This window comes from Paramormyrops kingsleyae, chromosome 16 (assembly GCF_048594095.1).
Source record: "Paramormyrops kingsleyae isolate MSU_618 chromosome 16, PKINGS_0.4, whole genome shotgun sequence".
Lineage (NCBI taxonomy): Eukaryota > Metazoa > Chordata > Actinopteri > Osteoglossiformes > Mormyridae > Paramormyrops > Paramormyrops kingsleyae.
This window is the reverse complement of record NC_132812.1, coordinates 18,659,917-18,732,005: the sequence shown is the minus strand read 5'-3', so window position 1 is coordinate 18,732,005 and position 72,089 is coordinate 18,659,917.

Below are 72,089 nucleotides of genomic sequence, written 5' to 3'. Positions count from 1 at the left end.
TTTGCACATGTGTGTTTTTCTTTTCGGTGTTCTTTGTCTGCTGTTGTCACAGTGCTCATCATGACACACATCTGTATAGATTACAGGAATATCGAATGGACTGCATTTAACAGCAGTTCTTGCAGAAGGAGACTGGCAGAGGTTGGCTGGTGCTGTTCCAAATGAAGTGCAACATATGTGCTTCCATCTTGGACACCTGTTTACCTCAGAAAAAAGCAACACTTAACAAGATCAGCTGGTCCATACTAGCGAATTAATTTGGCATTTCAGGGACAACACTTAGAATAGTTCCATAGTTACCATAGTTCCCGTGTATCACAGGAAACATGAACTTAATCTGATAATTTTCAATTATTATTAAGAATATGCATGATGTGAAAACTTGACCATAATCATATTAATTCTGAAATGTTACCTTGGATATCAAGTCAAGCTCACAAACTGGAATTATTATCATTGTCTATATAATAAAAATGGTCTGCGGGCAGAAAGAACAATGACTGGTCCAGAGAAATAACTAATCAGATTGTAGAGGGCATGGGTACAAGCAACTAGAGGAAGTGGGACCAAGACATCTGATTGGTTGGTCCCACCTCCTCTACAATCTGATTGGTTGTCTCTCTGGACCAGTCATTGTTCCTTCTGCCCTCAGAAAATTTTTGTGCAAGTAAAACTCCCATGAGCGTTTCTGCAGTGGGTAAGGCACACTTGAACGAGAGAGCATGGAAAACTGATGGCTCATGAATTGATTGTGTAGAAAAATTACTGAAGTGACACTCATATTAACAGAAGAATAATAAATCCCAATTGTACTAACATTAACTCGATGATACTCAAGTGTATTATAAGCAAGCTGCTCCAAAAATATCAAGCAATTGAGATAAAATGATACCAATTCTGAGATAATGTTAGTTTAACTATTTATTTAATAGGAATTCTTGGACACTGAAATTACAGTATGAATGTGAATCTGGATAGCATTAAAACGTTTACCTGAAAGGATATAAATTCCAATATATTATGCTAGTTGACAGATTCTTGTCATGAGCTTGTTGTGTGTTTGTGTGTATACAGTTGTCCATCCATCCATCCATCCATTGCTTGTTTTATGTAGCTAGACAGGGGTCTGGAGCCTATCCCAGAAGTTGTGGTTGCAAGGCAGGGAATAACCCAGGATGAGGCAACAACCTATCGCAGGGCACACACTATTCACACCTATGGACAGGTTGGAAACTCCAGTTCACCTTAGCATGTTTTGGGACTGTGAGGAAACTGGAGGACCTGTTGGAAACCACACAATGACACAGGGAGAACATTCAAACTCCACACACATGGAGCCATGGCAAAGACTCAGATCCTGGTCTCAGAGGAGTGAGAACAGTGCCACCCTGTTCGATAATCATCACAGATAAAACAAAAAGTGGAGTTTTAATTGGAACTGTGACCTTTTGACACTGTGTCATATTGTGTACATCACAGTGCGTGAGCCATTGCCCAGGATCTGGCTTTGTTTAACCGTAAAAACTGAAACAAAATTGACAATCAGTGGTATACTAGGATGGTCAATATCAAAAAATCTGTGGCTTTGTTTGTCCACACAGATATTTATGGAAAGCATCTTCCAGAGGACTATCTCCTTCCCTTTAATGGAAGTGCAATTTGAACTTCTTTTCTTTCTCAAAGCAACACTTTGATGTGTAATGTTTTTGAGGACAATGTTAGAACTGGAATGCTACCCCGAGAAGAATGTACTCTTCTGAGTCTGCAGAGAATGCAGATCCTGTGGTGACCCGTGCCTGCATTTGTGCACAGATACAAGCTGACTTTATACACACACACACACGGCAAACATGGCCTTGCACATGAAGCCTGGCTTTCTCGATCGACTGACTCAAGCTTCTGGGCGTCGTAAGGGCTCAGTCTCCTGGGTATCAGCACCACACTGCCTACTGCGGGAATACCTCTACTTCAACACACCAAGAACGGGCATTACTTCTTCATTGCAATCCAAAACAAAAACATGTCATTCTGGCAAGAAAACGCCAATTATACACAACTGGTTAGCAGTTTACCTGTCACTTTTTTCTGCCCTCAATCCCAGCCTAAAGGGAAGACTCTACTTAGAGCTAAAGAATCATGAGGGAGTTTGCTATGACGCTTAACTTCTTTTGGCAGACTGCATGGAGGACAACTTCCTCTTGTAAGACTATCACAATGTCTACCTTTTGGCACCCTGAGAGGGCCTGTACCCCGCAGCACCTTTCTCAGCTTCCTCATCGTCTTCACCTCCCCACAGCATGTGTGGCCCCAACAACGACCCAGAGAAATCCCACCTCAGAGACATGAGCCCTCAGTGGCCTCTGTTCTGTCACTTTATGGAAATCAATTGGTCTTTCTTTAGGGTTTTGTCTTGATAATTTAACAACAGTGGACATTCTGCTTGAAAGTAAGCCAGTGTTTAGCGTTTGTTACCATTAAACTTCCCAAAACGATTTATGAACCTTGTGAAGGCCTTCATGGATCATTTTACAAGAATAAGCAGGATCTTAGTGATGTTAGTCCGCTTTTAATATTGGGACTACAAGCCCTGTCTATAGCCTACAGATCAATGCAACATAGAAATACCTTCAGATTCTCAGGAAGTACTACAAAGTTAGTTGTCAAAAGCTTGTAGTGGAGGTCGTTGTGAAATCTGTAACTTTCCCTTTGAGTGCCAGCAGGCTTTTTACATTAGGGCTTGTTTTACACCTGGAGTATAAGATGAGGTTAATTCCTGTCTGAATAATGACTTAAATTAAGGAATTAAGAGACGGGTTAGAATGCAAGGCAGCACACCCCGCGGCTCTCAGAGGTGAGATGGGGCCACTCTGGCTACATGCTTTTCAATGTACCTGAGGTGACCTCTGATCTTTGCAGGCCACAAACTGCTTGTTTTTGCTCAGGTTTAGTACTTAATTGCTTAATTTGAGTACTTATTTGGATAGCAAGTGACTTCATTCAGCGTATCTGGTATAAATCAGGAGCTCATTAAAACACAGTGTGGAGCCTGCACTACTCAACCTTGTGAACCCAAGCTGAATTTAACGTGCAATACTGTTGAAGATCCATGCTGTGTCTTAATATTCACATCATTTGCTAAAACACAACTGTTTCTGAGATACATATATATATAAAAGTTACAAAAGTTTCTAATGAAATGTGTTGCTTAGTGTTTACTGTGGACAATGCAATTACTTCACCTGATGGGGACAGACTCAGTTTCCTGAACAACTTACAGTCTTTAGTTGTATAAGTCATGTTAATTCAAAGCTGTAGCAGCCGTATATGTTTCTATTCTCAGAGAACATAAGGCAAACACTGATATAATAAAAACAGAACCCGTGACAAGGGATCGAGTCATCTTAGGCAACAGGAGAGCAGACTGAGGTTTACCCACAGCAAAAAGGTTTCCTCTAGCACTATAAACCTGACAGTATTGTTAACCCTGTTCAAGCCTTCATTCCCTATACTCTAATGTGCTTCTCCATTCGTCTCCAGTATCAAATCCTTTTTACCCCAAATTATTTCCGGGGATTGCTCTTAATGTAGAGCAGCTGGCTTTTTCTTACTCACCAAAACATCTTAGACTGATTCTTGAGTTGGACTTTAGTCTAAACCAGTGTTTGTATGTCACACTTTGTGGGGATTCAGAGAAGGTTATACATAAGAATGGAAAGTGTCCAACGAATTGCTCTGTTGTAGATTTCAAACTTGTTTTGCTAATCGTATTCGTTAAAGGAGCAGTTCACTCCTAAACTGAAAAAAGATATGTATTAGAGGAGTTTTAGACCTATCTATCCATCTAGGTTGTTCTGCTGTGAGTTGCTTAGTTTTGGCCGTAGAAATGTCGGGCTTCTCTCATATATAATCTGAGTGAATGGGATTCTTTCTGTCATGATTCAAGAAAGAAAAAGAGAAAAAAATACGTCAGGAAAAAAAAAAACATTTGAAAAATGCAACAGCAAAGTGTCTTACCAGAAATCAAGATAATCCACAGACTTTGTAGTGAGCACTTTGGAACTATGTTCTTCTTCCATAGTTCACACACCAATTGTATCACTGCACAGAAGATACGAGCATGAGCACCTCTGCAATATCTTCTGACATCTTTACATATCTTTACAGACAACATCTATGTCTTTATATAAATGTAACAGTATGGTAAGGGGTCCCTGCCTCTGTGACTGGACTGGCATTGTATCTATGGTGTAGCCCTGTGCCTTATGCTACCTGACATAGGTTCCAGACCCCCCCAAGCCTGACCAGGAAAAATGCTTGGAAGGTGGATAGATGCAAGGTCACAGTGTCAAAGAGGTCAATCAAAGGGCAATGACCTGGCTCATTATCATACCACTGTCACCTCTTACCTCTAGGGCTTTTTTATATAATTACTTTGTGTACCTCAATCCCCCCCCCCCCCCCACACACACACACACACACACACACACACACACACACAAATCCAGCACATAACGCAGTGTGTCTTTGGATAGGGTCCTGTCAGGATCAGTCCAACGCTTGTCTGTCAATTTCCTTTTGGGCCAGCTGGTATCGCTTGCCATCCCATTTAGTGTTCATCCAGTTTGCCTTGATTTAATACCCTAATGTGTGTTTTATGTCCCTGGGTTACCGTGTGGCAGAATGGAATAAGCAGGTGGTTCTGTACCAAGCAACTTCTCCATTGCGATTTCATGGTTGGGTAGAGGCGAGTCTCACCTGTTAGGAGACCTTTATGCTCTGTGCTCTTAGATTCTGTTTTCCCCGCGTCTATGTTCTGGTGTTCATGCATTTCAAATTCAGTCTTTATTTATAACTGTGCTCCTGTTTACCTTGCCTGTGTCTAGTTTAGCTATTATGTTCTGTTTTACCTTTCTTCCTAGTATCTCCTAGTGTTTGAATCTGTAATGTTGCTTATTACCTTCACCTGTGGTTCCTTTCTGTATTTTGCATACTTTTTGGTGTAAGTTTTTCGTTGCGTTTAGTTTAGCCTTGTTGGTTCTTATGTTACCCTCCTGCCTTTGTTTGACCCTGCATGGTCCCTTTTGATTCCAGTTTGGTTGGTAATAAACTCATTGTTACACGTTGTGTTGGGATCAGACTGTCCGTCATGCTGTTCTATAACACGTCTAGGTGTAATCTGGATGCCTTTTTTCTTTTCTTTTCTGAAATTGAAATTGTAGCACAGAAAAACAAAAAAATCAGGTAAATATGAAACTGTAATATGACATATGTCTTCAAATGTTTTTTTTTTTGTCAAATTAAAAAGGATGACTTGGGGAAGTCTGGAAGTGTTTTACTCAACTACAGTACAGACAATTTGCACTTCAGGACTGCCAAAAAAACCTCAGTAGTTTATTATGTAAAAGGGCGGCAACAACTGAGCACCCCTGGCTGGGTCACTACCTTCTAAGGACACAATATTTTCTGCCCAAGACAGACACTGCTGGGTGGGCTTTGGCCACTGAAGGGCAGGGGTTATCCAGAAGAATGAACATGCTGCAATTTAGACAAAGAAAAATAAAACTGAAACACAGGAATATAACTAAAGCAGCTATAAAGTAGGACGGGAAAGCCAAAAAATAAAATCAATCAACAAACTTACACATAAATAGGTCCATCTAAGGAATTTCCAGCCAAAAGGTCTTGATCTTGCCTATAAAACTCAAACAGGACTGAACAGCAAAGTCCACTGGTTGACTCTCTAAATAATCCCCAACCTGTTGACCTGTTGCTAGCTGCCACTCCCTGGAATTCCAAGTGAAGGGTATCATTTACCAAACACTAGATGAAGAACTATACTGTACTTGGAAGCATAAGGACACTTAATAAATAATAAAGTCTAAATGAACTTTGCAAAAAACCTATATAAAGAAAACTAAATATTATTTTGAAAATGTTGATGAACCTAAATTAGATCTTGTTATGCAATGCAAATCTGCATTGTGTTTACGTATGGCCAGATTAAGCCTTCAAAGAAAACAACAGCTCATCCAAAGTCAAACAAAGATGAAGTTTAATAATGCTGTGGGGTTGTGTTGCTGCCTCCGGCCTTGAACTTGTGCATGGCATCATTAAATTGCAGAATTAGTGACTTGTAACTGATGTGTAGACCAACTGTCAATAAAATAGAGCAGCAAGCTAACTGATGACTGCAAGAAGCATTAAAGGGTAGTTATCCTTGCCATTGGGTATCCAGCGAATTACAACACATTCTTCATTGATTTAGCATAGCTTCCAAATACTGGCCTTCTTCATAATGTATCATAGTGTCAAAGTGCATATGCTTATCAAAAATATGATAATAATAATAATAATGCTGGCAGACAATTAACATAATGCATGTATTTATCAAAAGAACTAAAAGTTGCCTTTCTCTATCTGCAGGGTCACAGTGAATCTGGCACCTATACCAGGAAGCACAGGGTCGAAAGCAATAATAATAAATAATAAAATAAATAATAATATATAAGGTGGTGATACTCTTTCTTGGTAATGACCCTAACCATAACCCTAACCACCTTTCACATGTAAATAATTAGACTTTCAAATAGTAAAACTAAAAATCACTCAGATATCTTTTTTTATTGAAAGGTAACAAGAATTGAATTTTTTTTCATTGAAAAGAACAAGCATTAACATAGAACATAACAACCCCCCCCCCTCTGACATGTGCCCCCTCCCATCACTCAGATATCTAATATAAAGGCAGTGCAATTTGTGAGAATATCACACTGTATTGTGGTAGTTGTATTCTGAGCTTATTATTAAATAAGTTGGTTGATTTTTTTTATGAGATAGTGGGGAGTATTGATCGAAATGACATCAAAAACAGTAGTTCCATATAGCATCAAGAACAGTAGGTTGCTACTGAATTACTGAATCTGCTGTTTAATACCTGACCTTTCAATGCGTATTACAAAGGAAGGTGTTTCCAATGCCAATTACCTACAATAGTAAATAACTCATGGTAATTTTAACAAGCTGGTATTCATTCAGTGGTATTTCATTGGACTAAAAATTAAAATCCATTTTCAGTGAAAAAACTGGAATCAAGCCAGTTTTTGCTCTGACCCTCATTACTGCACAGTATCCTGCGTAAGGCTAGAGTTTCCACAGCAGATAATTTATTTCTGTTGGCACTGAACCAATTGTAAATAGACAGTTATTGAAACTACATGAAAGCTGATAGGGACTTATCAGCAAAAAAATGTTAACAATCTCATCATCCACAAAACATCACAAATATTGTAAATCTTTGGTCTTGCAGAAGAACACTTCCTAGGACATGAAAATCGAATGTTACTGTCAGTCCTTTGCCTTAACTGCTATTGTCGTGCCCCAATAAAAGTGCTCATAATTAACAACTCTGGTGCTGTAGTTTTATCTGCTGCTTATGGAATTTTGCTTTCTTATTTGTTCCGCCATACTTAAAAAAATGGCCTGTGTGATATCACTTATCTATTTTTTCAAATAACAGATAATGCTGGTCAAGGTTGCGGGGGACTAGAGCCTGTGCCCAGCACCGTAGGGCACATTGTAGGGTCAGATCCTGGACAGGATGCCTTTCCATCACAGAGCACAAGATACTGTTACATTTCTAGAAAACTCTAATATCGGACTACAGCACGAATATTGCCATGACCTTACTGTTAATTATTTGCTTAAACTTTCTTTCAGTCTTCCTTAAAATGTTTATGTGTAGTTAGAAGAGTTGGTTCATTCATATGGTTTAGGCAGGAAAATTGACAGTATCTCCTGACCGTCATTGATGTCTCATCAATAAAAATCTTTGGGGAATAGTCTTTTTTAAAGTTTAGGGAAGGCATTACATTTATTTGAACATATTTTCAAAAATAACACTAAGTACAAAACAAACACAAAGGTAGTAAAACAAAATTGGGCATAGGTCTATATTTTCAAAGCCTAAATTTAATTCATCTTATTTTTTAAATAAATTCTTTCCTAATTTATTTTCCCTCTGTCAGAGTATTTACTACACCCTCTAAATATTCTTCTTCATACTTTTCATGTCATGTCTAGTGGCTAGGCTGATAGAGTGGCTTTCAATCCCCAGCAGTTTATTTTTTCTTCAGATTCAAACAGAAATACACACACACACACACACACACATATATATATATATATATATATATTATTTTTCTTTATCTCTACCTCATGTCTCTGGGGTTTTGAGTTTACTTGACCTACATGTTATAAAATTGGCACTTACGTTTGCGAGTTACATTATGTCATTGATTATATAGCTTGCACTGCAAAGAACTAAAACAAAACTAAAAGAATAAAAAAAGTTGCTTGAAGGACACACCGTAAACAACAATTACTAAACTGAATAAAAGTGTGTTTAAATACAATAATTCACCCTAAATGAATTAACATGAGGGTTACAACCCAATCAAACAGAGGAACCATACAGACAATAATAACCACAACGGAAATTAATTCGGAAGCCAACAGTTACAATGACAAAACTGAGCTCTGCTGTTGCTCCACTTTAAAAACACGTCTTCTTGGCAGGACCAAATCAGCCTTGCCTCAGCGAATGACGTGCACTTACAGACATGCGATCAATGGCCACATAGAGCAAGTAAAACATGTGTCTTAGGTCATGGAATGTTCCAAAGCAAATCTAAAGCCAAATTTACCAATCTAGCTATTAAAATAAAGTACATGTTGTCAGAAGGCAACAATGAATTTCTCGGACCCTGTTACCTCGATCCTAGTTCATTACCTGTGCAATATTCTTGGGAAGTTTGAAAAAACATCAATGAAATTCTTTTAGAGTTACTGTCTTTGCAAGATCAAATGTGTCCTGCAGCCATTCATTCTTTCCTTTGCTGCCACCTAGTTCTCCTGCTTAAATTTTGGTGTGATTTGTCTCACACTGAAATCAGGTGTAGATCGTGATCCATATAATGTTTTAGTGAAATGGTAATAATGTTCATCTAATTTTGATTTATCACGTCGTCTTCTGCAGACACCGTTTCTTTGGCTGACACTAAGTGGTATCGCCTCAATTTTGGTACAATTTGCCCGCACAGTTTGAAAGAGATCTGTCAAATACTTTTTGAGTTATTGCACTAAAAAGATCAAGTGCCTGAGGCTGCTGTCATCTTTGCTATCACTATGTACTGCTGCCTCAGTTTTGGTGCGGTTTCAAAAATTGACCAGTTCCAAATTTTTGGGATAAGTGTCTGCAAAGGCAGATTGTACTGTATGTACTGCATGTCCAGGGAATAACTATAAAAAATATTTAATTAAAATGTCACATCTTCATAGTATATCAATGAGATATTTTCATTACGTATATTTGTCCCTCCGTTTGTGCACATTTGTTTTGAGGGAGAAAGTTAAAGTGGGGCAGAATCAGTTCTTACTGAGTAAGAACATAGAAAGATGTGAAAGGAGAGATGGGCTGTTGCAAACATCAGATAATGAACTCCCTATCCGGTTCTCTTTACACATCAGAAAGCATGTTGTTCCCCTGATTGATCTGCTGTTTTGCAAAGGTGCCAAGCTGACCGAAGAAAATAAATCCATCCCACAGAAGGAGAAAGGAAAAAAAAACCTTGATTGCTTCACTTTCCTCAGCAGCTGGGCTTGACTGCCTCTGATGTCAGTATAATATATAATTCATCAATTGCCCCAGTCGCTTTGCCACATTGCCACATGTCCATGAATCCTTTCCTCATTTTAATGTCCTTGATGGGTCCTATCCTAATGAAAAGGTGGTATCAGACTATAGGAGATAGAATTTTCCACCCTCCACTGATCTCTGTGATTGTTAATTAAAGGTCAGTTATTCAAAATGACCATGCTGAGCTTGGAAAATTAAACTAATCTCTGGCATTCTAGTTTGAAGCTACTTGTAGTCAAAAGGGCACACAGGTTTGATAATAGCACCATCAGACTCTAGTCTGAAATGATAGTAGCATGCTCAGTACCAACCTTACACCCGTCATTAAGGGTATGACCTTTCACAGAGCTGAGTATTCCCCATGCTCTGCTTTCAATCTGCCAACCCAATTATAATGAATCAGTAACATCTTTATAGTAATTAAATGTACAGAAGTGGTAATTCATACTTAAAACATAGAGGAAACTTTCTATTTCCAATAAACAACAGCAAAAACATTTTCTTGAACAAAGCACAGTTGGTCTTTCGGACATTATGTGTTCCAAATGACACTGAAGTGCATACAGCAGGCAGAGGGTCTCTGCATGAATATTAATAATAATAATAATGATAATTAAAATAGCGCCCGCAAAAATAAAGCCATCACAAATCAGCCAACCTGAAATAACAAAAATCAGACTCAAGCTTTCATAAAATAATTGTCTGAAAATAACAATTAAACATGCATACATGAAAAAAACAATACAACTTTTTACAGAAATGTAGAATTCCTTCATAGCAGTACGCCAATCATAATAGAAGTCTTTGATCATACACAAAACGCACATTTTTACACAATGGAATCCATCCACACAAAGAGATCACATTGACTAGATAGTACATTAACAAATACAATGTGTCTGTGTATGCGTGTGTACATACAGCACACATGACGGTCATCCATGGTAATGCAGAACCAACATCATCGCTGGTACAACATCACTCGTCATCAGCCCATGCCTGCAGGTTACGGCACCACTCCAAACGCAGCTGTCTCTACGCTGGTGCTAACAGCAGCCTATGTATGGGACCGTGAACAGGTAATCTGGCTGTTTCAAGACAAGGTGTGGGATGACATGGGGTGTTGTAGAGTCCAATACCTGTGTCTGGATGGCAGTCGCAGATGTCATGGGGTTCTGCAATGCTTGCCGCACAATACGACGATCCTCCCTTGGTGTGGTCTGTCTTGGGTGACTCGAACCTTCCTGACGTGTGAGGGTGCCCTCATGTGCCCATTGATTCGAACATCGGGCGACTGTGATCTGCATGCCACACATGCCGGGCAATTGCACGATAGACCACCCGGCCTCATGCAAACCCACAATGTGACCCCTATCAAACTCCATCAAGTGCTGGTAATGCTGTCTAATGCGTCTAAGAGGGATCCTCTGTGTCTCCTGACTAGACGTGCCAGCATCTTGCAAATCGAATCATTTGCATACCCATCACTGGTCTGCACATGTACCAAATTACATCCAAATCAGACTATGACTTCTGGGTGCTTAACTTTTGTCACCAAGGTATATGCACCCTATTTTATTTAAATAATCTTCTTATTTTTACTGTTAATACTGTTAATATTTCTTTTCTTTCTTTTCTCTTTTCTCCCCCCAGTGTCCCTATGCTCCCTGATATTTGTCCTGTTCCTGTAACTTTATTGTTGTATGTCTGATGTTCTTGTTTGCATCTTAAAAAAATAGATTTGCTAAACAAAAAAAAAAAAACTTAGCTACAAAGCAGCCCTTCATATCACTGTGAACTACCAAAAATGTCCCTTCTCTTCATCAAGCCCCTCCCTCCTTTAATCTCAGCTCAGGTGGTAATATAGTCCAGCAATAACTGCTCTGTAATTATAACCAGCTTATAATGATTCCATTGGCAGATTTTCATGGAGCTGGAAATTTACCATGTACTGCCAATGTAAACAGGTCAAACCTGGTCCTGGGTCGTTACCCTGCTCCTCAGTGCCATGCAATTTTCTCTGTTATATTAGTGTTTCTAAAGCAATTAATTTATATTGGCATCAGCTGTAGTTATTCTCCTTGTTAACTCTAGAAACAAAAAAAACAGCCACAGAACTCAATCAGGCAGTGTGGGGAATGTATGAGGCTCTTTTATATAGCATAGCCAAAGGGACTTTGGTGGAAGTGTCGCCTTAGTAACCGGCAAGACCAGACTTAATTGGCAGTTGTTCTTCATTCAGATACAAAAATGAAATGCCACAAAAATTTCTGTTCTACAGTATGCAGTATACATTGTGCCATTTGAGTACTTCACATTGATTTATACTATTCCCATTTCTCAGTGACAATATTTTTATTGTTTCTAAACCGGCCATCAAGATTGGAAGGTTTTTTAAAACCTTCAGCCAAATGGTAGGGTATTGGCTGTATGGATTGGTAGACCAACCAGGGGTCTCATTAACTGTGCACAACAGTTTTGTGTGCACACCGTGCATACGCACTTTTTTTTAGAATGGTATTTATCAGTTTCTTCCTGTGTGTAGAAATGTGCATATACTTACGAACACTCCTGAACATATGTACGCACAAACCCCTAGTGGTACAGAAGAATAACTAAAGTAAACCAATCAGCATATAAGATACAGATAGACTCCTACTTACAGTAATTATTAACCTAATTATCTAGCTATTTTCACACAAAGAGTGCACAGGCAGGAATCGTTCCAAAGTAAAATAAGTCCATGGTCAAAGAAGTAATGTATCACTGTCACTAAATACTGTATATGCTTTACAAGAAATTGGTGTGTCTGGCACAATACATTTTTGGCAACAATCACTTGTTGGTACAGATAACCTGCTGCCACCAGCTAAATGGAACCACAAAAGTGTCTTACCTATTTCTGATAGGCAGGCCTCATCCATGGGTGATGGAGCTGCCCTGTCAGTGTCCCCAGCTGGAATGATTTCTGTTAGGGACATTTCGCCTGTGGTGACACTGACGTGGTGCTTAGGCCACCCCCTGCGGCACGGACGTGGGATCTGCGGTCCGCGATCCTTTTTTGGTGGTCATTTTCAGATCGAGCCACTTCATCCTCACCTCTGCCACCGTTCTCTTTACAGGTGACACGGCATTAACTGCATGTGTCACCTGTCCCCATGCTGGGTTCTTCGCTTTCTTTGACAGACCACTGGTAAAGTTGCCAAACAATGCCTTTTTTTCTGTTACGTCCAGCAAAACTTCCACCTGATTCTTGGTGAATTTGGATGGATGGATGGATGGAGGGATGGATGGACCTCCGTGGCCTTGCATAGGACAAGTGAGTATAGAAAATGGATGGATGGATGGATGGGTACAGGCAGTCGCTAGGTTACAAATGAGATCCGTTCCCAAATTCTGTCTTTAACTCACATTTGTAGATAAGTCGGAAGAGATAGATACAGTTCTTAGTGTCAGTCAAATGTTTGTCTCACCATGCAATATATATTTTACCTTTCTATGGCTACAAAACACTAAAACAATACTTTGAAATACACTAAAACATCTTAAATATAATATTACAGTGCATAATCGTGATGCAGTAATAATAAAAGTACTGTAACTATATATGTTACTGTACTGTATCCAATACCCATGTATGATAAGCTACACTTGCACAGTGTAGAAAGCATGGCACTCACTGTCAATGAACTGGAACCAGCAAGAAATGTTTAACTGTTGAAAAACAAAAAAAAATGAACACTTGAACAATTACTATTCCCAATTTTATAAAGAAAGCTGGTCAATAATATTTGCATACCACATCTTTTTTGTAGTATTCCCAAACAAACAGGCTGATGGACAATTTCAAGATTCATGGGATATGACAGACAAGAAGGAACTGGGAATGCATTGTTATTTACAAATATGTGGAACTTCTATTTATTCAAAAGGTTCCTCACCTTTATATTGCTACAGTAATATGTATATGTATGTACCTAGAACTATTAGTCATCATGGTCAACACACCCCATACTTCAGTTATACAAGCTGACTAAGACAATGGTAGCACCTGCACACAAAATAGTTACCTGACACTGTGTCTTACTGGATGTCTATCTGTTTTACCAGCATAATGTCATCCTTAACACAAGAGAAACACATTGAATATTTCACTCTTCCATTTAGTGTGAGGGACAAAGAGGAAGGCAGCAAGGTTCTCAAAGTGCTGCAGTGTTTGCCGAAACATTACAACAAACCATCCAGTGGATTCAATGGTTCCTGAACCCGATTCACATCTTATTCATAACTTGTTCTGTCTTTCAGCCTTTTCCTTTTTTATCTGAGCCATATGCACCAAAACTAAAACTTTAAATAATAAAAAAAAAGATAAATGAATAAATACAAGTTGAGGAATTCTTGTGAAGAACAGACAGCATTACTTTTTCAAGAATTGTTAAATTGCAACATTCACAATAACAACAATAATAATAATAATAATAATGTTTTTACCTTATTTTTACCTTAATTCAGAATGATGAATTAAAGATTGAGTATAACTGTGAAGTATTGGAGTCAAGTGAAACACTGACTATATTATTATTATATTCCCCCATATACTATATTATGTCTTTTTGTCTCTAAAAAAAAACACAAAGGTAAATTTTTGACTGAAGGCTTTTTCTTTTTTCAGTCCATTGTTTATCAGGTTGACGACACTGTCTGGTCTTACCTCTCACATGCTTTAGATTGTGCAGCCAGCAAAGGGAGGCCTAGCTTGAGGTAGGGACAGCTCTCAGATGCTTGTCTCCTAGAAACAGGCATCACCTCAGGACCAGCAGCTGTCCCAAATGATCACAGCTGGGGTTGCACACAAAAAATGGACACAGGACCTTGTAGGCATTTGCTTTAAAGAATGAAAAAGGAAGATATCACGCTGTCTCACTATCATTTGAAACCCAGAGGTAACCTGGATTTTTAGCCTGCGTCTTCAGAGCCTTGCCTCCCATTTTGCCAGCCTGCCAATTTTGCAATTTTTTTGCATTTTTTTCTTGTCTATCCCATAATATTTATATTGGCATCTTAAACTGTGTGAATATATGTACCAAAATAAAAGTCAGATATTGTGTCTGATTATAATAGAAAGGTCAGACAAGCGTATGAGGAAAGTTAAGCACTTCTTTCTTTGAATGCGATCTTCAGGGAGAAAGTTACTGTGACATCCAGTCTTTTGTATTAAAAGTGGCATAGCTTGTTCTTTTGCATTATATATAAAAATTGCATGAATATGTTAGCTGATCAACAATTTTATGAATCAAGGCAGTTAGTCTGTCGCCGCATGTGGGCACTTCGTAACTCATGCAGTGAATGACTGATGACTGTTCCAGGTATTCATATTTGCATATTGTATCATTGCATTAAACTGACTGATCTTTTTATGCTGTCATACTCAATCTGCCAGAGAATTTTTTAATTGCTGAATAATAAGAATAATTGACCTGCAACAAGGGACACTCTCTACAGACATGCTCGGTGATGCTGTGAGGGGTTTTGGAGGAAAATGGCAAAGATACCTTCTAATATGTGCATGACAGGATGAAAGTACGGGTCGGGAGGGGGGGGGTCTGTTTTGTCCCATGACAGGGCAATTGGCCAGATTGATGGCTGCAACCGCTCCAGTTCCACCTGGTCTGCAGCATCATCTGAGGAGAACATCTCTAGCTTCAGCCAGCCAGGAGTCCTTATTTTTCCTTATTTTTTTTTCCAATATCCTTTGGCCAACGGGGCCATTGTCTCTAGCACCACTATCCTCAGGATGACAATGGGAGCAGGGAAGCGACTGGCTCTGTCATCAGTTAACGCCTTCACAGAGAACAATGAGAACAAACGCTCTCAGATGACCCACTCCTGAGACAGACTATGCCTAACCCTCCTCCCCCGCACCCTACACACACAAAGAGTATCAAGTGGAATGCAACCACTTCATCCAGATCTGGTTTAAAAAGAAAATCAAACACAGAGGTGATATTGATTTATGTAATTCATAAAGTAAAGCCGATAAGGTGTTGCTCTCTTTTTTTTGTCTTTCAGTAAAAAACTCTTACTTCAAATAAATAAGAGCTTGTGCTGAAACCCCAGGAGCATCTCTGCATTAAATGAGTTTGTTCAGTTATTTTTCGACGATGTTTCCTGACCAAAAATTCAAAATTGTCTTAAATGGCACAGTTTTCTCTTGCTGTTTCTACACATAGCTGCACATTCTATATTGAAAGTTTGCCTCTGAGTACAGGATTTCTGAAATGATCACATCTGTGAAATTCAGCTGGGACTTAAATTCAACTAACACTGTATGATAGTGAGATCAAGACAAGATATAAACTGATCCAACCCAAGACCAAGACTCATCCCAACCAAGACCAAGACAAGATCAAGACCTTTAATCAAGACTAAAACAAGACCAAGACTTGAAATACACAATCGGAATTTAAAATTTTATTTTTTTTTTCCGGTTAAGTGCACCCATATTTGGGCTATATTTTCATTTATGCAGTTCCAAAAGACCCTATTACTGAGCTCTAACAATCAACACTAAACAATAAACACTACAAAATCCAAAACAGTCCAGTATAATAGGGGCAGTTGATGATGGATGACTGAAAGAATTACACAACATGAATTCGAACTGCTTTCAGTAAAGTGCACACGTGCAGTTAACGAGTTGTGCATGCTCTATCATGCTGATACTTAATGCTCTAGCCCTCTCTCTCTCTCTCTCTCTCTCTCTCTCTCACACACACACACACACACACACACACACACAAACACAGCAGACACTGTTAACACATTGGAATTGAATTAGGAATGTACTTGGGCCACAGACATTTTCAACTGCAAACTTTTTAATTATTATTATTCAGGTGAATATTCAGTTTCAAATTTTATTTTTAGCTCTTAAAAAATGACCAAGGTCCAGACCTCGTGACCTCATATCTGGCTATGACCCTGATTGGGAGTCCTATGAACAAAGACCGATGATCATGATCTTCCCGGCATCTTTCACATTCACTTCTAAAGGTCCTGCTTGCTCTACATCTCTTCCCAGCAGCCCCTGCACCCTCTGAAGCTGTCTAATAGCAGGGCAGCTGGGAGATATAGTACATTTTAAGTAGCACTGCTACAAGAGGACAGCGCAGAAAAAGTCATTTCTGCTTAACGAGGGGAAAGAAGTATATTTGCATTTCGATTTGGATAATATGTTTTGTAATAATTCGAGACTTATGGCGAAGACCAAGGCAAGATCAAGATGAAATGGGCTCAAGACCGAGACAAGTCTGAGATCAGGTCAAGCGGTCTTGAGACCAAGACCGGATCATGAGAACTACACTTCTGGTATTACTACAGCAGAAATATTTATGTAATACTTCTTGTAATGTTGAAGAGATGTTACATTTGGACTGTCATAAAAGAAAATAATGCAAAAATATGCAGCTCCTTCAGACATAATACCGATGGGACATACTTGCTAGGTTTTCCAGTTTAACAACAAGGATTAATCAATAAATTAACTCTTATGCAAGAATTCAATACACCATAATGGGGCAATACATAGCATGTTCTGCAAAGGACTGGCATCCTGCCCAGGGTGTTACCCGCCTTGTACTCTGTTATGGATGAGCATTCCGTCCAGGGTGTCCCCTGCCTTGTGACCTGTGACAGACTGGCATCCCGTCCAATGTGTTCCTCCACCTTGTGCCCTGTACCACCTCCCTGTGCCAGAGGTGGGTCCAGAGAGTAAACGTCCAGACTAACATCACAGTCAGAGAGTACTCAACTGGTTGGTTGAAACAAAATCTTGGTCTGGACTTTTACTCTTTGGAATTGGACTACCCACCTCTTCCATCCAAATTTAAACCAGAACAAATAGTACTACCAATTTTATAGCATTTTGAAACTGTATTTGGTCAGAGCAGAGAGGTCAGTCGTGTGACAGTATACTGGCCAGGACATGGAATCTTTCTTTGGGGATTGCTATCCTGTCCAGGGCTAACCTGGACTGGGTATGGATGTGGCTAAAAGGACACAATGAACAAAAACGGAATAAACCACCAGGTATGTTAAAGAGGAAGCAGACGTGAATTTGCACATTTCAGGGAATTAATCAACACGCCAAAGGCTGATCAACTGCGATTCCTGTAAGTCACAGTCACATGTAAATAAGCTTTGTATTTAACCTTAAGAAGCATTGTAACCTTAACAAGCATTTGGTTAATTCATAGCAAGGGGTCTTTCTTACTACAAAGTAAATTGACCGGAATAAATTTTAAAAGTAAGGGATTTTGTTTGGATATTTCAATTAAGAAAGCCTACAGTTATCCTAGATATTTTGGTCTTTTTACACATTAATTTCCAGTCCATCTGCAGATTCCAGTCTTGGTTCGGTATGCTTGCTGCCTGATTAATAGATCCTCTACTACGTTAAATGGAGAAGATTTATAAAAGGAATTCCAGATTCATTCAGACCATTCATTTTGCACCTGCTCCTCTCTGTTTCCTCTCAGGAAGATTGCTTTATTCCCATAATGCATTATGGTGGCCTCATCTATAGCATGCACTCCTGCGTAGCCTTGCCAAGATACATTTACCGCATCCTTAGTGTAAAGATCGTGTGATTATGATGCCATAATTCCAAGAATGTCCACATCATAATAATGTACTCCCATTAAAATGCAATACAGTATACCGTATTTTCCGCACTATAAGGCGCACTCTAAAGCCTTTGATTTTCTTAAGAAATAACAGTGCGCCTTATAATCCAGTGCGCTTTAAACGTGGATTAATTTCTGTTGTGCATACTGAACTCGAAGCGATTTGAATGTTTTAGTATTTAAAAGTGAGTGTATTGTGTAGTGCTTCACGTATTATAAATTAACAATTTCAAGAGTTATTATGAATACGCTGACTTTTGATTTAGCGGTATAGGACCGTATTATAAGTGTTCAATTTTGAGTTATTATGAATACGCTGACTTTTGATTTAGCGGTATAGGACCGTATTATAAGTGTTCAATTTTGAGTTATTATGAATACGCTGACTTTTGATTTAGCGGTATAGGACCGTATTATAAGTGTTCAATTTTGAGTTATTATAAATACGCTGACTTTTGATTTAGCGGTATAAGACTCTTGTTTTTTACGTGTGAAAGAGTAGTGAAGACGCTCATAAACGTTTGAACAATGTTGACAGTCATTGTGAACACGTGATGTAAAATTAATTTTGGTTGACTGGCTTATCTGACTGTTTTGTTCTGCTTAAAGCGCCTTAAAGTCCGGTGCGCCTTGTATGTGGGAAAAGTCTGGAAATAGACCACTGATTGACGGTGCGCCTTATAATGCAGTGCGCGTTATAGTGCGGAAAATACGGTAGATAGATAGATAGATAGATAGATAGATAGATAGATAGATAGATAGATAGATAGATGACAATGTATGAGGCTTTGTAGGTGTTCGCTTTCAAGCATTTTGGAACAGGTACCGTTGGAAGCCATCAGGGCCTGCATATTCCCAATGTGCACCCCTCCAGCTTTAAAATGTCTGTCTTCTCCTGGTTCCCGACTTTGCTAGGGTCCTCCACCTTGCTGTAGCCAGTCATCATCTTCACCCCATGGTATACCTCCTTTATGCTCCAATTCTCCAGCTTATCTTTACTTCTCTGCCTATATTCTTTTTTTCCTTCCATGATGTTCATCTACAGAGGAATCTCTAAGTTCTTATCTCTAGTCCCCATTAATTAAAACTCTCTTCTTCTTATCAATGAGTGTTTTGATATTCATTGATATACGTTGTTTTCTGGTGAATAATTACATCCACACTAAAGGTGATGTGGTCATTAACTCGGTGACCTGTTAATGTCTTCACCATGCAGCCCACAAAACAAGTTCCAGTCTGTCACCTCAAAATACCTTTGCAGAGTCTTGTCTTGCGTCTGGTTTACTTAAATTAAATAAATAAATTCGACATAAAACGGACACCCGACACAGTAGGCGTTGTGGTCTTCTCCATTTCTTCGTTTCAAGAACATTCCAGACCGGAGAGCGCTCAAATACATATTCTAGGGAATGACAGAACTTGTTGATTTGTGTTGTGACAGCCAATTGAGAAAAGCCTGGGAAAATTCAATTCACATTCTGTTGGAGTCAAAATACATCAAATTTGAAGGTTTAATGCATTTCATATCATCTATAACAAGTAATGTGAAAAGGATATGGGGTATTTTCCTTATCCAAAAGAAGCAAGGGGCAGGGCTGTATGTACAGAGCAAGTTTGTCAGTTTAGATGTAACACATTTTCCTGTCACTCTCTTGATAAGATTAACCATGATAAAATTTCAGGTGTTGTATCAGAGGTTGACAGAGAAAAATGTAGAAGGTTTCTCTATTGAACTGCAGCACGGAAACTGTCTAAATAAAAGTTTGGAACAACTATGTTTAGTTCCTCTGCTTATATATGACCTTCATTTCTCTATTTCTGTGATATTTAAATATATTTTTTGAGTTTCCTCCATTCTTCCTGCAGATCTCTTACTCCACAAACATGTATCTTTAAATTTAACTGTAACTGAATCACACATCCATGTGACAAACTGTTTCCAGCCTGTTTTTCAAAATACTAGAAGTTCAGTGATAGTTTATATACATCATCTTTTAATATTTATAGCTTATGGTGCACATTATTATTAGCCAGGAAGGAATATTAACAGCTTGAAATTGATGAACATGTATTATTTTCTTCTCTTCGGCTGTCAGAACATTATTTGTTATACATTCATATTGTGCAAGATTAGAGTCAATGATATTTCCAATTATTTTTTTAATAGTTTCCAATATATTCATTACCTCTCAGCTTCTTTTGACTTTTTATTTATAATTAAGAGAATGTGAGTCTAGTTCTCATACTCGTGCAGATTATTATTGTATTATGCAAGGCATGGTGATTATGTATTCTGTGTAGCTTAACTGAACTGGAAGAATTGATATTTCCTGCCCTGATAGTTTTAAATATGTTATTGGTTACTATTTGTTTAATTTATATATCTTAATATTTAAAGGAAAGGTCAAGTTGTAAATCAGATAAATTAGAAACTGTAATGTTAACTTGTAAAATTTTGGCTAAAGAAACTCATTTCTTGGGTATTGACAACCTATAGGCTGCCAAAAGGACTTTGGTGAATGTAATCCTTATTCTTGTATAGTTTATTTCATGGCTATGGTATGTTCTTTTTCCATTATGCATTTTTAAACATACATTTTACAATCTCATTTTAAATTATTTCAGTAATACATAATGTAATTGTTATTTTTTTCTTCATTTTAAAAGAATTTATGTAGCTGGGGGGAAAAACTTCAATTAGGTTTGTTCACTGTAGAGCCATTTGATGAAAACAAAATGTTGTTAATATTGTCATTTTATCATGCACTGATTTGGTCAAAATATGGATTCAGTGGCAAAACTGGAGTGTCGAGGGGCAATAAAACCAGAATGGTATATGAACTTACGATTTTAAAGTTTATGCCACATTATGACTCCTGAATGGAAGATGATGTAATCTGGAAAACGTTCAATCACTTACTAAAATATTAGAAAACTGATTCAGTTATTTTATGCACGCGAGCTAAGAAACACAATGTTTTGTAGATTCACTACATTACCATGGAAATATAAGCAACTTTCCTGAAAAGCTTATAAGCTCAAGCCATAACCATTAATTCAGTTATTTTTCATTGTATTCGTTTTCTTATGAACCAGAGAGAGTCTTATTAAGATTAGTGTGGAATGATTAGCAAATTTGTTTCAAAGAGAATATAGCCAAACAGAGTTCACAATGGTGGCCATCAGGTTTCCATAACAACAACGGAAGGAAAATAACATGTTTTATGGGGTGCTGTGAGATCATTTTAGCAAAGGTATGTACATCCTGTTAGAGAACACTGAAGGTAGCATCTCCCCTTCACTTTTTTTAAAGAAAAAAAATCTGAAATATATGGAGTGAAAATAAAATGTTCAAATGGAAAAATGCATCCCTTGGTTTAAAATGCAGAAATATGGTCAATATGGCGATGGATTTACAGCTTATCGGGTCTTGTGTCCTGTGTATCCTGGGAAAGGCTCCGTCGTGACCCTGTAATGGATGGAAAAAGGCCATAACTGCCATATAATAACATAATAAGGTATTTTAAACGTCATATGTGTAGGTAAATTACTGTATATCCGTATGTATAATGTATCAGACATGTAAGGTCGTACCACTTTAAACTTGATTTAAATAGATGGCAATCTGATACCCTTAGAAGATAATTTATGCTAAGTTTTAACTTGAGTCTTGTAAGAATTGTACAATAAAAATGTCTTCACAATGCTGAAAAATGAATACTAAGAGAAATATTACAGTATACCTCTATCTTCCCATCCAGGCTCACAGACAGTGCTGGTCTCCCAGTGACTATGGTGTTCCTATGACAACACTCATTTCCACTTGTCACTCTGTGCCTCCTGAAAAGCTCTGCCAATGTCATTTTAGATGTTTTGCGTATGATTTTTTCCTTTTTTTGTACCTAGTTTCATGGTGATTCCTGTGATGTTTTATGCTTGACAAAGAACTGAGAACAAAGAAGATAAAAGAATAAAAAATAATAACAGTAAAAAAAATGCTTGGGTTATAAACAATAAATGAATCTCTCTCTCTCATTTTTCCCCTAAAACATCCCATATGCTTTTTACCTGTTTTTGTTTGTTACAGAAAATTTTAAAGAAATAGGTTTCCATTTTAAAACATTGTACTGATTTATTATTATTATTATTATTATTATTGTTGTTGTTGTTGTTGTTGTTGTAGTTGTTGTTGAGGAGGAGCAGCTTGTGATACCTGTATTTCTCTTAATATGTTATTGTGACTTTCCATGCCTTTTAAGTGTGCCCTAAAGTCAATGGGAAGTAGTTTAGCATAGTAAATATGTTCATACTACAGAAATCATTATGTGGGGATTGATTTTTGACATTTTACAATTACAATGCAAGAATTCTTAGCCTTGAGTAAGGTGTAGTGAAGTTGTGGCTCAGGCACCTACGGGAAAAAATATGGCTGCAAATTTAGCACATGGATTATATATAAGCTGCGACCTTGTACTGGATCAAATGGATTTTTTTTTGTAGCACAAAATCATTTTCACCAGAATGTCAATTAAAAGCTTTGTCACCTTAAGGGATGTTAGCTCAAAAGCAAACAAAATGGTGACATTGGAGGTACACAAAACAACAGGGTAATTTTAGGTTTTACTGATGATACTGACCAGCGAGTGCCCTGCAAAGGTTTGGCACCACATCCTGGGTGGTTCCCTGGCTGCGCTTGTTGTTTCCGGGATTGGTTCCGGACCCTTGACCCAGCATCAGACAAGCAGATACAGAAAATGAATGAATGACTGAATGGATGTTAAACATTAACTAAATATGGATTTGTCTCTATGTGATTCTTCTCAAAATCCAGCTTCTCCAGGTGCCCAGACTGACCAGAAACAGAGCTGTTCTCATTGATTATTTGTAACTGATTTGCTGTCTGTATTTTAGGCATGATTGTTAGCCTAAGGGAGCTTTGCACTATATATTGAGAAGATACTAGTCTGGCCAAATCAACGCTAGCCAGAATTTCAGAGGTCTTAAACTCAATTCCTGGTGGACCACAGGGGCAAGCTGGATTTTCCTTCCTGCTGAGTTTTTAATTAATAAACCTTTTTACTATGACTAAGCTTTTGATTGACTGAATCACTATACTGCAAATCATATTAAACAGAACATGCCATTTGAGCACTTGTTTAATATTTTCAGACCTCTTAAATTTAATTTGCATTCATTAGAGGTATATCCATAATGGGGAAACTGATGAGTAAAAATGACTTTATATATTTTTGACCCATATATATGCATTAAGCAAACAGGCTGACAAGATATTTTTGATTGAATTAAGTTATATGCAGGTGCATTCTGGTTTGTTAATGTAAGGGAGAATATTTGGTAACACTTTACTTGACGGAGCACAAAGAGTAATAATTCAGTTACTACTGAAGTATAAATTATAAACAAATATAGAAGCTACTTGAGAAAAAAAAGGCACCTTGATTAATTAATGATGAACAAACATGAGATCAGTATTTCACTTGTTTTATGTTGCTGTAGTAATTCCTTTGTAGCTCCTTCAATTGTTGAAAAAGGTTCACAGAATTAACAGATACAGTAACAAATATAGTAACTGCTTGAGATAAAATGTCACGATTCATTAAGGATGAATTAACGTGATATCAGACATAAATAATAGCAATATAGTATATTATTTGCGCCCCCTCAAATGAAGTGTTACCAATATTTTGTTAGCAACAATTTATAACAATAAACATATTAAATTTAAGCGGAAAGCCACTTAAATATTTATACCATTTAAAAATAGAAGTGTGAGCAGGTTTTCAGTTGGATGAGAGGACAGATTGACCAACAGAAAATTTGTAGCCTGAAACGATACACTTTGTCCAAACTGGGAGTGTGGTTCTCAGATTCCACTTAATTCAGTCTTTTTTGATGAGTGATAAAAAGGAATCTAGCTATCCAGGCACATATTAAGAATACATAAGGACTGGAGACAGTTTAGTGGTATTACTGGTCACCACTAATGTGGTTTGGTTTTTAAAGCTCAGAAAGAAATGCTTAACATTTCACCAAATATGGTGCTGTGTGTTACAAGAAATATGTAATATACATTACTGTAATTTTATATCATGAATCTATATAATCTGAAGTCTATTCAATTGTGATCTGGGGATTTATTAATGATCACAGTTTGCGATTAGCCATTGTTCACTATAATTAGACCATAGGCTATAGAGTGCTTCTGATCACAGACGTTTGTGCAGGGTGTTTGATAAGGATGATTACAAGCTTTTCTGCTCTGCTGTTGTGCTGCCTGTCCTCTGTTGTAGTTCTACAACCTTGACTTGGAATTTAAGATTATGATGTTCTGAAAAATGAACCGGACAGATAGTGATTTCAGTGACCTTCAGCATCAGTTTTTACTGTTAAATTGATATATTGGTTCCTTGCAAAAAAACACTGAGTTTCAAAAAAATGTCAAAAATACTATTAGCTGGAGTATTAAATACATTTGGTTATGTATTCATTTATTTTGACTAGGAAAAGTGGGAAGATTGATGGATGGATGGATGGATGTCTTGTCAGCTGCTGATATTTTACAGATAAATGAATCCCTGTGATTACTTGTATTTAATTTAATTACTTAAAATATTTTTCTCCCAAATATTCCCAGTATATATGTTATAATACAGAATCTGATTTTATTGTAGTCAGCTCAAATAAAACAGACACACAGAACCCAGACCTGGAACAGTCCCACCCATAAAATCACTGATTATTGCAAAGGACACCACAGGAAGCAAATAGTGACATGGACTTGATGGACGTGAGACTCTGAAAGGAGGTATGCTGGAAAAGTGCCCATCTGCAGGTGGTTGGTGGAGAAGTGGAGAAACAAGTAGCAGGACATGGCACTAAAATTATAAAATCAAATCAGTGGAAAAAGCTGTGTCTTCTGGTATCCATTAAGGCTCTAGTGAACATTGGTGTAACAGTCAGCACATACAGTCATGGAGCCAGCCTGTATAGTTATCCTCACACACCCTCTCTGATTGGCCAGCCTGTATAGTTATCCTCACACACTTTCTCTGGTTGGCCAGCCTGTATAGTTATCCTCACACACCCTCTCTGATTGGCCAGCCTGTATAGTTATCCTCACACACCCTCTCTGGTTGGCCAGCCTGTATAGTTATCCTCACACACTTTCTCTGATTGGCCAGCCTGTATAGTTATCCTCACACACTTTCTCTGGTTGGCCAGCCTGTATAGTTATGCTTACACACCCTCTCTGATTGGCCAGCCTGTATAGTTATCCTCACACACCCTCTCTGGTTGGCCAGCCTGTATAGTTATGCTTACACACCCTCTCTGATTGGCCAGCCTGTATAGTTATCCTCACACACCCTCTCTGATTGGCCAGCCTGTATAGTTATCCTCACACACCTTCTCTGGTTGGCCAGCCTGTATAGTTATCCTCACACACCCTCTCTGATTGGCCAGCCTGTATAGTTATCCTCACACACCCTCTCTGGTTGGCCAGCCTGTATAGTAATCCTCACACACCCTCTCTGGTTGGCCAGCCTGTATAGTTATCCTCACACACCCTCCCTGGTTGGCCAGCCTGTATAGTTATGCTTACACACCCTCTCTGATTGGCCAGCCTGTATAGTTATCCTCACACACCCTCTCTGATTGGCCAGCCTGTATAGTTATCCTCACACACTTTCTCTGGTTGGCCAGCCTGTATAGTTATGCTTACACACCCTCTCTGATTGGCCAGCCTGTATAGTTATCCTCACACACCCTCTCTGGTTGGCCAGCCTGTATAGTTATGCTTACACACCCTCTCTGATTGGCCAGCCTGTATAGTTATCCTCACACACCCTCTCTGGTTGGCCAGCCTGTATAGTTATGCTTACACACCCTCTCTGATTGGCCAGCCTGTATAGTTATCCTCACACACCCTCTCTGGTTTGCCAGCCTGTATAGTTATCCTCACACACCCTCTCTGGTTGGCCAGCCTGTATAGTTATCCTTACACACTCTCTCTGATTGGCCAGCCTGTATAGTTTTCCTTACACACCCTCTGTGGTTGGCTAGCATGTATAGTTATCCTTACACACCCTCTCTGGTTGGCTTCACTGGAATGATTGTTTCCTTTCCATAACAACAATTTTGTACTGCATGGTTTTCCATCTACAAGAAGCTATAACTCACTTTTATGTTAAAATCTTGACCTTGGAGCATTATTACTATGAAATATTTGTTTTTGTAAGACAAATGTTTGATAGAGGGCATATGGCCAACATTAGGAAAACATCTGGACATTGTTTGAAATGAAATATGTTTTTAGAAGCTGTAATTTTTAATCAATGACTTTAATTATCAGGGGTGGGCATCAATGTTATTGCTACAAGTATATGAGCAATCTATTAAGGCTCATGTATTTTTTACTATCCTTTTTCAAGGTCAATGTTTCATATTCTTGCAGAGCATGATTTTCCTATGAGAGCCCTTCAGACTGGATGATAAATGTGTATAATTTACTAAATCTAAACAAATATCCACATTAGTCCATTTTACAATGATGAATGACATCTAAATGTATTGGTGTTCTCAAGCATATACAAAAAGTGCCTGTGAATAATTGGAATGTGTTATATTTTTGGCCATTTCTGCACACTCTTGATACTAACCTGATTAAAATATGTCTCTGCCTTCCCAAAAAGCCTCGGAATAATGCACCATAAATATGGAACAACAAGCTCTTAAAGACCGCTTAATTCAATTCTGCCGCAGTAATCCTTTATGTGCCGCAACTCATGAGTGTTCTTAACTTTGCCATTACATCGTAAGTGCTGCAAAAGAAATTAATCCCGTGCAACTTTCAAACGGTTACTTTTCATTTCATTTGCCTTCGGGTAGGCAAGAGGGTAGATATTTAAAGGGTTTTATATGTCTGTCTCAATGGCTAATAAGAAAAATGCAAGCTGTACAGTACCTACTGCTCGGTCACGCATGCATAAAGAGCAAGTGGTATGAGGTACAATCCTATTCTGAAATGAAAAACACCGCCATGTATATCCCCTGAGCTTTCTGAAGCACGTCTTTATATGCTATGATTGGCAATAGTTACTGTAACTGTTAAAACTAATTTCATGGGAAACATACCCGTAGGCTGTGGGCAAGAACTCTAAAAAAAATTTAATTCATTCATGCTATAGTTTTGTATGTCATCAAAGGTTACTATGCAGTGAAAATATGTACATTTTATTACTAATACAGTTCCATATCATGTGACCATTTGTGAGCCAGTTACAGCTGAAATTACATAAGGAAACTATTTTGTGTCTTTTATCCTAGACAAGAAACTTCAGTACTTCCTTCTAATGTAGGGACAAGGGGACAGGGTAGTTATAAGCAATTTGTTATTTTTGATACCTAAACAGAAGAAAAAAAAGTCTGATCACAAACTGGAAAAAGTTAAACTGCCAAAGAAATATCTCATCTATTGTATGATTCTACTCTTTTTTTATCACTCAGAAGACTTGGATGATTTGTGTTTAAGAGTTTAGAAGCAAGAACTGACAATCAATGTCAAAGTTCCCCCAAATCACAGTTAGAGCAGATAATTATTTATCACTCTTTGTCTTTGAACTGCCAATGAAATGACAGCATCGGCCTATTTGAAGAGGCACATCTTTCTGTCATATTTTTAAGTGGTGTAATAGTGTATGTGCACTCAGTCAATGACAGACTCTGAAGAGATGGTGTGTGTTGCTAATCTTTGTTTTCATTTGTTGTTGACAGCTGCATCATAGTTGTATTCTGTAATGCATACGTTTTAATTTGTTTCAGTCTGCGTTTGCAAAATATAATTTTTTTTGCCACTAAGTGTTCATCTACATCTCCTTGCATATCTTACAATTTCATTCATACTGTATGCATGTCTAGGTATTTTTAAAAGACAATTCAGGATATGTTCCTTTCAACTGTGAGGTCACTAATTCGGGTTCCATACAAACACATCAACATGCAAATGTGTCTGCAAATTCTAAATCCTAGTTAAGCTCTAGTCAGAGTCTAGCGTCTTGCACGAACCATGTAATGGAAATACACAATTTGTGATATACCAGTTTAAATGCTCATAATGTACAATGTAAATTTCTTGTATGTGGTCTATCTATGTCACGTATGTAAAATAACATATGCCTACTTGGAAGAAAATACAGATACTGAAAGGGGATATTTTGAAGAATCCATATGCACATAGGCTGAAAATTAAGAAATAAAACCGGTACAAAATTCAAGGTTCAGCTTATTGTCATTCTTAACATGGTGCCACATGAAGAGAATGAAATCTGTGACTCAGGTGCACACTGTACATTAACAGTAATTCAAAATTAAAAACTGAATAGCTTAATAAAATAATAATAATTGTAAATAAATAAAATGTATTTTAACTAAGACCTATAAACTAGAAGGTGACTTAAAAACAGAGCAAATATTCAGAACTCATTTCACGAAATGCTACATTAAGCTGTCATAAACATGCAGATAAACAAATGACTGCTATTTTTCAGATGATTAATCAGGTAACTGTTTAGTCTCAGAATACAGGTTATCCTTCCCTTACTTTAGCAAAATTTGAAGTCTCTGGATGAGCTTCCGTAGAGGATATCAACAGATGCTTCAGTTTCTCTGTCACCACATAGATTCAGGATTGCATGCCGAAATCTGGTCCCAGGTTTCTGTTGCAGGGAGTTCATTTCCTACCCATATTCCACTGAGATGTTGTTAGGTAATGTGATTTCCTCTCTGAGCCTGAAGACGAAGATGAATTAGTGACTCCAAATTGCCCCTTGGTATGCCGTGGTATTTCTGGAATGAACTACAATGAAGTGGATTTTTTCTAGACTGCACTCCATCTTATACTGGTCACACTGGTGCTGTTGCTTTTGACAGCCCTGTATGGCAGTGTTAACGTTCTCAACTTGGCATAAGCTGACACGGGAGCATATGAGGGATAATAGAAATGATTTGGATTTCTGAAATCTGTCTATTTGAGGTTTACACAAAGTGCATCTTGGTATATGGCTATTTTCTTATAATTTAACTATAATATCTCAATATTCCACAGAAGCCTAAGTGTCTTCATGTGCAACCATGTTTGTCATCTCTGTTCTAAGTGTGATGCTCTGTAGAAACACAATTTTGATTCATGCGTGAGATGATAAAGTGAGTTGTTTCCATGTTACTGGTTCATAACTGCACAATTATGAATCCAAAACTGCACACAGCTCTTCCTCTCATGTTCCAGTTTTAACCTCTCTCTAATGCAATGTTGCCTGTATTAATGAAAGACAATCATTCCCCTTAGTGTGTCCTGCGGGTGATTAATGTGTGATCAGCTCTCATCCAGGTTAAACCTCGTACAGTATTCCACCTTGTGTCCTGTATTTTCTGAAAGAGGAACATGCCCCACATTTCCAGCATTACTGACTCTGTATTTTAAGTACCGCAGTGGATATAGAAAGTGGACACACCCCTGTTAAAATGCCAGGTTTTTGTGATGTGGAAGAAAAATGAGACCACGAGAAATCATTTCAAAACATTTCCCACTTTTAATCTAACTATAACCTGTACAATTCAACTGAAAATCAAACAAATATCTTAGGGGGAAAATATAAAAAATAAAATGTACAATAAGCTGGATGAATAAGTGTACACACCTGTAAAATAATATTTTGTTGAAGCACCTTTTGATTTAATTACAGCATTCAGTCTTTTTGGGTACACACCTGCCATAAAGTGACTCTGATCAACCCAAAATAAAGTTCAGCTGTCCTAGTAGGATTTTCCTGACATTTACTCAGTTGCATGCTATAGAAAAGGCATGGTTAGCAGAGAGCTTACAAAGCATCAAAGGGATCTCGTTGTTGAAAGGTATCAGTCAGGAGAAGGGTACAAAAGAATTTTCCAGAATTAGATGTACCATGGAACATAGTTAAGACAACCATGAAGAAGTGGAGAAAATATGGGACAACAGTAACATTACCAATAACTGTACGTTGATCCAAAATTGATGAAAAGGCAAGACAAAAACTGGTCAGTGAGGCTGCCAAGAGGCCAACAGTAACAGGTGAAAACAATCTCCCGTATTCTCCATATGTCTGCACTATGGGGCACGGTTGCAAGATAGAACCCTTTTCTTACAAAGACAAATGTCCAGGACAGGCTAAATTTTGCAAAAAAAAAATACATCAAGTCTCCCAAAAGCATGTGGGAAGATGTGTAATGGTCTGATGAAACCAAAGTTGAACTTTTTGGCCACAACTCCAAAAGGTATGTTAGACGCAGAAACAACACTGCGCATCACCAGAAGAACACCAGACCCACAGTGAAGCGTGGTGGTGGCAACGTCATGCTTTGGGGTTGCTTTTCTTCAGCTGGAACTGGGGCTTTAGTCAAAGGGGAGGGAATTATGAACAGATCCAAATGCCAGTCAATTTTTGGCCCAAAACCTACAGCTGCCTGCTAGCTAGCTGATCATGGAGAGGAACTTCACCTTTCAGATTGACAATGACCACAAGCATACATCCAAATCAAAAAAAGTATGGCTTCACCAGAAGAAAATTAAAGTTTTGGAGTGGCCCAGCCAGAGCCCAGACCTACATCCAACTGAAAATCTGTGGGGTGATGAAGAGGGCTGTGCACAGGAGATGCCCTCACAATCTGACAGATTTGGAGCACTTTTGCAAGGAAGAGCGGGCAAATATTGCCAAGTCAAGATGTGGCATGCTGATAGACTCCTACCCAAAAAGGCTGAATGCTGGAATTAAATCAAGAGGTGCTTCCAGTATCACTTTAAGGGTGTGCATACTTATGCAACCAGCTAATTATAAGTTTTTTTTTATATATATATTTTTTACAGATTTGTTTACATTTCAATTGAATTGTACAGGTTATACGCCGCACTACAGGTGGTCTTATTTTTTTACATCACAAAAACCAGGCACTTCAACAGGGGTGTGTATTACCCTAAAATATACAGAGTGTGTGTATGACGCTGGGTTTACTGCTGAAAGAGAAATTACACTGACTTAACTAAATGCTTATGAACCTGGCCTGCAGTGTGAGCTAAGGGTGTGGCCAAATAATACAGGAGGCTCAGTGGTATTGAAACCTAAAGGAAGCAGGTGCTCTGACAATACTCTGGCACTGAGTAACTGCTGTCCATGGGCCAAAAATGTATGCAATATAATATTTATAGATTTTTTTTTGTTTAGTCAGCTGGCATACTTTTGGAAATTTGCATTCTTACATTTTGGAGGTGGAGCTGTTAACTGGAGAACTTCAAATAAAGTTCCTTTGCATTACAGTGCTATTTTTGAAGACTTTGATTTTCTAAAAACCTGTGGAATAGCCTTATGACATCCAGCAGTCCCACGATTTATGGTAATTAGTTCCGTGCTTTTTTCATTATAACAGATCTTGACTTTTAATACCATCATTTGCATTTACAGACTGATTTCCGTGACATAATGCTACAAGCGTTGATTTTTCTACATTATGGTTTCGGTCAAATGTTACATGTAACAGGTAACATATTATATAGCATTTTTCTTGGCAGAACAGTTTCTAAACAAAGAATACAGCATAGAATATATCTGAATAGTGCAGCACGAAATGCACGGCATGTGAACATACATGTAGAATAGGGCTCTTCGAATCTGGCCCTCCTTTCCAAATTCAGGCTTTGTTTTCAGTTCCCAGGTAGTTAGTTTAATAATTACTGATTCTGATTGGCCAGAGGCTAAACACCTGACTCACAGGTAAAAGAAGGCTGAAAAACCAGCAGTGCTCAGACCTTGGTGACTGTGATTTAAATAGCCCTGATGTAGAGTGTAGGATGAGCACATTGTTTACAAGCATTCATTCTTTGTTCTATGACAAGTCTGTTGTGGTTTTGTATTCAGCCTTTGTTCTTATGAAAAAAGAAAATACCTTGAGGTGAGACTCTACAGTGCAACCCAATGTCCCACCCACAATAAGTACTTGAATGTATTTATTAAATCCAAGCATAAGGTATGTTTATATCAGCAAGCAGTTCTTTTACAGCTTTTATTAAAAAAAAAAACACATGCATAGTTTATTTCTATGTGTGTTTACTTTTACCCAGTAATGAAAGAATTCCCGTATTAGGAATGATGCATGTTCATCACATTATTAGTAATTATGGAAAATGAAACACAATCTGTATGAATTCTGACTGTAACATAAAACAATCAACTTGAAGGCTGCTCCTGATTAGTTTGGTATACATCTGCTTTATTACAAACTTTCGCATTGTTTCCTCCCCATCTATTGCATTGTTATCTTTTAAACAAATTTCTCCCTGTGTTTTAATTGTTTTAAATATCTTTTGCTTCTTTGTCTGGCTTCCTACTAACTATATGGAGCACTTATTTAGAATGACATCTCCTCTGACTGAAACTTGAGTAATAAAGAATGAGGGTGAAAACAATATTGGCTTCTTTGATATTTTCTGGAGAGGATTTTTAGGAATAACATGGACCGTGAAATAAACAAGTAAATTCTTGATGAATTCAAGTGTGAACTTCCATATGAAGCATAAATGACCTGAATGAAGCTATTTTGAGCATATTATGAAAAGGCATAGTACATTAGAAAAGACCATAATGCATGGAAAAGGTGAAGGGAAAGAGGGGAGAAAATGACCAGGAACCAGATAGATGGGCTCAGTCATCACACCTATGAACACAACAGTGGAAAATCTGAAGACCCGCTCACAAGGCGGACCAATCTGGGCAAATACCATTTAAAAGGGCACCAAGAGTCAACATTGACTTAACATTGACCAAGACTGCATAAGGGATTTACATCATTCACGGTAATTCTGGGATGTTATGTCACACCATTTCATTCATTCTCACTTTCATTCAGCTGTAAATAAATACTTTTTCTCCCTCATTTCACTGTCTCTAAATGCCAGAAAAATATGACCATTAGCTAATCCCAAATGTGCCACAACAAACGCTTATTTGTAAGATGCATTTGGTTTGTCATTAGAGTGGTTATTGGATGTCAAGGTAATATGCATTGTTTATTTTTTATGCCAATTCAATCAAAGAAAAACATCATTTTCTATTCACTTAAAACTATTAACATAGATTTTACAATTTAATTAACAAAACACAGTATTCAGCCGAACATGTTTAACAATGTATTTATAACTGATATCATGTACAAAGGAGCCTATAGGAGCAGGCTGTGGTGTAGCTGCAGTCACTGCTGACCTCTGCTTCATGTATTTCATGCAGGTACTATATTTGTTCAATATTTGTACTTGAGTAACTGAGTAGTAACTGAGTTACTAAGTGACTTGTGCCCCGTCAAGTGTTACAACATAGTTTTATTCTTTAAATTAATTATTAATCACAGTGTTGGTACAATCATTCTTGGCAAAGCCATTTATAAATCTATAGGCTAATGTAACAAAATATTTGATATGTTCTGCAACTACTCAGATTTAATTTGAAAGAGAAATGTATATTCAGAAATGTGTTTCTTTCATGTTTCAGGAATGTTATCATTCCTAAAAATCATATTCCAGAGGTTGTAGTAAAATGCCTCTTTGTCGTCATGGTTTCTGGCACAGAAACTTAGTGTACTGCACCTTCAGCTTCAGCTGCCCATATTATTTTTCTATGAGTATTTATGTTGATGGGCAGTGGTATTGTAAGGCTACTGGCCAGAGGGTTATTTGAAGGAGATGTAAAGGACATTAACAGGTTACATTCCCTGAAAACATGGATATGCATTAAATTAAGCATATTCAAATTGCCAAAACTGGTATGCATTTAAAGGATTACATTGCTCTTATGTGAGACAATCTCATTTGAAGCCAGAGGGGGTCACTAATTGAGTCTTAAAATATGGCAGATAAATTGCCTAAATAACAATTTAGGCCACTACTAATCTTGGTCAGGGTGATGGTGAGCCTGCAGCCTATCGCAGGAAGCACAGGTATATCCTAAATGGGATGCCAGTGCACTGCAGGGTGTACACATGCATACACTCATACTGTGTGGCCAATTAAACACATTAATTAGCATCTCTTTGGACTGGGAAACCACAGCACCTGGTGGAAACCTGCATACCACAGAGAGAACATGCAAATTCCACCCACACAGAGTAGAAGTCAGAATTGAACCCTGAGGGTATGAGGCAACAGTGCGAACCCCGTGAACCACTGTACCAGCCCTATGATAGTGATAAAAAAAACACTAATCACTGCCAATGGATTTGTGGACTTTCTGAACTGATAAAATATCAAAAAACATGATTTTATTATATATTAGCAAATACACAAGAATGTACTGTATAATATACACGAAAGGCACTAATGCCATTGTTAGCAACCTAACAAGCTTCCTGTTAAAGCTGGAAAATGATTTACATATCATATCGCTGAATGTTCAGTTTTATGAAAATAAGCATTGGTTCAGCTGCACAAAGAGCGTTACATTCTGATATATGTCCAACTGCCATAAAATTCTCTGTACCTATTTAAAGAAATCCCAAACATGGGTACTTAAAGTCACGCATTTTAGGTGGTATTTTACTATTATTATTATTATTATTATTATTATTATTATTATTATTCATACCAGTAATAATAATAACAAGTTTATTTGGCCTATTATTTATTATTGATTTTATTTAATTTTTTTTGTGGTTATTGTTATTTCCTGTGTCCTTTTAAAAATTCTTTGTTTTTCTTCTTTTAAAATGTGTGCAAAGCACTTTGTCAACCTGTAGTTAAAACAGTGCAATATAACTATGATTGATCGATTGATTGATTTTGTATAAAATCACAGTGATAACAGATGCAGGGACTAATCAGTTTATAAAGCTTCTTTGAAAATTCTTTTTTTTGCTAGTCCCATTGACTAGTTAGGTCAAACAGTTATACTAGTTGTTCAATGAATTGGAGGCAGTGAGTTTGTTATGCTGTATGTTGCAGTAAAAAAAATACTTTTGTAGTGTTGGGTATTATGACAGCACTACAAACCCAATGGCAGACTGCACCATTCTCAGGACTAAAGAAACATGGTACAAAAAATGCACTTTGCACACACACATTCTTTATAAGTTATGAAAGCTTTATAGAGCTTAGCGGAGAATATGAAGAATGTCAAATGTATTCAAAACTTTACACGTTCAAAAAATATTGTTTTTCTTCTTTTAAAATGTGTGTAAAGCACTTTGTCAACCTGTAGTTAAAACAGTGCAATATAACTATGATTGATCGATTGATTGATTTTGTATAAAATCACAGTGATAACAGATGCAGGGACTAATCAGTTTATAAAGCTTCTTTGAAAATTCTTTTTTTTGCTAGTCCCATTGACTAGTTAGGTCAAACAGTTATACTAGTTGTTCAATGAATTGGAGGCAGTGAGTTTGTTATGCTGTATGTTGCAGTAAAAAAAATACTTTTGTAGTGTTGGGTATTATGACAGCACTACAAACCCAATGGCAGACTGCACCATTCTCAGGACTAAAGAAACATGGTACAAAAAATGCACTTTGCACACACACATTCTTTATAAGTTATGAAAGCTTTATAGAGCTTTGCGGAGAATATGAAGAATGTCAAATGTATTCAAAACTTTACACGTTCAAAAAATATTGTTCTGTGATTCCTTAAACCTCTTCCAAAAGTGTCAGAGTAAGATGGACAGGTTGCGCCATATGGAAACTCTGCTGATAATTCGGACAAACAATTGCCACAAACTCTATAAACAGAACTTGCTCTCATTGAATAGGGAAGGGGTGTCAGTTGGGATGCTTTCGTAAATTTGAAAATGACATTAAGCTCCAAAGCTTTTCAGCTGAGATCAGTATAGAAATCCCCTCTTTTAACCGCATGGTTCTCTCAGTTTTATTTTTTCCACTTTTCACAAATAATCGCAGTGCTGTCAGATTTACATTACTAGGAACTGGAGTCAGTAATCATTTCAAAGTATCTTCCAATTGTTAAATGCAAAAGTGGCTTATCTGAGTTGTTGGAATAACACTGAAGATATTTTCAGCCTGGTGAAAAAGTCTGAGCACACAAGGCAGGCAATTTGCATTGCATTAGTGTTTTTTGTCTCATTTCAGAATCTAAGAGGGTATACTTTTTTTTTAAAGCAGCTAATATATGTGCCTGAAAAAAATACTTAACTTTATATCTATGCATCTAACCCTTCAGACAAACTGGCTTAGGGTACACTCAAGCAACACACTTTTTTGGCTGGTTTGTTTTGCTCATCTTCAACCCTACAGAATTTTTTCCTTATTTCTGGTATTTATTGTAGCTATCTGAAGAAGTTAAACTTAATTCTGCTCCTATTAACTGTGCGTGTTGGAGAAGACAGTACTCAAACATGGATTCTTATTCCTTTGTGTTTTGAATTAATCATGCATGGATTAAAATACAAGATAGAGATAAGAATTTCTAATCCTATCCTAAAGAAGATGGATCAAATAACGTGTTGGAGGTCCATGATGTCCTCTAGATACTGTTTTCTTTGTCGCAAGGTGATCTTGTGAAAAGCCAAGCTGTGGATTTACAGTATAAGTTAAATCTTTTTAACAAATATAGTGATGGAAGTGCATTTTGCCTGCTTCTTTTCTGCTGTAAATGATCTATCTATCTATCTGTCTTTTTATCTTGACATTTAACAATTTAAGTATTTAAGTTCCGACCGAGGCCATCGTTCCAATGTGAAGAAATACTGAAAATGGCACAGCTAACTGGGTAGCATTCTTTGGAGCCAGTAAAGGCTTTTGTGCTCCCCTATATAAACTTTCTTAAACACGCATGTCTGCACACATACACATCAGTGACTGACCATCTTTACTGATATCAGGAAAATAATAAACTAAATATAATGATGAGGGACAAGGAATAAGTGACTCGATGAAGTCAATGCAATAGGTGGCCTGAATCAGAAGGAATGTACAAATGAGAGGAGGCCATTTAGCCCATCAAGCTCATTTGGGGAGAATTCAACTAATAGCTTAAAGTTGTTAAAATTTTATCTAGCTCTGATTTAAAGGAAGACTCCATACTCTAACTATACACTGTACAAAGTAGTGCTTTCTCAAATTCAGTTTAAAATGGTTTCCTGCTACTTTCCAGTTATAGCAAAGAGTTCGTGTACAGAGGTATCTTGGAACACAAACTGAATTCGTTCCAGAAGGGTGGTCAAGTTGCAATTTGGTCGAGTTCCAAGTTGAATTTCAATGTAAATGAATTCAATTTGTTCAAGACCCCCAACTGATTGCCTAAACGTATCTACCTACCTAACTAATGATAAAATGCATTAAAAATCAACATAAACCAAATACACACATGGAAAAGTGCACATACAAAACCAATAAACAAATACATGACAATCCCATTCTCCAAAGCGAGAGTAAACATACCTTCAAGTCTCGCTATCCTTCAAGTTTTGCTATAATTATCTTTTTAAGTTCTACAGTTACTCGCATTACTTTCCTTTTTGGTGTGCTGCTATCACTGCTCATTTTTTTACGGGCCATGATTACTGTACCACTAAATGTACTACAGATAAAGCACAAAAAAATTCACACCGAGCTAGGGCTGGGGCGATTATTCGACGTAATCGACGATGTTGATTATAAAAATGCGTCGACGTGGATTTTTAGTGTCGATGCGTTGTGTAAAACTAACTGCAATGCACTAAGTGATAAGCTAAACATATTATAAGGGAAAACGTATTGTAGAGGGAGCACGTTAACGCTGTCCTTTTAAGAATCACGCAATAAAACAGTCTGTTAACAACTGAACTTTACTGTCCACCTGATGATCTCTTCACCACTCGAGAGCTACAATATTTTATTGCGGCATGGTTTTCATTTACAATACAAAGTTATTCCGCTAATAAGCTGGCTAGTTGTTTCACTGCTGGCACTGTTAAAACTATATCAATTATAGACTGAATTCCGATATAGTTTTGTCTAATATTGCCGGTGACAGCAGTGCTGCACTATTTTGTAAGGCATGCACTGGCCAATCATGTAGCACTTTTCTCATAAATATTAATGAAACATCTTCTACCATCCTGCAAAAAGGAAATTTGCCTTCCGCCCCGCCCCACCACACACAAGGCAACATGATTGCGTCTACCAGCAGAGCTCCGGAGCCTCTGGAGAAACACACAGCAAAGAAGGCTCGAACGCGGTCTTCCAGAGTTTAGGAATACTCTTACACACTCTAGCCTAAATCGTTCCTTGCTCACTGAAGTAAGCTTAACTATAAGCTACCTTTGCTAGTGTTTTCTGAGGCATCGTGTATAAATGAACTTGAACAGGCAACTGCAAACATGGAAAAATCCCTTCGTAGCACACTAGATCTTGTAGCCCCACTTAAGAAGATAAAGCACAGAGATAAGAAACCTGCCCCCTGGTACTCTGATCATACACGTGAACTCAAACAGGCATCACGCAAATGGCGCTCAACTAAACTAGAAGTTTTCAAATCTGCATGGAAAGAGAGCCTGTCTAAATACAGACACGCACTAGTGACTGTTAGGTCTGTGTACCTCTCCAGATTAATAGACGGGAACAAAACCAATCCAAAATTCCTATTTGAATCCGTGGCTAGGTTAACACAGAATTCTCCATTAAACTCGCAAGTCCCGCAAGTTCTTAAAGAGTGATGACTTTATAATTTTTTTTAATGGTAAAATAACTAAGATTAGACAGAGCATCCAATGCACGTCCTTAGCTACCTATGACTGCCAGACTCCTGCTAGTCTTAGGCCTATCAATAATGAGACTTTTGAATCTTTCATTCCTATAAAACACTCAGAACTCTTGAGCTTAATTTCCTCCTGTAAATCCTCTACAAGCCTCATAGACCCAATTCCTACAAAATTCTTCAAGGAAATTGCACCACAGATTAGCAATACCCTATTAAATGTGTTAAACTCATCTCTTAAGCTTGGATACGTTCCAAAACTTTTTAAAATGGCTGTTATTAGACCCGTCCTAAAGAAACCAAATCTTGAACCTAGTGTTCTAGGAAATTATAGACCTATCTAAAATCTTCCTTTCATTTCAAAGATCATGGAAAAGGTTGTAGTTCGTCAGTTGTCTTCTTTCCTACAAAAAAATAATAGTAATGAATTATATCAGTCCATAGCACAGAAACTGCTCTAGTCAAAGTAATGAATGATTTACTTATGGCTTCAGACCGTGGCTGTATATCGCTGTTGGTATTACTAGATTTAACTGCAGCATTTGATACTGTGGACCATAATATCCTCTTGGACCCTTTAGAAGGTGTAGTTGGCATTACGGGGACAGCACTCTCTTGATTCCGCTCATATTTAACTGATCGCTATCAGTATGCCCATGTGAACAACGAATCATCCAAGGCCACCAAAGTCACATACGGTGTCCCACAGGGATCAGTACTGGGCCCACTACTGTTTACCCTATATATGCTACCTCTTGGTAACATTATTAGAAATCATGGTGTTGGGTTTCATTGTTATGCAGATGATACACAGTTATATATATCTGTTAACCCTGATGATACATCACTCCTATCTCGGTTAGAAGACTGTCTGTTAGATATCCGGTGTTGGATTGTAAAAAATTTACTAATGTTAAACACAAAAAAAACAGAAGTACTGGTGATTGGTCCCAAGGCTGCAAGAAATACGTTGCACCACCTCAGCATTAGTGGCCTTCCTACACAACCTAACATGGTGGTTAGAAATCTTTGTCTTTTAGTTGATTCAGATCTATGTTTTGATGCTCACATAAGAAGTATTACTAGAACTGCGTTTTATCATCTACGGAACATAGCCAAGCTTCGTAAGATGCTCTCACTTTGTGATGCAGAAAAATTAATACATGCCTTTGTAACTTTCAGACTGGACTACTGTAATGCCCTCCTTTCTGGTTGCCCGTCTGGATCCTTACATAAACTTCAGCTGGTACAGAATGCAGCAGCCACACAAACACTGAAAATGCAGTTCTCACAAACAATAAAAAATTTGATCACATTACACCAGTCTTATCCTCCCTTCATTGGTTACCAGTTAAGTCTCGGATTGACTATAAAATACTGCTATTAACTTATAAAGCACTGAATGGCCTTGCACCAGAATACCTTAGTGATCTGCTGACCTCATACAACCCCCCGCGCTTGCTTCGTTCTCAAGGTGCGGGATATCTGTTAGTACCTAGGGTAGAAAGAGCTACGGCAGGCTTCAGAGCTTTCTCCTATAGAGCTCCTCAGCTGTGGAATGGTCTTCCACCGGATGTGCGGATTTCAGGCTCATTCTCAATATTCAAGTCTAGACTAAAAACACACCTATTTAGTTTAGCTTATAGGGACACTAGTTCTAGCTCTAGCTAGCTTCTCACTCCCAGTTAGACCTATAGTGTGAGGTGTAGAGCTGGGTGGGGATCGGTGCCATTGGCTTTGGATAATCTGAATTGACAGTGCTGTCACTCTAGCTTCACAATCGCTTGTGGGATTGGAGTGCTGTCATTTCAGGGACTCCCCATGCCTGCATTCCCACCTGCCTCTCCCTCCTACTTATGCTGCCATAGCCATATCTGCCGGAGCATTGCACTTCATATTGCACTCATCTAACTTTTGGCACTGCCTATAGTCTCCCCTACTTTGACTAATTGCATATATTATTTCCCCTACTTCTCCTGGGGGGTGCTGCCTGGAGCCCTCAATCTATCAAGATGTCCAGCGCACCCTGCTACATGTGACGTCGCCTCTACCAATGACGTCCGTGCATCCAGCTTGCCGTTCTGCCTGTGTCATCTTCCTTGTATGACCCGCTCCCTGCCTTCTGGTTGCCTGCCAATTGGAGGGAGCGTTGGCACCGGCTTGCCATCTTCCCCCTGCTCCAATTTACTGTATTTGACTCTCCCTGCCGGCCCCTGGAGGATGGGCTCCCCCTTTGAGTCTGGTCCCTCCCAAGGTTTCTTCCTTCTGGGGAGTTTTTCCTTGCCACTGTCGCCTATGGCTTACTCACTGGGGGCTTTGGGCAGGGTTGCTGTAAAGCGCTTTGGGACAATGTAATGTTGTGATAATGCGCTATACAAAAATAAATTTGTTGTTGTTGTTGTTATTTAAAGAATAATCGTTTGGGCCAGCACTACACCGAACACAGGAACACAGCTTTCGCACATCAAACTCAGTTGAGAGGTACCACGAGAATAGTACATAGTAAATGTAAAAAATACTGCATATAAAAACTGCTATATATATAAAGTAATAATGTTTAACAAGATAAGGTAGCGTAAAATGTCTTTTTACCAAATGCTCCGAATCCTAATTGTGACATGAAACTATACCTATTCATTTATTGCACAACTGCCTGCAAAGTGAGATGAGGAAGCAAACTGTACATATACTGTTGGATTTTAGTAAATTTATTCACTCAGATCTTTGTAGTAATGCATCACATGTCTCCCATTCCAACTTGGTTTTGCTAGTGTACATCGTACTTCTGTATAATATGCCAGATCACTTGTTTGGCCATTTATTAACTTGTGAAAAGTAAACCCTAGCAAAGAAACACAAATTGTTGGTATAAAATGCCTGTTAAATTGCAAGGTACAAATATACGAGACAATTTGCACGGCATTTTATGTTTAAATGATTATGATTCAAGATTCAAGATTCAAAGAACTTTATTACTCCAAAAGGGAAATTGCTTTGTCTTGGTTATACAGTTGCTCTGATTAATTTACTGGGAAGAAAGGAAAAAAAAGAAAATAGTTTAGGAAAAAGTATTAGAATGGAAAATATGTGCCAACTGCATAATGCATAATATACGGGACAGGTACAAACTCTAATCATAATACCTCCCGAAAGACATGACATAGAGACATGACTGCACTGACATGGTCCTTTTACACAATAAAAAACTAAACAAAAAATGAAAATTCTTATATACAGTATATGTACTGGATTAGCTGCTCTCAAGAAGAACAGTATTACGAATCAATACATTGTAATTCCTGGCTCTTTCACTTAGTGTATACCAATTCATTATCCACAAACCAATAAGAAATACTGGTGAATGAGTTTATCTTGCCTGATGGTTGAAGTCTTTTTAAATGGTTAAACATGGTAAATCACTCTTCTTTACACAGACACACACACACACACACACTCACACACAGAGGCTGGGTCTGAGTGCAGGGTCAGGCCATTTATCCGGTGCCCCTGGAGCACTGGTGCAAACAGCTTAATACGTGGAGCGTCTGCGGTGGTCCATTTACGTATTGTATGCAGAATAATGTAATATAATGTACCGAAAACACATTCCACCAGACTTGGTCATAATCCACACAAAACACTGAACTGAACTGAATCAGATCTGCACCTGTTCTTTCATGCCATCGCTGACTTGGACTAGAGCTATGTGATGCGATTAAATTCCTCTATGGTAAATTACCCCACGACGAATGTGGCCAAATGGCCACCGGACTGTTACTAACAAAATTTGCTGAGCAGGGGGGCTAGGAAAATCATCTCCTGCCCCACAATTGGGGGAGAAAAACAAAAAACAAACAGTCCGTGCAGATACTGACAAAAACAAGATAACATGATAAACAAGGGGCTCAGGAAACTCAAAATATCCAACATCATTAACACCGACAACGGAAGGGAAGCACAGTTTGCAGATACCCACTTAGCCCATTCAGTCATGCAGCAGGCCAGCGAACAAGGGGAAACAATGGGAACTAAGAATGGTGCCAAACAACAGAGGAACAAACTAGATGGCTAGCAGCACCTGCTGGCCAAATGTGAATACAGAAGAATAGGACAAGACAGGAACTTATCCTGACAGCTAGCATCACCCCCCCCCCCATCTCCCCCAACAAAGGCAAAGTGAAATTGGTCAGCAAGTCGGCACTCTAAGGGGCCATTTATGTTGCTGTTGTGTTTGTGCACTTCCACAACAAGGGAATCACTATAAAACACCAATGTTCAGGTAACGCAGCTTTTTACTTGGAATCAGCCATAGACATACATTGCATCGCTCTACGGCTCTACATGCATTACTATTACTATCCACACTATTTATCATAATGCAACATAAAATAGTTCCAGTTTAATAAATGAACATAGCAGTTGCCTAAAGGATTAACTGGTGCCACTAACTGTTTTTTCAATTATCACTCTAATAAAATCATGTGTCAAAACTGCCTTTTTCTTTGTTATCAGTACTTGACAGTGTCTCAGAATTTTATCAGTTCCAGTTTGTCAGTGATTGATTGTGTCTGCAAAGTTTGAAAATAATCCGTCAAATACATTTTGGGTTACAGTGTTAATGGGATTGAGTGTCTGAGACTGCCCTTTTATTTGGCTATCACCAGGCTTGGGTTGTACTGGAATACAAGTACTGGCGTTATGTATTCACAATACAAAAGTAAGTTTTTGGGGCTATATTTATAGAGCTTTATTTAAGAATAGAGTTACTTTATGAAATTTAAATACTGAATACTTTTAAACTGCATCTCTTAAATCATGTATAGAATTTTTCCAGCTTGAAGTAGCTTGTCTTTTTTAAAGCAACAAATCTTTCTGCCTGAACACACTCCCTCCTGTGCACATCCTTTCCATTGCATGAGTCTGGGAGAACAGATGGAGCAGTAGCCATAATGTTGGAGCTTGGCGTGTGTAGTCTTTATCGGTATTGGCACCATTTTGGATTAAAAGAAGTCAAAGGTAAGAATATCTTTATGTGAGGTGCCAGCTAAGCTTATCAGCTATAAAATGGCCTGTCTGGACCTAAGGATGCAACTCTGAATTTGAAAAACACCTAAAGGTAAATGTCTAGCTAACTAGCCTAGCTTACATGAAGGCTGGATCTGAAGTCACATATTGGTGCACTAATTAGTAGTTAAAAATAGTACGGTTTGTAATTTGAAAGAATTCGATTTTAAGTATCAGTTTTCCCCATCAATGTATGTTTAGACAATATTATCAATGTTTTGCCTTTTTTACTATATAGCCAAATGTTCTCAGCCTATAATTGTATGTTCTTGCTTTGTAAAGTACTGTTTTATTTTTGGCTTGTTTTGCAGAGAAAACATGCTGCAGTGGAAGAAAACGTTCAATGCAAAATGCAAATGGATGAACTCAGCACAAGCAGATTAAAAGACAATCCACCCCCAGATAAGCATCACGAACTAAACAGCGCTGCAACCTGAACATGTCGCTACACTCATTATAAGTGTAGTTTTTTGAATATTTTTTCAAATATTCAGCTTTTATTAATAATAAAATTATAGTGAAAAATTAGTTTTTTCTTGCTTTTGCTTCCCTTTTACTTGAGATTTAAAGTGCATTTTCAGTTTACATTTAACGTTTAATTTGAATATGCTTAACTTGTTGAACCATTCTTATGAACTAGACTACACATCAATTTCTGGAAATATTAGAAAGTTATTCAAAAAGTATTCAGAATAAGTTACACATTTTGAGTGTTCTATCGGAATACAAATCTGAATACATTAAGGACTGTATATTCAGTATTCAGAAACTTTTTTAGAGTAGTCTGTCCAATCATTATTGCACTGCTGCTTCAATTTCTAGGCAATTTATCAGTTCCAGCCCGTTACCCAGACAACATGCCTGCAAAGTTTTAAACGGATCTGTCAAAGACTTTGTGAGTTATCACGTTAACAGGAAAGAGAAAAAGGGTAACATTCTGTAACATTCAAGACAACTATCCAGAAAATTCAACTATCCAGCAGTGCCTTGGTCCCCTGGTGTTACTTGATATGAAATCTCCCTAGAATGTCAACCTCACTTTACAGAGGCATGGTGCTCGATTATACCTAAAAGCGTATGATTATACCTACCTATCATACTCATGTGAATCCTATAATGATGCATGGGAGCTGATTCTCAAGTAGCATCCATCCATAAACAATACAGTTTTATTTCAAGTGCAAAAAATTTCTTTTTGGCAATCCTTTGAATAAAAATGTAAAGATCCAGTTCTTGTAATTGGACAAGGATAGTATGAATGTTCATTAATTAGTATTACTATTAAATCTTTAATGCATATTTTTTCTTTAAATCTTTCACTTTTGTTTATTTCACTGCATTGTAGATAGATGGTTGTGTGATAATAAAGTCCATGTTAACAGTCCTGTGATGACATTTACAGTGTTTCTGTTAGGGTCAGAACGGGATAGAGAGGTCATGTTATAAACGGAAATGCTTCCAACGGTAAGAGATTAATGGGTTTTGCAGAGATGATTTGCATGTATTTGGTTGCCTGTGCGCATGTGTGTTATAAAACCCAATTTTTTGCCAAATACCAACAACATAAAAAAACAGAAGTTTACATTTTCTTAAACAACAATTTTCTTGTCACTACAATACATTGTTTATAAGTGTGATTGTGTACATATAGATTATGTATATGTAACAAATCAAATTAATTTCAGAATTTTCAAATGCTATGCACATTGCAATGTTATGTTGAATGATAAGCATTCATAAGAATAAAAGCCACCATTACCCTGGAAAACATTTTAGCAACTGTAAAAATCTGAGTGCTTATTTATTTCAAAGCTAGAGGACTAATCATATGGCATTTTCGTACATTTCACAGCAAGCAAAAGTACTTTTTTAGCATTCAAATTTAAAAGGCAGAGACATTTTTACACATCTATCTTTCTCTGAATAAGACATGCAGTACTTTGGCCAGAATGCACCAATTTGAATAATTCTTTCCGAAGATGTCGGACAAGAAAATGTGGATTTGATATTTTGCATGTTTTTGACATTGGTGGTTTAATTTCATTGAAGAACGGATATGAGTTACCTAACTAACTGCTTAGGACATATTGGTATTTATTGACAAATAACACAGGGGCCAACAATTCAAGGCCAACAATTCGGGAGAAGCTCATTGGAATGAAGTGATGTTTTATTTCCCATTCAGATGAATACAGGTACATTGGAGTGCTTCTGAATATGCCATATTGCTGTCCTTTGAGGAACACCCACACATGCATACAATTCAGAGCAAAGCTTGGAGTCCAATAGCAGGGTCAGCCATTTATCCAGCACCCCTTGACTATTCTGCAAAGGACCGGACATAGATTGGCAACCGTCCAGTTACGAGCATAGAGGCCTAACCCACTGAGCCAGACACTGCCCCCAAAAACACAGCTTTTGAAATGCACAGTAAAAAGTAGGTAAAATCAAACGAATGGCAATTAATGTAGATACTGTGGGTATATTATCTACCTGTGTGGTGCTTATTGTCCACTGCTGGTGAACTGCAGATCCCAGTGAGCCATCACATCACATAGTGGATCAGACTGCCGTGTTCAGGGGAAAGAACAGTGGACAAAGACTTGAACCTTGAGGTACACCAAATGCTGCTTGATAGGACTTAGACACCTGTGCTCCATAGACACCTACAAGGATTTACCTTTAAGATTCAAATCACCTCAGAGCAGTCCGTATGATGCCAAGTTGAAAGAGGTTGCAGACCATGCAGGGTAATCCACAAAAGTCAGGTAGGTGGTCTCCATGGAGTGTCCAGCTTTGAAGCTGATGAGGATTTAGAAGGTAATTCCGTGGAAGAAAATCAGTAGGGGTTAGAAATGGATACACTGTTCTGTAGTTTTCAAAGTGTGATGGATTGAGTTTGGGTTTTTAAGCAGTAGAGTTACTTAAGTCTGCTTGAATGTGGTTGGGAATGTACCAGGAGTGATGTATTGATATTGTGAATATGGGCGTAAGTGTGGAAGAGATACCATGAAGATAAAACTGTTAGGTGAACTAGTAACTGTAAATGACTCATTTTATGTATGTTCCTTGTGGTAGACTGGGAGTCATGCCTTGCGCTGTATTTAGAGTATTTAGAAAAGAACTTTAGAGCAAAACATACACACCAAAAGTTACTTTATGAACTTTACTAAAAATCAGATGCTTTTCTTCTTTTTCAGAAATAAAAAAAAATACCCTTATAATTAGTGTATTTCATATTCAGAGCAGTGCATTTTCAAATGTAAAAACGCAGCACCGAATAAGTATTTCACACTGCAGCAAATTATACATGGAACTATACTTAGAACTGGGTGATGTACATTTTGAGGCTTAAAGTATAAAACAGCAAAGCTGCTGAGTGCACTTTGAAATAATCTAGCATTTTCACTGTAGCTCAGACTTTCTGTGCAAGAATTTAATAATATATTAATCTAATTCTAAAGTTAATTTTATTATTTTTAATTCCACGTAATACACGAATCATTGAGCATCATAGAATAAATGCACTCTTAAATAATGTAATCTGAATAATCTACTGATAATCTTAAAATTACAATTCATCATTTACTACATTTAGTATTAAATTTACATAAATTGTAAAGTACTGTTTGAATATCTGATTTTAAGCACATTCCTTTGATGTCTCTATCATTGTATTTGACCTTTTGGGGGTTATAGAGATGAAAAACATAGTGATTTCTCCTTTTTTTTGTAATTCGGGTACTCAAACATGCAATATTTAGGTTAGAAAAAGTTACTGCCCCCAAGTGAACACAGATAGATTAAAGTTATGGTCAGCTGATGGAAATGCTTGTTAAACATCCATGACTGATCTTGACCATCCCACCATAATATAAATAACCCTAACTTTGGTTCTTAACATTGGAGTATAGTTATATCACACAGATAGTAGAGGCTTCAATAACAATTTAAATAATAATAATAAACACCTAAAGATACTGGGGGTAGAGAAGGGGAAAAGTTAATATGCAGCACTGCTGAAAGTGAAAAAAAGTAATTGTCGGCCAGCACAGCCCAGAAATGAGCTGCTATGATTCAGCAGTGGGGGGTATTTATATCCTCTTTGAAGATGTGTCTTCATTCCTATTGTTGAATGGAAAAAAAAAAACCTGTGTCCATTTTCTTAGAATACTGTCTGTAAATTAGCGCTGCTGGATGACTAGTATTATCTGTCGTGGGTAAATGGTTGCTAAAGGAGTATGGAAGTAATCAGACAGAGTAGTCAATGTACTGGAAGGTCTTGAAATATCAATTTCCAGGCAAACCATTCTCATCCCACTAATAGGTAAACACCTTCACATTCAATCAAAGGTCTGATTGAAGTAGTTTAGTTTCTCCGCTCACGTTGTGATGGCCGCATGTGGCCATTTTGAGAGCAGGACCAGTGATTGTTCTAGGGCATTCTATAGTGCTTTGAAATTGAAACTTTCAATTTGTCATTCTAAGCATCCCTAATTTCATTTAGATTCACAGAGAATCAATGAACAACAGCAGTGGGTGGGCTGACAGCAAAACATCTGAATCTGCTCTAAGGCTCTAGCTATAGTTGTGGATGTTCAGTGGACTTTTCCTAAGGGGTTTGGCCCACGGAGACTCTTAGGAGAGATTTCTTACAACCATATTTTAATAACTGATGAAAACCAGGAGCAAGAAGAGAATAATATTAGGTTGAATGATAGTGAAGATATGAAATATAGACATAATTTATCATAGAAAGTACAATATACATATAATGCATTTTTATGTGTAAGGAAAATAGAGATGCATAATAATTTGTTTTGACAAATGTCAAAGGTAGGGCCATTAAAAACATATTAAAAGGAATAGCAGTTTAGGGCAGAAGCCACAGCTGATGTAAAACTCCAGTTTCTAGTTCATTCAAACCACTCATCACTCTACCAACTAATCTAATTACTGCAAAATATTAGTAAAAGTACTATGTGCATATGTTTACACATTTATCATTTCTCTCTGGGAGGGGTTACTCTCCAAGGTCATGCGGGGGATTGCATGGTCTTCCTTGATTATGATATATTCAGGGTGGGGTTGGCACGTGTTATTTTTTCCTTCAGTAATCCTGGATCTAAAGGCTGCCTTGCTCTCCCAAGTACACGTGCATGGCGATCATTCATTCTGTTATCCCATCCCTGTCAAAGGTGTGGTTTGTTTGTGTGGATGAGTGATGCCACCCCCCCCCCCCCCCTTCCCGTTGTGTTTTCCACCACCTTCTCTTCTATTTACCATGGAAGGAGAAATCTTCACAAAAAAATCTGCTTTTCCAAATTCCCTGTGCTACGTGGTTCTGTCCTTCATCTGAGATTGACTCTCCCATTGTTTTGCTATAACTAACACATAGTTATAAACTTAAGGGACCCGGAGACTTAATACACATTATAAAGGAAGAATTGGGGAACTGCATTGTCTCTCCTCTGCAAAAGTTTACAATTCCAAAAATTTTTATTAAATTAATATTGCCCAATAAAAGGCTCTTTGTCCTGTGAACAACTGAAAAGACAAATGTGTAGATATTTTGAATTAAAAGCAATTTTCAACCCAAGGAATTTTGGTTTATTGCATGATTTAAAAAGGAATCTCTTACACAAAACTGGCCTTTTGCACTGGCTGTAAATGTGAATTGAATGCTTAGACATGTTTCAATCATACTGCTAGTTCTGTCAGGACTTTTCTTGCTATCATTTATTTGCATGCACAAAATTACACCGAAGGAATTTGTTTCTTATCCATGCAAAATGTTCATGAAGACTGATGAGACAGTTCTGTTGAACTAGTAATGTTTCAATAGAATTATTTATTTAGCCATTATTGTTTCAACAGAAACTCTGGATTTTAGTTACAAACATAAGGGGCAAAATAAATCAAGCTGGAATGTTTGCACACCTCACCTCCTAGTAATTAAAAAACCTCATTTTAGACTAAATCAGTACCACGTATTTCAGTTTGATGTTTATTGTTTGCCATATCTTAGGTATGTATTTTGGAACATGAATGTCTTCATTCGTCTTTGTCACGACACATTAATGAGAAACAGGCAGAATTCCAAGCTTTTGCTCTGAATAATATTGCCGGCTGCTAGCAGATGTTTTAGCTTTACCCCCCCCCCCCCCCCCCCATCCCACCTCCACGTTATCTAACAAAATCACTATTTGTTAACACTGAAAGGAGCATCCGATGAAATACAATGAACACACAGACATACAATGAAAAGCTGCTGCATTTATTTCCATGAAACAGTCATGCTTTATGTCTGAGCAGAATATTCGTGCCCAAGCCTGCAGGTGTGCATCTATGCAATCTCTGTATGACAAAATGTACCACAAAACGGCTACAGAAACAAACTGCCAACCGATTCTGCCCAAAGTAAAGTCACACATGATAATAGCACAGGTAATTTTGAATACATTTGGATCTCCTGAAGGTTTCTATTCCATCTTTTGCAAATATTTTTGTACCGCATGATTTTTTAATTGAATATAAAGTGTAAAATTAGGAACCTTATTTAAAAAATATACATAAACATACATAGCAAACACATTTCTATAAGGAACATTCTTCTGTTCTGGATAATATCTTCTATAGATATAGCTTCTATTCACTTTCCATAAGTAGGCATCCACTAAAGAGTCATGATGAATCTGCCTGTAATCCCATCACAGGCCCCTGGGTGGCGTGCTCTTGCATCACAGGACACCCAAACACTATAAGCAGCTCAGATAAATCAATCCCTGCCTTTGTATTGTAAGGTTAAACTAGAATACCTGCTAGAAATCCTGGCAAACACTTGGAAAACATGCTAATACCACACACACAGACACAGACACACACACACACACAGACACAAGGCCAGGGCACCAATCTAACCCATAAGCTTGGCAGTGCAAGGCCACAGGCCTATCTGTGGTATTATATTGTATTGTCAACAATACCCATGATATTGTATTGCTACCATGTCCAAGCTATAAATGGTTGATTTGGAAATGGTATTTTGTGTAAGAAATTCTCTTTCAGTTCTGCTTCAAAACTATATGTCTCCATTGTTTCATAAACCTGTTTTATTAGCAGACCGCCCCCCCCCCACCCCACCCCACACACACAGACATACACACACACTGAATAGCACCATTAACATTGTGTTATTTAGCAACCATTTAGATTTGTTCTTATAGCATAAATAATGGAACTTTCAACGTTTCCATAGTGATAAATTCACTGGCAAATGAGTAAAACTTTTATTTTGGGAAGTGGCACTATTAATCCATGATTGGTGAAATAAGTAACGATGAAGATAATGCAACAGCAATTATTTTAATGCTCTCTCTTTATTAGATCCATGCTTATATAACGTCATATGTGCTGAAATATTTCCTAAAAAACATGTCATCTCATGTTCATAATCATGTAATATAGCTCAGCATAAAATCCTTCTGAAAAAGCTACTAATACCAGTTTTTTAGCTCTGCTTTAAAAAAAAAAAAAAAAAACTGGCTGATCTTAAGCTTCACTGCAGAAAGAAAGGAAGGAATCTGAATAATACCCAAATGACCTTCATTTAAACTGAGGAAAGTTTACTTAAACCACAGCCATACTCATAAATTCCACACCAAACATTCTGCTTCCCCTCTGAGACATTCCAGCTAAACTATTATACTCAATCAATATTTCTTGACTGACTAAACACATCTGCAAGGCCTTCAGTTTACCTTGCCAGGAGTGATGAGATCCAAAACTGGCATGCAATTCTGAGTTTCTACTTACATTCATACTTATATACATAAAGTGGTCGTACATTATCATACAGTATAACCTACGTTTATGAAAATACCAGTCCATAAAAAATTCTACAAATACCTATTTGAATTAATTGTAGCTTAGGCTGTACCTCAGCCTATACCTTGCTATACCTGGTAGATATAGACAGGTAGGTACAGACTGGCAGGTATTTCTGGTAGGTATAGGCTGGTAGGCACAGACTGGCAAGTATTTCTGGTAGGTATAGACTGGCAGGTATTTCTGGTAGGTATAGACTGGTAAGTATAGACTGGCAGGTATTTCTGGTAGATATAGACTAGTAAGTATAGACTGGCAGGTATTTCTGGTAGGTACAGACTGGCAGGTACTTCTGGTAGGTATAGACTGGTAGGTACAGACTGGTAGGTATTAACTGGCATATATTTCTTGTGCATAAGCCAGAATGTCTAGTAAGGTGATTCTATGACTCAGCCACATTTGTAGTGATTGTTCCACAAAGGATATTTGCCTGGTTTGCTCATTACCCCCCTTCTGAAAACATAGCCATATTACAGAGGATAAGTATCTATTACCATTAGCTGACATATGACACAGAACAGGTGCTATTGGATGTCGTACTCTCGATTAATAGACCCTACTTACACCTGATACCTTTAATATGTAACACACATTGGAATATTAGTCCTACAAGACAAACATTTCAGAGATGAATTGAATCCTTCTGGTATTTCTTAGTCAGGCATTTTGCCCCATTGCAACTTGTTATGTAATAACAAGGAATTTTCACCTCAGCTCTGTGACAATTAATAAAAGTCAACATTTCCTCACATACGATGTACCGAGTGCTACAGCTAAACTGTGGCAGTGTGCTTGGCTCAGAAAAGCTCAGAAATATGTTAACCATATTTTTAAGGTCCACAGGCAGACTACCTTATTATAAGTAACATTTTTTCTTTGTAGCATTACACTGTAACAATATTCTTTCATTTTCCTCACCAGCCTAATCAGGTATGTCTTACCACAATATGTTACTATGGTGATTATCCATCTCCTACCACCCTTAGGACAAGATGACAGAACTGCTAACGTTATAATTTTTTTTTTGATAATGTGCATAAATTACACAAAAAGCCACAAAGGGGGAAAGTCAAAGAAAAAGGGCAAAAATATCTGGAAACTAAAGCTCTCAGTGTGCCAGAATGCCGTTGATCTTGTACTTAGGGACTGAGCTTAACATTAGGCAGGTAATGAAGCTGCACAGAGTGCAGTGACTGTGCTTCTCAGGAAATCAGGTAAACAGCATTAAATATAAATAAAAATCTCAATTTATCGGATTTGTTGGAGGGGTCAGCCTAAGAGTTTTTAGAACTGACCAAGTTAGGCCAATTTATTAAGTCTTTCAGGCAAGAGTACACTTTCCCTAAGAATTCATAAAATAGAGTGTATCTGGGAAAAGGTTATATATAAATACATAATAAAGAGTCTATGGGGAGAGGATAACAGTAGATTAAGAGCGGCTTGAATGAAATGTCAAAAGCTACCTTCAGGCGCTGAAAGAAAAAGAGAATTGCAAAACCACAACAACCACTCTGCCAAAACAGCCTATTAGTATTGTTATTATTATTATTATTATTATTATTATTATTATATAAAATAGACAATTTCCTGAGGATAATATTCCTCTACTATACATATCTTTATAATATTTTTGTAAAAAGTGATAAGCAACATTTTTCTTTTGTTAAACTTACGAGTGGTATATAAGATATTTATTTTTGCACATGTAAATATTTTAGAGATTCAGAACTGGCATTTGGGGAGTTTCAGTAGCAGGAATGAAATAAAAAAAAAAGATAGAAACAGAATGATTGGCACCCTAATGAATGCATACTCCTATTATATCTTTGCACTTCCTGTCTTCACCTAATAAGAAATCAGCTACACACTGTAATGTGTATTCTCCTGTTTCTTTTATGTACAGGTTTCAAAGATTTCATGACCTATTGATCCATCTGTTGTTAATCATATCATAGTACCTTACTTTCTAATGTCATCAAGTGGCTGAAATGGGCTGCTATGTAAATCTTCTCTCAATAATGAAAGCTATGGAATATAATGAATGTGGTTTTGCAATTTCAATTTCTCTCAGGGCCTGTTAACAACAGATTTTAAAGGAATTCACTAATACTAGGTCCTAAATTTTATTTAGACAAATTAATATTTGCCTATGTAAAAGTTCAATTTTTGCACATACAGTAGTTTAGTTAATAACTTCTCTGCATTTTTATGGTGATTCCTTTGAATATGGTCATATATTCACATAATGGGTAATGAAACTGTCGCTTAGGCTTGCCGTTGCTGGCAGCCATGATGGATGGTGCCTCATTGAAACACAGGGATCCTCAGGGCAGTAGGATAGCAAGAGCCTCAGTCCCCCAAACCACATCATTCACCTCAGAATTTCTTTGTAGGGAATGACTGTCACTGCTTTCGGAAATCTTTACTATGCATCGGTTTTCTCCAGATGAAAGAATCACATCATTTCCTCCCCAAACACAGCAGTTATCACATGTAAATGAAGTGTCAAAACTGTACAGTCACAGAAATCCCAGAATTCAAATATAAAATTCTCATTGTATAGTTAACTCACAGTTCTGTCTTATGAAATAGTTTACTTTAATTATAATTAAATGGAAGCAAAATAAAACCATGCAGTACCTACTTAAACTTTCTAATTTGTGCTATGACTAATGGGACCATGTATAATTTACTTTTAAAAGCAGTGAAAAATAACCAGCAAGTTAAAATCAACTGTGAAGCCCTCGGTGGCAAAGTGCCAGGGTTTTTCCAAAAAGAAAATTACTATATTGTTTTTTTTGTTACAACTCAAATCTCTTCTCCCAGTTGTAGTGACCCAAATGGCAGACTGTTAGCCCACTCTCAGAAGAATTTGAGGAGACAGAAGGTAAAAGTAAGTTCCAGAGAGCAAAATTATATCCAAGAAAAAAAATCTCTCAAAACAATTACCATAAAAACTAGATAAATTACAACAACCCATATAATACCTAGTCAGATTAACCCAAGAAATGAGAACAAGCACAATCAGGTTCATCTTAAAAAGGACACCTAACTAGTCACAGCTGTATGCATTTTCTACTGATTAGAAAATTAACTAGTAAAGTGTAAATAATTAACTAGTAAGTGAGAAAATCTGGAGTCCCTCCGCAACTATCTGACATTCTCTTCTGACTGATTTGCTTTGACTGACAACAGTTTAGGCCAGGGGTGGCCAATCTTATCCGCAAAGGGCCGCTGTGTATGCGGGTTTTCGCTGCAACTCCCTAATTAGATTACTAATTAGAAGACTGATTGGCTGAAGAGTCCTTACACCTGGGTTTGAACAGCTGACCTACAGGTTATTCCAAAACCCTGCACACACACCGGCCCTTTGCGGATAAGATTGGCCACCGCTGGTTTAAGCCACAGGTGTCAAACTCCAGTCCTGGAGGGCCGGAGCCCTGCACATTTTTGGGTTTCCTCTCATTTAACACACCTGATTCAACTCCTTGTGCTAATTACCACACAGCTCTTGAGATGAATCATTTATGGTGGAACAGGGAAGGAACTAAGCTACACAGGGTTCCGGCCCTCTAGGACTGCAGTTTAGGCTGTCCACTGTTTCTTATGGCCTTTGTAGGGTTACCATTTTTGGTGAGACGAAAAAGAGGACTTTTTTTATTTATGAGTTTTCACATTTACTGATGAATCAGGTGGCACTCCCCTTATGAATATAAATGAGTTTTCCCTAACCACCCTGTAAAACGAAAATTTGCATGCAGGGAAACCAAGATGTATAGTAACCTTACACTTTACTGTCGTTTTTCAATCTACACACAACCGACACAATATCAGTCTTTTTCAACAAAAGTTACAATAAGCTAAGTGTCAAAGTGCCAATGGTTTCCAGAGGTTGATGTCACTTGTGAGCAGCGTGACACGTACAGTGTAGGGTTAGGATTAGATTTAATTTTTAAAGTAAACGTATGTGCGAGGCATGCAAATGCTGTGTGATGATACTGAGCGGCTACCGTATATTGGAAAATTGGTGTCGTTTCCTTCACTTGGTACTCCACTGTAACGAATTTTGATATACCACACACACCCAGACAGGGGCCCAAAAGGCAGACATGTCTGGGTAACCCTGAACGTGTGATGCCCCTCAGCCTTTCTGTCACATTGATGTGGGATGTACGTGCTATCTAAAGTTAATATTAACACGGTAATAATGGTATATTTCCTTCTTATTTTATGTTCTTTGGAAAGCAATAGCCACTGCAAAAGTACTTTCAACATACTACATACAAAAAACATTCATAGTGTTCCTTGCATTGCAAATATATGAAAATATATGTTAAGCAGTTTGAAGATTGAAACCCACCTAGTATGCTGTGAACATGTAAGAAATCCCAATTGCATTACCAGCTTTCCACGGCAGGCACCCGGGTCCAATGTTATTTTGTAAAAGAAGCAAAAAATAGCTGATACAATAACCCAGGTGGTTGACTGCCAAATGTTATTATCCACAAACATATGGGCAGGTTAACAGGTTAAATTGTATAGGTCACAGACTCTCAGTAACCAGATGGAACCTCATTTTTCTTTAAAAAGTGGTAGTTTATGCTATGTGCCACAATTATGCCAAGAACTCAAATAAACAGATATAATATCAAACAGGTTGTCATAATTTTTAGGTCTACAGTTTTGAAAGTAAAAGAATTATTAAATTTTTACATAATGTATGTGGCTATTAATCAGCATATTTTGCCTTGTTGATTCTGCTAAATTATTGGAACTCAAATTAGGGTAACTTTAACCCTTATTTGTTTGCTTGTATAAGAGGCAAATTAAGGAAAGCCTTAAAATTGTACTTTGGCATTAGATTTTTAAATTTTAACAAATTTCTTATGTGATTGTGACTGAAATGCTACAGGCAGTGAGCAGGCAGGCCCAGAGTTGGTCTCGACCTTGTTTATTCAAACATATAACAAACAAGTATTGCTCAGTAGCTATTCTTCTTAAGCTAATTAGAGTAGGACAGCAACAGAGTGAGGATCATTATATTTACTGCTCGCCTTGGTCAGGGTAAGCTGGGTAAACACAGCACAGGATGCCATTCCACTGCATGTCAGATACATACTGACACATCTACTCTATGGGCAATTTACAGACAGCAGATAGCTTAGCTGCACGTCTTGTGAGGAGACTCTCATACCATGGGGGGACATGCACACTCCACAAGGTGCAGAAGTGGCTTTCAGATCCCCAACCTTGGAAATGGGAGGCAGCAGTGTGACCTACTGGGGCCACCAAGTGTCCAAGTCTTATTGCCATTTGTGAGATTGTGACATTATACTTCTATAAATAACTCAGTATCAATGTCACCTTTTCAAATGTGTGACTGATAAATCTTCAAGTCTGTTATCTTATAGCAGTGGAGCTGAAAATCACAGCAACATACCTAAATTAGAAGCAAACCTATTTGAAAAACCATGACAGCACCATCTTAAATTTTAAATGACATATGAATCTTATGGTATTATTTACTTTTCTCAAGAGAATCATAAGGGGCAAGGGAAAAAAAATAACCAGCAATCCCAGCCAGGGTTTGGTGTGGCTTGGTGTGGCTTGATTGTTGGTCCACAACAGGGGTGTTGAAATCCAGGGGCTGAAAGAGAACTGCCACCACCTGTCAATTAAATTTCTGGAGGAAACTGTCAAAATTTGTCTATTGTCTGGCACAGGATAAGCGGTTACAAGATCAGAATCCAGTGATTTTGTTTATTTCCAATGTTCATATTTTTCTAACAGTTGAACATCTGTTGATTTCATGAAGTACAGTGGAACCTGCTTATAGTGATCACAGTTATGGTGAGCAACTGCTGATATGGATCAAAAAGCTTGTGACAGGATCATTCCTATACAAATACTGTTTCAATAATTCAATAATAAGACACAGTGTTCATCTTAGGTCTTTTTATACATGACAACATACAGGAAAAATTAAAACTACGTTAATTCTTTCCCATGACGGGAAAAAGAAAGTAATTTTCTCTCAATAACAAATATAGACTCATAGAAGCATATGATAAACTGCCAAATACTAGCAACGGCGAAACTACAATAAGCTATATTTTATGTACAATATTGTACAGCATAAAAGCGCATATCAGACCGATGAATTGCTGCAGCATCGAATGACAACGACAAGAGGCAGACTGACACAAAATTCTTCTTTATGTTACTCCATTATAGGTACCGTACAACATGCAACAATAACACAAAAGCTATGAATGGCAGGGAAACACAGGGAAGATACACTAAGGACGGTAAGGCACACACACGGTGGGTAATTACACAATGGCTAAGACACGCAAGGATCAGGCAAGAACCGAATACAACCACAGTTAAAGCCACACGTGACAATCAGATACACAGCACAAGAAGTACCTACACTAAAAATACAAACAGGGGTTATATACAAGACATACACGGGGCTATATACATGTGCTCCCGAGGCATGCTGGGACATGCAGACGCCGCAGCAATACAGTATTAAAGTGTATTTTTGAAAAGTGATTGAAACAGCTGTACTGTATTTTGAAAGAGTCAATAAAATAAAATTCTGTAAATATTGATGCTGTCTATTTTATTATCTTATATTCATGTAATAAATATACAAATGTGAATTTGTCTGCCTGAGACGTAAAGAAAAAGGGGAAAAAATCGGTTATAATGATCATCCGCTTGTGGTGATCATTTTCACCCTGACAGACATGAACACTATAAGCGAATTAAACTGCATTTGAAAGAAATTGTCAACTCATTGTCTAAAAACATCTTCATTCTGTATGATTTTTGTTGCCTTTTCATTTTGTTTCCTTAATTTTAGGAGTATTAAGTTATGAGTTATTGATTTAACGTTAACCTTGGCCTGTCTTGCAGAAAAATGTTTCTTTTCCATTTGCTCCCCAAAGTGTCCTACTTAAAAGACATTTACATATAGTGAGGTGCTTCTTGTCTCCAGTCAAAAATACACGATTGTCTTTTTTGTTTCTCTAATTCCGAGTGAAGTAAAAATATTAAATGCATTACTGAAAAAAGAAAAATGTTACACAAAAAAAGACATTAGTGAAACCCATGCCCGTAGTTGTATGTCTAGTTACCATTCAACTAACCATTAGAACATGAGGGACACCTCATTTTGATTGATTTTGAATGTGATTTTATTTTTGGTGCCATGCATTATGATTTCAGAATGTCACTGCCACCATTCTGGGACATACAGTGTACAATGTTTTTTCAGGGATGGAATGAGGAACAAGAAAACATTGAGTTAATAGCATTTCTGTAACAAAAAGACCTTGTTAATGAGAGAGGTCAACAGAGAATGGCTAGACTTGTTAAAGCTAACATGAAGACCACAGACACTAAAATAACAGCGCAGTACAAAAGGGGTATTTGAAAGTCTTCTCTGATTTGAACTTGGAACTTGTTTACCTTGACACACTTTTGGAGGCAAAAGTGGCCTCTACTCAGTATAGCTAGCTATACCTAATGAAGTGACCTGTAGGCTGAGTTAGAATGAAAGAATACTTAATTACACCTCCAGTGTTGGAACTCAATGTACCACCAGATGTTGCCTCTGCAAGTGTCTTTCTGTGTTTTTCAAAAATGCCCTCCACAGAAATTAGCCTGGGCTGAAAATGGTGCTATATGCCTATTGTCATATGGTGCCATCAAATTATGATATTACAAAAATGAAACTATCCATGGAGCAGAAATTACCCATGCAGTATTACATATTCATATTTCAATAAGAATAAGTTCAAATTAGTGTTTTCTGTAAAATCTCTTTTTGCAGTATAGTACAAATCCAATCTGAACCCAGGTCAGGACATGCCACCTTCTGTATGGCTGGGTCCTGGTGGCCCAGGACAGTCCAGATGGTGACAGTGTGTTGGATATCTTGGATTAGCTCCAGATCCAGAATGTATTGAGTGACAAACCAAGATTTCTACTCAGGACCACAATCCTCCCAGTTGACCACTTATCAGTAATTACTTTGACCTTCCCATTGTCCATCTGCACCCCTTCAGGAGAAGTTAGAAAACCCAAGGAGATGATTAAAATTCACATTTTTCAGTAAAACATAGAGGCGGTTCATGTACCTTCTGGACAACCCAAAGGACAAATTGAAGGTGCTCCTGTAGAGTGTTGGAAAATACCAGAATAACATCCAAACAGGCTGACATTTCACGAAGAACATTGATAAAAATCATGAAAAACTCAAGGGGCATTTGTTAGGCCAAAAGGCAGCATCAGATACTCATAATGTAAAACGCCATCTTCCACGCCATCATCCTCTTTTTCTTATGCATTTCTCATGTCAGCCTTTGTGAAGCTGGTGTTTTTTTTTACTTATTCTTCCTGATTTGTTTGAGATGATCAAAAAAAATCAAATTTATGTGCCTGGAACATTCTTATGGCATACATTTTGTGCTCTTTCAATGTCATCCTATAAAAAAGTTGTTAAATGTTTCACCTATGGCTAAAGTGTAACCAAAGTATAGTTAAGCAGAAATATTAGGGTCAGCGGGAAAGAACATTGCCTGGCTCTGTAGCTACAGTTCAACTGAAGTCTGTTAAAGCACCACTGACTCCACCATCCCTGTATGCAGGGATATGATAGGAAGCATCTGCTGGCATGGGCAGTTTGAGCTTCAGCTGTGGTTTCAGTATCCCGTACATTTTTGAGAGGTTCATTTAAGGTTATGCAACGTTCTGAGTGTGCAGAGTTTGCCTTCTGTTTGTGTGAGTTTTGTCTACGTTTTTGTGCTTCATTAGATATGCGATACGAAATTGAACACAAAACAGTGACAGTTTGTTCTGTCTGCAATGGGTCGGTGCCCCATCCTAGGTTGTTCACTGTCTTGCTTCCAGGATATGCTCCTGAATCCTAGCAACCCCAAATAGGGCAAACAGGAACAGAAAATGGATGGATGGTTTGTGTTGTACTGGATGTCAGCAGATATAATGTGTCTTCACAGTGCCATCGCACTGCTCTTTGAAATGTTTTATTTTGGAATCTTTAACATTATCCACAATATTGTTCCCCCAGTACTTTATGGCAAATGATTTGATATATGGTAGAACAAAAATGAATTAGGGAAAGTGGATATCTGAAAACAAACACTGGTGACTGGAATTTGTTTATTTAAGAATGTCATGAATTTGCTGCACACTATCAGCCGAGTGTGAGCGAGTGTCGCTGTAAGTACACAGGCGCTACATTCAGGGTGTGTTTTTGAGAAGCACTATTACCCACATAAATCAAGATAATACAAAGAGGTAAACACAGCTGGTGGCTCTCTGAATAGAGCTCACTGGAAGCATTGTTATTCACAATATTACTATACAATAAAGTAGAGACTATTGTTTTTCTTTCATGAAATGTGCTACAGTACATAGGAGCTCAAAATAGAAGATGTTGCAGCTCTCTGAAGATTGCTTGTTTTTGTGTATGCCATACTGTCAAAACTAGAAAAAGATTTAAAATTACCATAACAATGTATAATTCTGAATATTGTTTTGAATTTACTATATTCCCTCATTACATTTCAGTGTTGTTTGCACAATTCAGATGTTTTTCTTCCTTTTCTTCTTTGTTACTCTGGCATCTCTGTTACTGAATGCACACTTGGTGCTATCTGGACTAGGCCAGAGGGCCCTACCCCCTAAGTTCAGGCGGCTTGTTTGAGTGTCACTCTAAGCCTCTCTTTCCGCCACGCTGAGTACAGACCCACTTTACCAGGGACATGCCAACAAAATATGGCAGCGGGAGCAAGTGAACCAAGAAGCAGTGCACTCACCCACAGCTGTCAAATATATCCGTCAGCTCGGAGGCCGGCTTGCTGTAATGTTACCTGTACCGGCCTCAGCAGGGGCGAGGTGGAGCAGCTCATTGTCACTTATGGGAAACCTTCCTCTTTTCAGCTCCCAATAAAAGGCTTTGGCCTACCCATAGTACACCGTTATAAGAGAAAGTGGACCAGAACTTATACATCGAAGCATTTCACTTTTAATTATATATAGTTTTCTAATCTGTAAAGTCAATAAAATATAAATGAAAGGAAAATACTTTCACCTTTGTAATTAAAGAAAAAATAATACAATATGTTAGAAAAAATGTGCGTGCATGTATGTGTGTGTGTGTGTGAGAGAGAGAGAGAGAGAGAGAGCAGGTATACCTTACCTTAATGAGAGACAATGTTCCCACAATGTGATGAATACTCGTTTTTTTTCCCCTGGTACCCATAAGGGAAAACTCAATTTAATAAAATATCTGTGACTGCAATGGAAAAAGTAAAAATCTTGTATTTTGTTTGGTTACTTATGGTTATGGTTAGGGCTCAGTCGGGGTTAAGGTTGTCAGAGTTAGCGTTAGCATTTTTCCCATAGAAATGAATGAGCGGTCCCCGTAAAGATATGTTTACCCGACATGTGTATGTGTTGAAAGAAGTTTTGGTGTTATCCATAAATCATTCAATGTAGAGAAAAGTGATCCCCAAAACTGCTATGTTTCATATGCAAGTCATTTTCACATCTAAAATAACCAAAGCAATCAACCACTATAAATACTACAGAAAGAGAGGTGCAGCGTGCATTTTTAATGTTATTGTAATGTGAAGCACTGCTCGAGCTACTCCGGGGACTTGGGGGAGTGATGTCCGCAGCAATAAGCTGCACTTGGATGCAGTCAAGCATTAAGTGTGGGGAAAAAAATAATTGCCTCTGTATAGATCACTGTTGCAACTGGCATCGCATGAAAATGAACGTGTGTGACCGGAATATCTCTGTATTTTCTAAATTGCAGTTAATATGTTTTATATAATATTAATGGTCACAAGCATCAAAAATGTTAACATACGTTTCTCCATAAATGCATGTTATTTGTTAATGCATATTTAAGAATCTGGCTAACTTATACAGATGTTCTACTTAACATTAGCTGTTTATTTTGTAGTCTGTTTTCCCTTTGTCACCGTGCTCTACTTTTGAGAATATTTTAAAGCTCAGTACAACTTTTACAGAAGAAGATAATGAAACAGCTATTACGTGGTGCCTATCAAGGCTGAGTAATTCAGCCAACCATCTAGTTATTGTAAAACCACAGAATTACACTCTGTTGCTAAGAATGGATTTTGTTGCTCAATGCAGTTTCCCGACCTGTCCCTTTGGAGATGCCGAACAATCCTAGCTGATCCTGTGCTGGTGATGTTTGTTGCAATAACATGCCACTTCATCTGTGGTTTGTGTATTGTCGCTTTGCATCTGCTCCTGCTCTGAGCCTCGTGTTTCAAAGAGTCATAAAGAACGTCACTGGATTATGTTCTTTCCTAAGAGAATAAGAATGAATTTCCTTTAAAAAGATTGTTTCCCCCAAGGACAGCCTGGGCTGTGCACATATGTCACCACATGTTAACATTGTTACCTTTAGTAAAAGACGTGGACTTACATAAAATGTTATTTAACGTACACTTAAAGTGGCATTTGATATTATAAAGCGCACCATCTCTACCATTCCACCTGTCTTTATAATGAAAGGGCTATTTCAGATTATTTCAAGATTTCTATAAGATATAAGTCAGGAACATAGAATTTTATATGAGTAAAGCATTTATTTCAATGTACAGGTCAAGAACCTAGTGGGACGGAAAAGGCGCTCCAGAAGCGGCCTGCTAGAGCCTTCATGTGGTGCAAACAGTCCCGTCTGATAGCAAGTCTGAGAAGATGAAAGTCAGGTGGCCTCAAGCCTGTAAAATAGCTGAGTGGTACAAGTTTGTTGAGGATGCAGACAAAGTGCTGATAGCAGCAGCATGGTAGTGTGCATGGCCGCAGAGGTTTGGAGTTCAGGGCGAAAGGGAAGCAACGCAACCAAACATTAGCAAGAATCACCACAACATCTGGAAAGCAACAATCCACAACACGAGGAAAGAACTTGAATCCCTGAGGAAACAGTACAAAGAGGCAAGGGGAGAAAAATGGACACCACTGGCAGAGCTCAGTGTTATGCTCAGGAAAAGACTCTTAGCTCTGTGCAGGACTCAGCAGCAGGAGGAAGAGGGTTAGGGAGTGGGCTGCCTGTATCAACAACTCATTCACCAACCACCTGCTTGGGCACACACACAGCAGGGCTCATTTCCTGTACAAAGATGACAGCACATCCACCTTCAGTGACCCCACCAAAGACCAAGACACAGGGAAGTCTTAGGCAGAGATAGGATCACAAGAGCCCAGTGATGCATTTGACTTGAGGAAACTACTACTGAATGAAGTCAAGGATGTGGTGACGAATGCAGTGTCCAGTTCGGGTCAGTTCTGCAGTATCATTGGCTCATCTGGAGAAGGGGCAAACTGCCATGGCATTGGACGTTTGCAGAGGGTGTGTGGGTTCCTCAAGAGAAGGCCTCAGAGAACATCGGCCAGTTCATTGTAGAAAGGAAGAGCTTCTTCAGCATTGTAGCTAAGTGAATGGCCTCAAGGGCCAGTACATTAGCACCCCAGTGCAGAACGACAGCATGCCTGGGATACCAGGCTATTTAGAGCACAGGTGTGGTTACACAGCTCCTCAGAGAAGCTAAGCACATCTGATGGTGAGGTAAGGGATCTCATTCTGGATTATTACAGCAATTTCAGCCTGATGGTCTCAACAGGGTCAAAACATCATAGTGACACAGACTATATGTGGGAAGCATCACAAGCTGCACCACCTCAGTGATCCCGTTCTCCTTGGCAGTGAATATGCTGGTGTGATCAGCTGAACCACAGTGTACAGTATAGGCCTCAGGTCCAGGGGCCTCATTTATCAAAAAACCCAAAATGCATGTAAGCAGCTTCTCATACAAAACCTAACAAGGTCAGGTCAAGAAAAGACAACAGCCATTGTAAAGCAGGAAAATGCAGGTGCATCCGCTAGGTGACTGTCTGCATGCCAGTAATTCATGTCACCAAGCTACATTTTGACATTAAAAACATTAATTCCAAAAATGCTGAGTGTGATTTATTCATTTTGCATTTATTTGTGTAAGCCAAAGACTATTTACTTGCCTAAGGGAGTTAAATGAGCTATTTCAGATATCATGTCTTGTCACATCTTCCCATGAATTGAAAATGTCATTGTCACGGGTTAGGCATCCAACATTTGCACTCATGGATGTACAACAGGGGTGCCCAACTCCAGTCCTGGGGGGCCAGAGCCCTGCACATTTTTTGGTTTCCCCTCATTTAACACACCTGATTAATCTCCTTGTGCTAATTACCACACAGCTCTTGAGCTGAATCATTTATGGTGGAACAGGGAAAGAACTATAAGCTATACAGGGCTCCGCCCCCCAGGACTGGAGTTGGGCACCCCTGATGTACGAGTACATATACAAATAGCTCATAGTCATGAGAGTGTGATACAGCGTAATGGCATAGGGAAGATGGTTTGAGAAATAAAAAAGAAAAAAGGGGAAAAAAAGAAAAAAAATTATGGGACAGACGACCATATAACCTATTATATTAAAGATGTGAGTTAAATACGAAGGTTCATAATGATGAGCACATGCACTACTTTGTGACACTTGTGAAAACATTGTGCAGCAGCTTAAGGTACTGTACAGTACCATATGTAGTTACTTTTATTATTACTGCAATGTATTCCTATTTTTCTGACTTACCTACAAATTCAACAGACCTAGGGAACAGATCTCCTTCATAACCTTGGGACTGCCTGTATACCGTGACTCCAGTTAATAGGCTTGGCCTCTGGCCAGCCTTGAACCCAAGACGGCAGAATGCTTGGTTACTTAGCTGCATGTTCAGCCCATTCAGCCACGTGGTGGCCTGCAGAGCAAGGTAAAACACTAGGGATAGTGAAGGTGCTAAACACAGAGGAATGAACAGAATAGCCAGTGACACCTGCTGGCCAAACTGAGGAACAACTGACAGGATGGGAGGCAGGGACCAATCCTGACAATCTATAAAGGAAAACACCGACAGCTTCAAAGAGACTCAGTGTCAGATCAGTGTTTATGTGCTGATAAACAGTGTTAGTGATAAGAGCTGTCAGAAATTGGACATTCTCATGTCATAAACCTGGATCTCATGCTGATCCCTGATACAAAAGTAAGGGAAAGCATTTTATTTAAGAAGACCAGACTGTAAAAGTTAAATCATTTAGGAATATAAAATACAACGGATGTTTCACTGAAAGTAAATTGGATCGATACTTAATTCCACCATAAAATTATTTTTCTTAAATTTTTCTGTTCTGTTCTGTTAAGAGACCATGCAAAATAAATAGCATGATCCTTGCTGGAGAAATGTTTTCAAGGGAGTAGAATATTAATTTATATTACTTCTGTTTTTTCTTGTCTCAATCTTCCACTCACACGGCAGGCACAGCATGCCTACAAAGACCACCATACACACAGAATTGCCATCTAATGTTAATTATTATTGCACAGCCTGACAGATACATTTATCCACTGCTAATTACATTTCACCGATTAATACAGCATGGTACTTCTACTGGAGCAATTCAGCTTAAGTACTGTGCTCAGAGGTGCGATTCAATTTATAGTCTATTGGAAAACTAGGTTTTCGGCTGAGAACTTGTGTGTGCATGCATGCATCTGCGTGTGCCTGCGTGTGTGTGTGAGTCCTTAGCCATCAGCCTGTCGGTGCCTACGTGTGTGTTTGCATGTGTATGTGTGTGTGTGAGTCCTTCGCCATCAGGCTGTCAGTGCCTACGCATGTGTCTGCGTGTGTGTGAGTCCTTAGCCATCAGGGTGTCGATACCTATGCGTGTGTCTGCATGTGTCTGCGTGTGTGTGAGTCCTTAGCCATCAGGGTGTCGATGCCTATGCGTGTGTCTCTGCTTTACATAGTTTCTCACACTCAACCCAGTGTGCTGCCAGAAGCAGCATGTGCTCCTCCAGTTGGGGGCCAGTAGCAGCTCCTCTCTCTTTCACCTTTGACTCATTGGTGCTCATGTGGAGGTGCTCAGGGCTAATTGCAGAGCAGAGCCATGTGGTTTGGCTTCTGCTGGGGTGGGCAGTCACTAATCAGGAGACTATTTGGACGTAAATGCTCCTCTTTACTTAAGCTCAACTCACACTGTAAGCAGTAGAAACTGCTTTTGACTATTTTCAAAAGAATGCAATGTAACAATCTGTCTAATATTCGTTAAATAATCCATTCATCAAGCCAGCACCATCACCACCTGATTTCCTAACCACTACTCAGCTTATATAGTTTTATTCTGAGAATTCACAGAACTGATGATGACAAACCGTTGGTACTTTTGCAGTACCTCAGTGCATCCATCCACTGGGATGACCCCAATTGCTTATGTCATGCATGGATGAATGGTACTACCCATAATATATACTTAAATCCACTCCTTAAAATGTATGTAGCAGTAAGAAAACAAACAAGTCAACAGACACCCCAGAACTGAAATCCCACATGCAGCCTGAATGTTTCCGCACTGTATGGTGTCAGTGCATCAGTATTTTAGGTTCTCACTGGCAGAAAGCACAGCAGACACTGGAGGGTACAGCAGTGCCTCCGTATCCGTGGGGGATGTGTTCCAAGACCCCCAGTGGATGCGTGATTTAATTTTTTTTTTGTAATATATTCATACCTATGGTAAACTTTAATTTCAATATTTGACACAATAATGGATTAACAACAATCACTAATAATAAACAAAACAATTTACTAAAAAGGGTACCTGAACATGAGCACCGAGATACCTCAACAGTCAATAACTGAGATCAATGGGCTGGTAATGTATACAGCACAGTTATGCTGGACAAAAGGATGATTCACTTCCCAGCTGGGTAATGTATACAGTGTGGAAACACTGGATAAAGGCATGATTCATGTCCTGGGCAGTTAACATATACGACGTGGATACACTGGACAAAGGGATGTTTCACATCCCAGCTGGGTAATGTATACAATGTGGAAACGCTGGATAAAGGGATGATTCATGTCCCTGGCGGATGGTGTATGTACGGCGTGGATACACTGGACAAAGGGATGTTTCACATCCCGGGCAGTTAATATATACAACATGGATACACTGGACAATGGGATGTTTCACATCTCATCTGGGTAACGTATACAGTGTGGATACACTGGACAAAGGGAGGATTCACATCCCGAGCGGGTCATGTATATATGGTGTGGATATGCTGGACAAAGGGATCATTCACGTCCCGGGCAGTTAACATTTATGTTGTGGATACACTGGACAAAGGTATGTTTCACATTCTGAGTGGGTAGTGTATATGGCATGGATACACTGGACAAAGAGAGGGTTCATGTCCTGGGCAGGTTGTGTATGTACAGTGTGGATACGCTGGATAATGGGATGATTCACGTCCCGGGCAGTTAACATATATGATGTGGATACACTGGACAAAGGGATGTTTCACATCCCAGCTGGGTAACATATACAGTGTGGATACGCTGGACAAAGGGATGATCCACATCCCGAGCGGGTAGCATATGCAGTGTGTATACGTTGGACAAAAGAATGATTCATGTCCCAGGCTGGACAGTGTGAGATTTCATCACGTTACTCAGAATGGCACACAATTTAAAACATCAATTGTTTATTTCTGAAGATATCCATTTGATATTTTTTGGACCACGGTTCATTGCAGGTAACTGAAACTGCGGAAAGCGAAACCATGGATAAGGGACAACCACTGCATATGATATTCAAGATCTGATTGGAAAAAAGCCAGAATAATGAAAAAGAGAAAACAGCAGTTTTTATGGTAGTTAGAGGGGGGAAAAAAACCCTTGGGGTCCAAGGCCAGGGGCTGTCCAATCCCCCCGAGGCAGGCCAATGTTATACGACTCAGAAATAGAAGCATCTATAGTTAGGATTGGAACAGCTCATCCATTTTTTCAGGGCAGCCAGTGGCACAATTACATCTGTGCTGTGGGTCAAGGATCCTGGCCTTGAGACTCCCAGTCAGTCAATGTTCACCCCAGGCAGAGAGAAGAAGGAAAAGGCATCGTGGTTCAGGATACGGATACATGACAGACATACATAAAGACACCAGCAATGTTAAGATAGCCTAGACCAGGGGTGGCTAATCTTATCCGCAAAGGGCCGGTGTGTATGCAGGTTTTTGGGATAACCTGTAGGTCAGCTGATCAAACCCAGGTGTGAGGACTCTTCAGCCAATCAGTCCTCTAATTAGTAATCTAATTAGGGAGTTGCAGCACACAAATTAAATCATTAGTTAGTCTATTTCACCCAAAAAGCCAGAAGATATCCATGCTACAATGCACACTCTGTTTATCTACAGTTGAACATTAATGTCATGAAGTGCTACCTTTGTGTACAATCTAGTGATCTGGTGAAAGTGAACATCTTGTGAACTACATAGGCTGCAACTCCCCAGACTGCCTTCATGTCAGACTTTGTCCTGACTTAATGAGGGATGTGATTACGTTGACATTTAATAAGTTTATTACACTGTTATTGACTGTGTTGTATATACATGTGTGTCCAACTAGCTCATGTAAAGCATGACCCCTCTGTCTTAGACCCCTTATTTAAGTCTAGGTCAGCGGTGGCCAACCTCATCCGCAAAGGGCCGCTGTGTGTGCGGGTTTTCGCTGCAACTCCCTAAGTAGATTACTAATTATCTGCTGTTCTGTCAATTAGATGATCATACTGGTGGTATTATATGCAGCATAATGCACTGGTTATAGTAGACATTTTTCTCCTTTGTTTGATGTGCGTAACCCTAAACCTTTATAAAATGAGGAACGTTTCTAGTTTTTGAAATGCAGAGCTTAAGTTGGGTTAGTGTTATGGTTCGATGAGCAGCACTGTGGCCGTAGGACAGAGGGTTTGATTTCTGTTACAGCGCAGTTCCTGTGAAGTCTAATGCGCCGTCCTCTGGGACTCTGATCTCTTTTGGTATCTGACAGTTGATGTATGGTTTAGGTGGATTGGTGTCTCTTAATTTCCCTGGGTGTTTGACTGCTTGCGTGCGCCCTGCAGGGGAGCGGCCTCCTGTCCTGGGTGTCCCCTGCCTTATGCGCTTTGCTTCTTCTGTTATTCCTCTGGCCTACATTAGATAGGTGGTTCTGAACAAGAAATGAAACATGGTCTCCTTTCAAGAAAAAATCAAATTCCTTAAGTTAGGGAACAATTTACACTTTAAAGCAATAAAATATGAGTCACAGGCAGCTGTTTTGCATTAATCTAATCTCCACCCAGCTATTTACGGAGACACAACAAACACCATAGTTAGCCTTGTTGTTCCTAAAAGTCACTGTCTGCTTAATGATATTGGAAAGAAGCAATACTTGTGTAACACAGAGTGTAACATTTATAAGTTAATTACAAAAGAATAATTTTGAATCACCAGTTTTAGTAAAAATAGCAAGCGGGAAAAGTGTTTCTCTCCTCTTGAAGGGTCCACTTCACCACCTAAATCATATCCAGCAAGTACATGTGGGAAAGCAGTAAGGAAACACACGCGCGCACACACACACACACACAAAGATACACACACAAAGACACAGACCTGTAATCATATCTTTGTGGGAAGTGTCCATTCATTCTATGGGAAAAATGCTAATGCTAACTATGACACCCTTCCAACCCTAACCATAAGCACAAGTAACCAAACAAAATGCATTTTTGCATGTTTAGTTTTTTGATTGCAGTCACTGATTTTTAGAAAATTAAGTTTTCCAAAAAAATGGGTATTCATCACGTTATGGGGACATTTGGTCCCCACAAGGAAAGGTACATCTTCACTACACAAACACATGCACACACACACACACACACAAACACATCCACACATGCACACACATATTTTATGCATCCACTTCATTCTGCAGGCACCTCTGTGTAGAATTTACTTCTGCTGACACCAAGGCCTCAGGCATCATAGCCGAATTCACCCAGAACCCCAAGGACAGAGCAGACTGGCACGGAAGCGGCAGGATGGGGACACTGAACGCCGGTGGCGCCCTCGAATGTTTAGGGAATGATAGGCCAAAATCACGCGGACCTGTCCAGAGGCATGCAGGCAGGGCAGCTGGGCTCAACAATGTTGCTGGACAGCAGCAAAAACAAAAATACACTAAGACATGAATTAATAAAACATTGACATTAACCAGACCTCATAATGAGAATAAACTGAAAAAGAAGAAAAGAAAAGGAGAAAACACCCAGACAGACCAGCTTATATTACAGCTTTTTTTCGATTGCTTCAGCACAATTTTGAAAATAGGACCCATTTTGTCAAAACACTACACAGGATTACCACAACCTCTCACCCAAGTAGCAGAACCACCTCAGATTTTTTGCAAAATGAATCACTTCAGTTAAAACTATACAATTATTTATAAGAATGCTATTTTGTCGTCATATTGCACACACAAGTCCTATGATCTAATTATGTTTGAATGAGTTACACACTACTGTGCTCAAACTAAATCACTTTTAGCATCTCTATTTTCTCTAATTAATGTACACAGAGAAAGTAAAAAAATAAATTCACCAAACACTCCACAAGATGAATTCTGCAGCCTGATGGAAATATTTATTTACTGTATTTCTCTCCATATACTCAAGACAGTCAATACTGAACATTAGAACTAGCAGAAATATATTCACAACAAAACATATCCCAGTTTTCATACTACTACTGTACGTACCACTGGAAGCTCAGCAAGCACATTTGGAGAGACAAAATCTTCGTTATCATTGGCAAGAAAACGTGGGAAGAACCTTCCTGAATGTCAAATCCATCCTTGTATGGATGCTGTATGAATCTGATCAGAGGCTTCCTCCATGGTGTCACTGAGGGGTATCTGGACGTAGGGCTGGAGATCATACACATTCCCCCACCATACCAAGAAAAAGTCTTTGCTGGGGTTTAGGAGGGAGAGGATGGTG